This window comes from Hordeum vulgare, chromosome 4H (genome assembly GCF_904849725.1).
Source record: "Hordeum vulgare subsp. vulgare chromosome 4H, MorexV3_pseudomolecules_assembly, whole genome shotgun sequence".
NCBI lineage: Eukaryota > Viridiplantae > Streptophyta > Magnoliopsida > Poales > Poaceae > Hordeum > Hordeum vulgare.
The window spans coordinates 597,739,265-597,811,353 of record NC_058521.1 but is presented as its reverse complement, the minus strand read 5'-3'; the positions used below and the strand labels follow the sequence as shown (position 1 = coordinate 597,811,353).

General features: G+C 46.1%; 2 protein-coding genes and 1 pseudogene across 2 annotated transcripts; all 3 read right to left on the bottom strand.

Annotated features, from left to right (window-relative positions):
• Nucleotides 1-23,609: 23,609 nt before the first annotated feature.
• LOC123450885 lies at nt 23,610-32,588 on the bottom strand (annotated as a pseudogene).
• A 1,900-nt stretch (nt 32,589-34,488) lies between these two features.
• Nucleotides 34,489-36,238, bottom strand: LOC123447442 (12-oxophytodienoate reductase 1-like). The gene is made up of 4 exons (XM_045124044.1): nt 36,064-36,238; nt 35,696-35,967; nt 35,402-35,575; nt 34,489-35,291 (listed from the first exon to the last, which is right to left on the bottom strand). The coding sequence occupies exons 1-4, from the start codon at nt 36,135-36,137 to the stop codon at nt 34,705-34,707; spliced, it is 1,107 nt and encodes a 368-aa protein (XP_044979979.1). The 5' UTR covers nt 36,138-36,238; the 3' UTR covers nt 34,489-34,704.
• Nucleotides 36,239-44,589: 8,351 nt separating this feature from the next.
• LOC123447441 (cell number regulator 6) lies at nt 44,590-55,358 on the bottom strand. Its single transcript, XM_045124043.1, has 4 exons — nt 55,248-55,358; nt 55,043-55,157; nt 45,195-45,460; nt 44,590-44,976 (listed from the first exon to the last, which is right to left on the bottom strand). Exons 1-4 carry the CDS (start codon nt 55,356-55,358, stop codon nt 44,797-44,799), a joined length of 672 nt encoding a protein of 223 aa, XP_044979978.1. The 3' UTR covers nt 44,590-44,796.
• Nucleotides 55,359-72,089: the final 16,731 nt, after the last annotated feature.

Here is a 72,089-nt window from a genome sequence, read left to right as displayed (position 1 = left end):
CCGCTTGCTGCGGCGCGTGACGGCGGTGCAGGTCGACACCGGAGCCGACTGTTGGAGAAGAAGAATGCCGCGGGCGCCGGCACGGAAGTGCGTAGCCCCACGACGGGGAAGCGCCTCGACGTCGAGAGGAGCATCCCGAAGCCACGCCGAATCATCGATGATGAAGGAGAGAGCGCCGAAGAAGATCTGGTGACCCATGCTCGAACCTCCACCGGACGACATGACGAAAGGAAGTAGTCGCAAACTCGCCGGAAGTCGCTTAGACGCCTGCCCCAAGGTGGGCGCCAACTGTCGTGGGTATAAGCCTGACAGTAGATGTGTAGGGTACGAAAAGGATGGGCAGAGCCTTAGCTACGACGAGGTTGTATGAGTTCAGGCCCCTCTGTGGTGGAGGTAATAGCCCTACGTCTCAGTGCTCAGGGAGCTTGTTGTCGAGTGGAAATATGGGATACAGTGAGTTGCTAACCCTTCTACCAGCGGGGGAGGGTGGCTTATATAGAGTGCGCTGCCCTCCACAACGGTTCCGGTACAGGGGTGGAGTAGTGACGATTGAATGCGTACGTTACAGGTAACGTACGCCCTAAATGCTAATAAATGCACCTGGAAACGTACGACCGTTTCCCTCCAGGGGGGTTACGATGCACCGAGTGGTATCCAGTCGGTTAGCTTGATATCCTCCGAATGCTAGTCTCCGACTGGATGATCGAGGACCTGTTACCGATTGGATGATGGGGACTCCTTAATTCAGTTGGAGCTGACTAAGGGCCTTCTCCTTTGTGAGGGGTAGTCCTTGGGTAGGACCTTCCCGGCAGGCCTATGACCCTACCCTAGGACTATAACCCCATCATCCGGTGTGCGGCGTCAGTCGATACAAGAAGAGGAAGAAAGCTCCTCGAAAAGTGGTGTGGTACTTTCCGATCACTCCTCGTCTGCAACGGTATTTCGCGGACCCTAAGGTAGCAAAGCTCCTGCGTTGGCACGCAGATAGGGAGGAGAAAAAGTGAGAAGATGACGGAAATGATCCGGAGATAAATAAAAAAGATAAGATGCCGAGTCACCCTAAGGATGCAAGCCAGTGGCAAGCGTTGAACTACGAATACCCAGAATTTGGGGACGATCCAAGGAACATCGTGCTGGGCGCGAGCACCGATGGAGTCAATCCGTTTGGCAGCCAGAGAAGCACACATAGCACCTGGCCTGTGTTTGTGTGGATGTACAACCTTCCCCCTGGTTGTGCATGAAGAGGAAGTACATTCACATGAGTATGCTAATTGAAGGGCCGAAACAACTAGGGAACGACATCAATCTATATCTGGGGCTGCTGAAGGAGGAGCTAGACACGCTGTGGAAAACGCCAGCCAATACGTGGGACGCCGTACAGAAAGAATATTTCCCTATGAGAGCCGCACTGCTCACGACGGTGCACGACTATCTCGGTTACGGATATGTCGCGGGGCAGGTGGTCCACGGATTTTCTGGATGCGTTAGGTGCATGGATGACACAATGTATCGCCAGCTAGATAGAGATCCCGGGTCTTCAAAAACCGTGTTCATGGGACATCGAAGGTGGCTTCGCGACGATGACTCATGGAGAAAACGCAAGGATCTGTTCGATGGTGAAACCGAACCCCGAAGATGCCCCCTTATGAGGAGCGGCGAGGAAATATACGAGCTGTTGAAAAATTGGAAAGAGTGCCCACCGCCGGGAAAGGCGCCAGAGCCGGGAAAGAAGCGAAAGGCGCCAGAGCCGCTACTGAAGGTATGGAAAACGAGGTCTGTTTTCTGGGACTTGCCGTACTAGAAGATCCTCCGTGTGCCTCACACCCTTGATGCCATGCATATCACGAAGAACGTGTGCGAGAGTCTACTTGGTACCCCGCTCAACATGCTAGAGAGGACCAAAGATGGACCGAAAGCAAGGGCAGACTTGAAATCAATGGGCATCAGGGAGGAGCTTCACGCTAATAATGATGATGATGATGATGAGGCGAAGCAGGACACGGAAAGTCGTCGCAAAGGCAAAAAGTCCAAGAAGACCGGAAATGACTTCCCTCCCGCGTGCTTCACTCTAAGTTAGGAGGAGATCGATCAGTTTTTCACTTGCCTCGTAGGAGTAAAACTTCCTTACGGTTACGCGGGGAAGATAAGCAGATACCTAGACTCAGCGAAGCAGAAGTTTAGCGGGATGAAGTCTCACGACTGTCACATGCTGATGACGCAGATACTTCCAGTTGCATTCCATGGGATCATGGACGCGCACGTCCGTGAAACGCTATTTGGCCTATGCAACTTTTTCGACGTCATCTCTCGGAAGTCGGTTGGCGTGAGGCAACTCAGAAGGCTACAGGAAGAGATCATGGTGATACTATGCGAGCTTGAGATGTACTTCCCGCCCGCATTCTTCGAGGTTATGGTGCATCTGCTGGTCCATATCGTGGAGGATATCATCCAACTCGGGCCGACGTTCCTGCACAACATGATTCCGTTCGAAAGGATGAATGGTGTCACCAAAGGACACGTTCGCAACATGTCACGTCCAGAGGGAAGCATAGCTAGGGTCTTTGTGACTGAAGAGTGCATCTCCTACTGCACAAATTATCTAGGCATCGAGAACCCCGTTGGTCTGCCCGTCAACAGGCACCTCGGCAGGCTCGCAGGATGGGGTCACCGTGAGGATTGCCACGAAATGCATGTCGACTTCGAGGGTCGACTCGCCGACTTTGAAAGAGCAAACCTAGTCGCGCTACAACACATAGACGTGGTCGATCCTTGGGTCGTAGAGCACAAAACCTTTATTGAAAAGACGTACAATGACCGAGGCCAACATAGGACGGACGGATATATAATCAAAGAGCACAACTCATGTTTCACGCGTTGGTTCAAGCAGAAGCTTCTGTCGTACCCTTTACATGAGGATTCTTCTGCAGAAGAACAACTCATATTCGCCTTGTCACAGGGTGCCGAGCACAACCTGCTGACGTATGAGGCGTACGATACCAACGGCTACACATTCTACACCGAGGGAAAGGACATGAAGAGCGATGGTTATCAGAACTCCGGGGTAACGATGGAATCCTACACCGGTAACGACAAGGACAGATACTACGGAAGGATCGAGGAGATCTGGGAGCTGAGCTACGCTGGATAGAAGGTCCCGATGTTCCGTGTCAGATGGGCCAAGAGCGTCATAAAAGAAGACCGGTATTTCACCACCATGGTTATACCCGAAGCCAAATCCAAGACCGTGGGCGCAAATGTCACCGCAAAAAATGAGCCATGGGTACTGGCTTCCCAAGTGGACCAATGCTTCTTCATTACCAACCCGCCAAAGCCCAGTCGTGTTGTCGTGAGGAGAGGCAAAAGGAAGATCATTGGAATGGATGGAGTCGCCAATGAGCAAGACTTCGACAAGTACGACGACCCGAAGATGGAACATGACGACGATGATGAAGTACCAACATACACCACAAGAAGAAGCAGGACCACCCTACCTAAAGGATGTCCGTTCAAGAGAAGAACTCCATTTACGAAAAATAAGGCCAAGAAGATTGTGAACAAATAGCTAGCTAAGATCGATTGTATTTAAATTGTAGCCTTCATTTCTCGATTGTATTTCGACATTTTCAAATTTGATGATATTTTTTATTATTCAATATGAAAAAATATTGAATATTCATGAGGACACTCGATCTCGATTCCCTCCATCTCGATCGCTATCACCCCTCGCAAGATCCCCCTCGCCGCCGAGCACCCCCCGCACCCTCCCCCGCTCCGCCGCCGCCGCCGTCGGCATACTTACCACTAGAACACCTATTCACAAGATTCAACTCCTATTCATAGGCATCTACTTGCAAACATCAAAAAAAAATACTAGGCACTAGATGTTGTTGTGAGGCACTAGATATTCATAGGCATCTAATTGCAAACATAAAAAAAAATACTGGGCATCTACTTGCAAACATAAAAAAAATACTAGGCACTTCTCAAACCAAGGTGCAACCGGCACAAGAAAACAATGCATAGAAAAAAAGGAAAAAAAGGAGGGGGGAAGAGGATTTGAACCCACCACCTCCTGCTAGGAGGCAAAACCCACGCACCACTGCGCTGCTACTTCGGAGGTTAACAACATAGAGAAGGCGCACCTCATATACATGCGCCATTACTATATAAAAAAAATTCTAATGGCGCACCGCTCGGGGTGCGCCATTCCTAAGCCGGCTGCCCTCGCGCCCTCCTCTCTTCTCCCGCGGCCTCCCCCTACCCCCTTTCCACCGCCCAGCAGCGCCTGCCATCTCCCCGAACCCTAGCTCCGCCGCCGCGGAGGGCCACCACCTCCCCGACCTCACCGTCCTCGGCCGCCACCTCAAGTCCCCCTGCAAGACCCACGCCGTCCTCTCCACCGGCGGCGCCCCTTCCTCCGCCCCTGCAGCGTAGCACCAGTAAATAGACGATCCTCCGCCGTCGCCGCCGCCCCGGACCTGCGACTGCTTTTCATGTCTCCCGTCTCCCCTGCGACTGCTTTCCGCTCTAATTTCTCACGATTTATCCGTTTCCTGTGCTGCCCGCAGTACATCGTGAGGGGCGGGCGGAACCTCTTCCCGCTGCTCCCGGAGGCCTTCAAGGGCGTCAAGCAGATCGGGGTCATCGGATGGGGCTCACAGGTCCACTCTTCACCTTCCCCTTTGCCTCCCCTCCTCTCTCTCTTGAGATTTACCATGACTGTCTACTCCACTGCTACTTGAGACTGTGCTTGGATGAAGACATCAGTCGATGCGGTCAAACGGAGCGACCGATTTCACACAGATTTGTTCTGTTCTGCTGCTGTTTGGGTTCAGAGGAGTCTGCAGGCCTGTGCGCTGGCTCTAACAGAGATTTCTCATGGTGCTTTTGCAGGGTCCGGCGCAGGCCCAGAACCTGAGGGATTCCTTGGTGGAAGCCAAGTCTAACATCGTCGTCAAGGTCAGCTATCCTCATGTAGTAGTATCCAGCTTCAGACATGGGATTGAGTTTTCACTCTCTGTTAAGTGAAAAAGTTCTGAAGCTTTGGCTTGCAGCCCTGAGTGAACACCCACAGCTAATGTTTATTGTTTTCTTCAGCTTTATAATAACTTGCACTGGGCACTGTTTTATCACTTGTTCTTGCTTAAAGTGAAAATTTGGTGCTATACAAATTGGAATATGCAAATTATGTGACAACTTATATTCTGCGCCATTTGGTAGTATGTACTTTGGCAGTATAAATCCTAGTCCACGGCCAGATGGACCACCAACACCAGTAATTTCTAGTCTTTCAATATTCTCTCTGTCCTACATACACCCAAGAAAATTAGATTAGAACAGTTGAGCTGAATTCACACAACAATAGACAAGGAACATCAATAATGTACTATACTTTCATTCATTAAAAGGAGCATACAAACTTGCACTTAAAACATGCATACCTGAACCATCTAACTAGAGCTGCCACTGATACACGCAAGAAATACAATACTCATCTATAGCACCCAGATCAAAAAAAAAACTCTCGAACACCCGTCTGTCAGGATAGAGTTTGTCATGGTGTTTCTGTGGTGTATACCGCTCGAGCTCACAGGGATCCCTCCATCCCACTCTCCCATTTCCTCATTTCCCTTTCTATATTCCCTCACCATCTCTTTTCACCTCTACCCTGTACCTACTAGGTATGACAATACCCGCTCAACATAACAGCTTTAGTGGGCAAATCTGAATAACATGCGTGTATAATGTGTATAATGCTGCTAAATCATTGTTATACACATTAAGCACCGTCATACTGCATCTGTTCTGCACCCGTATCAATTGAATCCACTAGATCCGTGTAAATCTCTGTTTTACTCTTTTGCTAAGTTGTAGTGCATCCAGATGTTAGCCTGACAGTCGACTTGTTGCACAAATATGCTTAATTTGAACTGGAATTGATCCTAACAGTTAGATTATTGCCTTCCAGGTTCAATGTTTCATTGTTGCTATATGTCGTTGTTGTTAGTTAATTCTGAGCTGCCGATTTTCTGTTTGTCATTAGATTTAGATTTTCTGCATCTAATCTGTCCTCGGAATAAACCTGTACCCCCTTCTACTACTAGGCTGGTGCCCTGGTGGCAGGGAAGATAATATTTGGTGAATAAATTTGTGATATCGCAATCAGCGATTTCACTAGAGATAAAGGCTGTTCTCATTTGCTTTGTGGCTTCAACATAATAGAAGTACTGGTGTTTTATATGAAAGCCGATAATGCGAACGAATAGCATCTTGCAGAGCTTCAGATCAATCAAGGGGAAAACTGTGATTCCGATTTCGGATAGGTGAACAAGGACCTGTGTTTGCTTTCATGCTCATCTCTCTAATCCATGAAAACCTTGGCGGATAAGAATGAGTTGATGGCATCCGAATTGTGTGTATAGTTATATCAACTGTCTACTGTAAATACCTCTGCTCCTTGCAAATAAATTTAATAACTTATGTAGCAGTATGGTTTATACTTGTCATGTGCACATGCCGATGTTTACAGCTTGATGAATAAATTTACCCGTGGAAGAGAAGGCAATATTAACACTGATCTATGTATGTGTATATGCAGCCAAGACAAGTAGCGATCCACTACGACGACCCCATTCGCTGCAGGTGTTCTTTCTTTCCTTCTACAGTACAGCAGTAGTAGTACTATCTTGTTTGTACAGTATGATTTTTTTTGCTGTCTTCATTCACTGCTCTCTCAAACGTTCAGCATATTAATCTTCCCAATGGGGTTGAACCAACAGCCAGTGGGTTTCCATTTTAAGTTTCTACCAGCAACCTCTGTTTCTATCTTGGGATACTTCCATGTTTCATGCTGGACATACGCCTGCCATATCTGTTTGTCAGTGGTGTCTCCGATTACAGTCCAATAGATTCGATTCGGAGTGTATCCTAGGAGAACATAATCTTCATAGTTCATCCATTCCTGCACTTTCTGTTGAAATGTAGACATTCATAGTTCCATATAAATATTGGAATGTGCGGTGAGTGTGGTCTCAGCTGAATTGTGTGTTTTCTTCGAGGAGGCAGCCAAGAAGCACCACCACCTCGACCTCAACACCCTCAGGGGACACACCGACTGTGTCAATACGCTTGACTTCTCCAGCGACGCCTGCAACCTAACCACCGGTGAGCCTACCCTTAGCCTCCCATTCGATCAGGATCTATCATGCTTACGCACAGAAACGTTTTAATTTCCCCTCCTATGGGCTATTTATTTGCTAGTTTTACAACGTGGGCAGTGTATAAAATTCTGGAAATAATCATGTGTACATATTGCTGCATGCATGACCTCATAATCAGGTACTAGCTCCGTACATAATATAATAGCGTATTCGATTTTATACTAGAGTACATTACATGTGAATTGAGGTGTAGATTAAACGTGACCTGGTTTTTGTTGAACAGATATGGTCCCCTTAGTGTTGGGCCTGCTATTGTAGGTTCTTGTTTTTTGCTGCATCAGTGATCAGTCCATGGTCTCATGCTGAATCCTTTGATTGTTCTTGATCCATGATCTGCCTTATGGTTGTGTCAGTCTCTATTTTACTCTTTTGCTAAGTTGTAGTGCATCCAGATGTTAGCATTGTGGTGCTAGTTTGCTGGGTTTTGTTTCCGACCATCGTGTCGTGATGATTTTGCAGGTACCCCGAGAGGCCCTTGAGTTTGCCGGAGTGTCGATTAACTTCCGTTCTGGCAAATTCGGGTACTCCATATGTCCTATTTTCAGCAAAGGTCATGCTGAAATTTTCCGTGAATTTTAGCATGACTTTGCTAAAAATAGGACATATGGGGTACTTGCGACTAATGCATGGGTCGGGGTATCTTAGTACTTAATTAAGTAGGATCAACTGCCCCTTTATTCTTGCTATATTAAACCATAGGTGGCAATAGAGCCAAGTGATTAGGCCCAACTTCCCTTTTCTTGATAGGGTATATTATTAGAAGATACCCATATATATCAGTCAACCTAGGGTGCCTCGGCATTGATAAACCATAAATGATGAAAACTTAACTTAGCATTTAGGGTGCCTCAGCATCGACAAACCCTAAATTATAAAACCTTGGCTTTTAGGGTGCCTCGGTGTCGATAAAAACCTAAATGATGAAAGCTTAGGCTTTTAGGGTGCCTCGGCGTCGACAAACCCTAAATGATAAAAGCTTAGCTTTTAGGATGCCTCGGTGTCGACAAACCCTAAATGATGAGACCATGATCTTGTTCCTTGACAATAACCAACTTTTTGACCAAACTTTTTTCCTATTTAGAGCGAAACATGGCCCACAACGATGAGGCCGGCGGTTCGGGCAAGCCATTCTAGGAGCTGTCCCAGGAGATGGAGGAAGAACCTCACCGCTATGAGGACGTCGCGGAAGACACCGATCCCGAGTACACAACCCCTAGTGGCGTCGGGGATGACACCACTGATGGTGCCGCCGAGGATGCCACCACTGATGATGGCAGCGCACGCACAGATGGCAGCCAATTGAAGAGGCAACGGAAGGACCGGCGCCCGAACGTGCTCAGCACCGTAAAGGAGGAATTTACTGAAGTGAACTCCGACGGGTATCCAACGGCGCCCAAAGAAATAGTCAAGGGGTACGCGGTTCAGCTCGGGTGCATTCTCCGGAGCACTGTCTCGATCAACACCGAGAACCTAAGGCATACGGACCGAGGGAATTTGCGCAACCTCCTCTTCACGAAGCTGCACAAACGATACAAGTTCCCCGGTGACATCGCAAACACACGCCTCTCAAGGAATAAAGTGAACAGTGCCGCCCTCACGAAGATGAGCAAGGCCCTGTCTACTTGGAGAAGCGTGGTGAAGAGAATGATTGACAAAGGTGATAGTTATGAGAAGATCAAGGCGAAAAATCCTTCGATCAGCGAAGATGACTACAAGGAGTTCAAGATCAAGTGCGAGAGCAAGGCAACCGCGGAATCAAGTCAATGGGGGAAAGAAATGCGGGAGTTGAACTTAGGGGTCCACCAACTCGGTCCCGGCGGTTACAGAGTGGCGGAACCTATATGGGACAAGGAGGACACGGAGCGTGCTGAGCAAGGCCTACCACCCCACTTCGAGAAATACGGTGACAAGCAGACCAGGAACTATGTCAGGGCCCGGTACAAGGTGGACCCAGTAACAAAGGAGCTTACCACGGATGCGAAGACCAGGGCGCTTGAGCGTGTTCTGGTAAGGAATACACCCCACGTAATTAGCTCCATATGGTTGCATTCTAATTAATGAAGCCAAATTTCTAAATGGTTCATTCCTTCCGCAGGACACTGAAAGCAGTAGCGCGGGGTCGTCTCAGAGCTCCCATTGGGACACCAATTTAAATTGGGCGTTTAACATAATGAAAAACAAGGATAAGTCCAGTAAGCCGTCGTCAGCTGGTCGTGTGGCCGGCAAAGGCTTGTCCACGAAATGGTCGTCATACTATAACGCTGGTGGGTGAAAGGAGAGAAATACCAACTTGGAAAGCCAGTCGCGCGAGGTTGAAGAACTCAAGGCAAAAGTGGCGCGGATTCCGAAGATGGTCCAAGAGCTAGTGCAACACCAAGTGGAAGGGGTGATCACCGCCATTGTGCCTACCTTGATTGAGGGGCTGCAGGCGTGGATTGCGGGCGGCCAACAGGGGCCGCCCCCGGTTCCCAGCTTCACGGCCAGCAACTCGCACAACGCGCAGGCGACGCCATTGGTGTCTCCGGCGCCGGCCGGCATCTCGGCAGCAAGCGGCCCCTCCGTCACTTGCACGCCCGCCGTTGGCGGTGCCTCGACATTAGCCAAGCTCGACTCCATCATGGTAACTAAGCCTCTCTCGACCGATGACTTCATCTCCTTGCCTTTGACTGGGCATCCCCTGACGCCCTACATGTTTTCGTAGGGCGCCGGCGCCGACGTTCCATGCACTCTCCTGCACTTCATGGGCGGCGAGTTGATCGATGTCGCCAAGGGCAGAATCGTTCAACCGGGCAACCCCATGTTCCACGGTAAACCGATGCCACCCACCATGTATAGGGTTCAACTGGTTCGGGTGCTGCCAGGCTGCGACGACTTGTTACCTCCGTTCCACCCCGCTGGGGCCGACAAAGATGATATGATGACCCTCAGCGCCTGCTTAAGCTGGCCCTTGCTTTGGCCGAAGAGCCAGATTCGTTTGGGGGCGGGGGACACCACCCCACAGACAACACCGCCAGTCGTGCCGCCGCCAAGCCATGGCAAGACCGCCGCAACGCTACCGGACATGCATATGGCACAGGATCCAGACATGCATATGGCACAGGATCCGGACGACGACGATGACGACGATGGTACATTTATCAAGGTCGATAAGTACTTTGCCGAACATGGGTACGGTGAGGAATTCTTGGGGCCTCCTTCTCAAGAACCCAACCCTGCAAAAGACGACCGCGATCTAGCTGGTACCACGGAGAAACCCAATTGCAACATGCGTTGTCTGGCGTTTAGTTTTGAGGAGACGCCTCCAGCTGCCGCCTTCACCAAGCCTCAGATAGCCGAGGTGCGAAATATTATCAGCCCCAACACACTCAAGAAGGTGGTCTCTGAGGAGATGAACTCGATCCCATTACATCAGCAGAAGAAGGGACGGAAAAAAAGACTAACAAGGGTGCGAGCCAGCCGACACTGAGTACGATCCGTGCTCTGGACGGGCCACCTTCACCTAAGGATACCTCGAGGAGGGTGCATGTGGCGGGTAGGCCGATGCTACCGACTAATTAGCTCAATGCTGCAACCGGTGCTATGCGGAGTCTGCATGACAGTGTTCTTTGTTTGGAGAAGCGGCGTCTCTCCGAGAATAATGTGGCATACCCGGTTTTCGTGGCCAAGGTGCCAGAGGGCAAGGGCTTTGTCGATAGTGCCATCGGGGGTATGATCGTCCTGCGGTTTGCTGACATCTTCGCTATGTTTAACCTTCATCCGCTGCACTACACCTTCGTTCGGCTATTTTCGCTGAGTATGGAGATGCGGATCATTAGAGACAAGACCCCGGACCTAGTGATATTCGACTCCTTCTATATGTGTGCCAAGATCTTGGACAGCGCTGGGGACCGGCAAGTCGCGAGTTCATACCTCGAAGGCGTCATTCTGGCAAACTCAGAAAAGGATAACTTCCTCATGCCTTACTTTACCTGGTAAGTTATCCCCTCATCGCCCCGTAACATATGATTTCTTAGATTTTGATCGTCCTTTTTTTCTAACATTCTGTGTTTTGTGCAGTGACACACGTTGCACACTCATCCTCTTAAGCCTGAAATATTCCACGGCCACGTATTTCGACTCAGACCGTCAGTCAAAAAAAGACTACACAAATATCAAGAAAGTTCTTGATGAAGCTCTTCCCGGCTACGCCATATCTGGAGGCACCTTCAGCAGGACAAGTCTCAGGCACAGCAAGCACGTGTTCACCCACAATACGACGTTCGCCTGCGTCAAGCAGCCGCCTGGCAGTCAGAAGGATGCCTACTACGCCCTCCATCACATGCGGGCGATCATACGGGACAGTAATCACCTTCGGCTACCAAATAATCTCAAAGATTGGGCTGCACGCTTGTCGGCAATCCAGGATGCGGACATCAGACAAGAATTCTTTCGCATCCTGTCGGAGTTTGCGGAAATCATCCATCAAGATATCCTTCGTACCTCGGGGCAGTTCTACCTCAGATCTCCGCTGTCCAATAGTGAGATAGATACAATGCTACAAATGCAGGCTGACAACGACCGCAATTTCATGACCATCACAAAAGACGGCGGCTTCATCCACGTTCCCGTGAATCGGTACTAATTCATGTTGCAATATTAAACTTTAATGAACTTGTATGTCTCTTTGGTTTGGACAGTCGTTCAACTTATATATAATCGATGCTATTTATTAGTAGGACCATGAATCGTGCTGTTATAGTTGTAATATTAAACTTTAATGAAGTTGTATGTCTCTGTGAATTGGTACTAACGTTTTGTTTGGCTAGTGCATAGAGATGCCGTCGTATGTCGTGTACAAGGGTAAGGTTCCCGGAGTCTACGACGACTGGGAGGAGTGTCGGAGACAGGTTCACCGATTTAGTGGTAACAGTTACAAAGGGTACACCACAAGGGCGGAGGCAGAAGTTAGATACGCGCGCTATCTAGCGGGAGAGAGGAGGGAGCGTTGGAGGAACCGGATGAAGACTAGTTTCATTGCGATTATGCTCATCGTGATGACCGCAACTCTCTTCTATGTGATGGTAGTTTAGATGGTTGATATCGACTTGTAATGTGAAGACAAACTCGCTACTCGCGGTGTCGGGACTTGTAATGTTCTAACTTTGTTCGGTATTTTAAATTCGGAGACTAATATGATGAATTGTATTCGGAGACTAATCTTCTATTGTATTCGATAAATCTGTTGTTTATATGTTGTGCTATCTATATTCTGTGCAATAATATATTTTGTAATCTGTGCAAATATCAGAAAAAATAAAATAAATACCTAATATTCATACTAGTGGCGCATCACTCAGGACACTAGTGCGCCATTAGTAAGCCAGAGCATATGGGTAAATATGGCCCTGGGAGGCATACTAATGGCGCACCATAAGCTATACTAATGGCGCACCAGGATCTATACTAATGGCGCACCAGGATCTATACTAATGGCGCACCGGGATCTATACTAATGGCGCACTACTTGGTGCGCCATTAGTATACCAGATACTAATGGCGCACCGTGAGCAATACTAATGGCGCACCGCCTGGTGCGCCATTAGTATACCAGATACTAATGGCGCACTTGTGGTGCGCCATTAGTAAAAAAATCTAATGGCGTGATGCTAGTGGCGCACCTATAGTGCGCCATTAGTAGCCAAAATAGGTGTGCCATTAGCAAGCCTTTTCCTAATAGTGGATTCACTAGATCTATTAAAGGATGCAACTAGATCCATTGTTCAGATGACACGACCACCCATATCTGTATCCGGGCACCTTGAAATGCGGTGCAAGACATGTTATAGCTAAAATATTGAATGAAGTGAGTCAAGTGTCACATTGGTTGACTTAGAGATGGTTTATTTCTCAACGAATTGCTAATAGTTGCTAATGGTAATTACTCAAGATTTTCTCATCCTCTTTAGGCCTAGATGATTCCTGAAGTTGATTGGACGACTCAGAGTCACTAGTGGAAAACGGGCCTTTGGCCGGGACCCTTTAGTCCCGGCCTGCCTGTGGACCGGGACTAAAGGCCCGGCCACGTCGCGCCAATTCTAAATGCCTCCCTCAAGGATTTAGTCCCGGCCCGTAAGGAGCCTTTAGTCCCGGTTCGTGTCCCAAACCGGGACTAAAGGGCTACGCGGTGGGCAGTGGTGGTGGCAACCGTTCGTATCCCCCTTTAGTCCCGGTTGGTGGCTCAACCCGGGACTAAAGGCCTAACACGTGGCCTGCCGTAGTGGTGGCAACCGTTGGTATACCTCTTTAGTCCCGGTTGGTGGCTCAACCCGGGACTAAAGGCCCTAAACGGTTTGTATCCCGCGTCGTTTCGGGCGATGAAAAGCACGAACCGAAGCAGAGTCGCCATTTCTCTGTTTCTTCTTCTCTCTCTCTCTCGCTCTCTGTTCTTCTCCTCTCTTCTTCCCTTCTCTTCTTCCACCATGCCAACTCGCTTTGGAGAGGTGCTCGCACATGGCACGACCATGCTCGATGTCGTGTACACGAACGAGAGCAGTGAGATGCCGTATTTTCTTGAACAGTTGAAGGAACGATGGCTTGACGCCGCAATGGATCATGAGAAGTTCTTGGGGCTTGATCTGGAGTACACGGCCGATCAACACGGTGTTGCCGTCATCCAACTATGCTTCGCACACCATGTCTTGATCTTCCAATGGGCGAGGTAAGTTTTGAGGCTTTCTTTGATCCAATGTAATGACATTGTAAGTTTATTTGTTTCAATCATAGTTGGTTCCCTTCAAATAGTTGTAGTGAAACAATTTTGATTAGTTGAAGGGGAACACAATCTGATTGGAATAGTGTTCCATAATCTGAAAAATCGTATTAGAATCAACTAGTGTTTAATATGTTCCATTGGAATCATAGTTGGTTCGCTTCAAATAGTTGTAGTGAAACAATTTTGATTAGTTGAAGGGAACACAATCTGATTGGAATAGTGTTCCACAATCTGAAAAATCTGATTGGTTCAATATGTTCCATTGAAATCATAGTTGTAGTGATACAATTTTATGCGGTGTTCTTTGATCCAAGGTTATGAAAATTGCATATAGCTAGTGATCTCTCTAGGTTCCATTGGATAGCAATATGATATGTCATAGTCATGAAAATTGCATATAGCTAGTGATCTCTCTAGGTTCCATTGAATAGCTATAGTGATCTCTCTAGGTTCCATTGCATATGTTCTATTTGAATCCTAAAGATAATTTTCTCTTTAGTTGTAGTGAAACATGTTTCCTTATTGCAGCAGTATGTAACATTTGTTCCATTTTAATTTGTTTCTGTTGCAGTAGTGACAAGCATTGTCCAGAACTCATGGACTTCCTTCGCAGCGGCATCACTTTTGCTACCGTTGACATAACGAACGACAAGCTGAAGATGAGGTACATCTTCGGTATTGAGATACCAACTGGTTGCCTCATTGATCTCCAAACGGTATTAAGGCTTCGACATGTCAGGACTTCGATGGCTCATATAGCAGTTGCCTTGATCGACGAGGAATATGGTGATATGAAGACCAATTTCCCAAAGTCTCAGCACAAACTTTGGGAGAAGACCCCACTTGATCATATCAACATTGAGTATGCAGCAAAAGATGCATACGTTTCATACGAGTTGTACCGCAAGATTCGAGTCGTCAACTATGGCCAGCGTCACCTCGAATAAGGTGGACATTCTGATTGGACTAGTATCAACTATGGCCAGCTATATATCTATGATTGCTATTATTATGTACTGTTTGGACTAGTATCATGTACTGCTTGGACCAATTTATATATGTCTAGTTTCTGTTTGTGCCATTATAGTTTCCAAATTTGAATGGTTTAGCCCTTTCTAACTTCATTTGCTACTTTTGAATGGTTTAGCCCTTTCTAACTTCATGGTATCATGCATTTCGACCACATATATATACAAAAAGTCTTCAGTTCAAATAAGTTCAAAAAATGAAATCCCTTTTGTAACATATCTGTTTTTGATTAAAACAATCATTTAAAAATGAAAGACCATTAGTCCCACGTGGCGTGCAGCGGAACCACGTGGCGTGCCGCGGAACCACTTTTGTTGTGGGGGTCGCTTTTCCTTCTTCTCCTTGTGCTAGATATTTGTTATGCATTAGGGAAAGAAGGAATAGCGACCATCATCGACGGTCAAAAAATCAGGTGAGGGAGTGTCCACCATACATGAGAGAAGAAGAATGCCGACTGTTGTTGTGGGGGTTTCTTCTCCTTCTTCTCTTTGTGCTAGATATTTGTTATGCACTAGGGGAAGAAGGAGTAGCGACCATCATCGACGGTCGAAAAATCAGGTGAGGGAGTGTCCACCATACATGAGAGAAGAAGAATGTCGACTGTTGCTGTGGGGGGTCGTTTCTCCTTCTTCTCCTTGTGCTAGATATTGGTTATGCACTAGGGGAAGTAGGAGTAGCGACCATCATCGACGGTTGAAAAATCAGGTGAGCTAGTGTCCACCATATATGAGAGAAGAAGAATGCCGTCTCTTATTGTGGGGGTCGCTTCTACTTCCAAAGAGATTGTCCATTTTGTACACGAAGTGCATCCAGTTTTTAACGTAACCCTCTCAACTTTCTCACACATGCTATGTGGGTGAAATGATGATAGCATGCCAACTTTCAACATTTTCAGAGTTCATTTGTAGTGCTTTTCAATTTCAGGGTCAACTAGCTCACAAAAAAAATAAGTAAATGCACGAAGAATACCAAATGAAGTCAGAAATTGTTGAAATTTTGTGATGTGCCTTTGAATGGTGCATTTTGAACACGCAAAAAGTATAGAGTTCAAATAAGTTCAAAAAAATGAAATCCCTTTGTAAGAGACGAGTTCTCGTTCGAAACGCTCATACTTCGAGAGAGATTGTCCGTTTTGTACACGAAGTGCATCCAGTTTTTGTCGTAACCCTCTCAACTTTTTAACACATGCTATGCGGGTGAAATGATGATAGCATGCCAACTTTCAACATTTTCAGAGTTCATTTGTAGTGCTTTTCAATTTCAGGGTCAACTAGGTCAAAAAAATAAGTAAATGCACGAAGAATACCAAATGAAGTCAGAAATTGTTGAAATTTTGTGATGTGCCTTTGAATGGTGCATTTTGAACACACAAAAAGTATGGAGTTCAAATAAGTTCAAAAAAATGAAATCCCTTTGTAAGAGATGAGTTCTCGTTCGGAACGCTCATACTTCGAGAGAGATTGTCCGTTTTGTACACGAAGTGCATCCAGTTTTGTCGTAGCCCTCTCAAATTTTTAACACATGCTATGTGGGTGAAATGATGATAGCATGCCAACTTTCAACATTTTCAGAGTTCATTTGTAGTGCTTTTCAATTTCAGGGTCAACTAGCACAAAAAAAAAAGTAAATGCACGAAGAATACCAAATGAAGTCAGAAATTGTTGAAATTTTGTGATGTGCCTTTGAATGGTGCATTTTGAACACACAAAAAGTATGGAGTTCAAATAAGTTCAAAAAAATGAAATCCCTTTGTAAGAGATGAGGTCTCGTTCGAAACGCTGATACTTCGAGAGAGATTGTCCGTTTTGTACACGAAGTGCATCCAGTTTTTGTCGTAGCCCTCTCAACTTTTTAACACATGCTATGGGGGTGAAATGATGATAGCACGCCAACTTTCAACATTTTCAGAGTTCATTTGTAGTGCTTTTCAATTCCAGGGTCAACTAGCTCAAAAAAAAGTAAATGCACGAAGAATACCAAATGAAGTCAGAAATTGTTGAAATTTTGTGATGTGCCTTTGAATGGTGCATTTTGAACACACAAAAAGTATGGAGTTCAAATAAGTTCAAAAAAATGAAATCCCTTTGTAAGAGATGAGTTCTCGTTCGAAACGCTCATACTTCGAGAGAGATTGTCCGTTTTGTTCACGAAGTGCATCCAGTTTTTGTCGTAGCCCTCTCAACTTTTTAACACATGCTATGTGGGTGAAATGATGATAGCATGCCAACTTTCAACATTTTCAGAGTTTATTTGTAGTGCTTTTCAATTTCAGGGTCAACTAGCTCAAAAAAAATAAGTTAATAGTTTGGATAGTCAAAATAATTACTTTTGAAAATTGAAAATAGTTTTGCATTATTTATTCAATTTCAAACACTTTTCATTATCATAGTTTTTTCAAATTCTCAAATATGCAAAAAGAATTTTAATAAACATAGTTTTTAATTGAAAATAGCAAAATAGTTAATAGTTTGGATAGTCAAAATAATTACTTTTGAAAATAGAAAATAGTTGTGCATTATTTATTCAATTTCAAACACTTTTCATTATCATAGTTTTGTCAAATTCTCAAATATGCAAAAAGAATTTTAATAAACATAGTTTTTAATTGAAAATAACAAAATAGTTAATAGTTTGGATAGTCAAAATAATTACTTTTGAAAATAGAAAATAGTTTTGAATTATTTATTCAATTTCAAACATTTTTCATTATCATAGTTTTGTCAAATTCTCAAATATGCAAAAAGAATTTTAATAAACATAGTTTTTAATTAAAAATAACAAAATAGTTAATAGTTTGGATAGTCAAAATAATTACTTTTGAAAATAGAAAATAGTTTTGAATTGTTTATTCAATTTCAAACACTTTTCATTATCATAGTTTTGTCAAATTCTCAAATATGCAAAAAGAATTTTTAATAAACATAGTTTTTAATTGAAAATAACAAAATAGATAATAGTTTGGATAGTCAAAATAATTAATTTTGAAAATAGAAAAAAATTGAAACTATATGAGAATTTATAGAGAAAATTCAACCTAAATTCAAAGTGAACTCACTTTGAATTCAGGTTGAATTTTCTCCATAATTTCGAATATAGTTTCAATTTTTGGTGAGTTTAGGCCCATAAGCCTGCTTTAGAGAGGAGCTCGATGGAGAAGCTGCGACGGGGCTTATAAACAAGTGTTCGTCCTCCTCGCTGGGCGAGGTGGGACTAAACTTATCGTGCAACCGAGGAGGGGCTTTAGTCCCGGGTGGAGCCACGCCCCGGGACTAAAGACCCCCTTTAGTCCCGGCTCGAGCCACGCACCGGGACTAAAGGCCCCTGCTTCCCGCCTTCTGGTCTGCCCGAAAAAGGGCCTTTAGTCCCGGGTCGTGGCTCCACCCGGGACTAAAGGGGGTCTTTAGTCCCGGTTCGAGCCATGCACCGGGACTAAAGATCCACCTATATAAGCGGGACTTCGAAAAATTCCAACCCAAATCGTCCATTTCTCTTCTTCTTCCTCTCGTTCTCCTGCCTGGCGCGGCACAGCGACAAACTCGACGACGCCGTCAGGCTGCCCGCCGCCGCGTGCTGTCCTCCTCGCCGTCGCCGTCGTCCTCCTCGCCGCCGCCGTCCTCCTTGCCGCGCGCCGCGCCGTCCTCCTCGCCGCGCGCCATTGACACCTCCGGCCGGTAAGCCCCCCGCCCCCTCCTCCCCAACACTCCGCCCAGTAGAAGAAAAGAAGAAAAAGGAGAAGAAAAGAAGAAAAAGGAGAAGAAAAGAAGAAAAAGATTTTTTTTGTCATTTAATTCCTATTGTTATTAGGTTTGTGCTAGATTATTAGGGTTAGTAATATTTAGAATTAGGAAAAAGGAAAATAAGAAGAGGAGGAGAAGAAAAGAAGAAAAAGGAGAATAAGAAGAGGAGGAGAGGAGAAGAAGAGGAAAAATAGAAGAAGAGGAGAAGTAGAAGAAGAGAAAAAATTAGAAGAGGAGGAGAGGAGAAGTAGAAGAAGAGAATAGGAGAAGTAGTAGAAGAAGAGGAGAAGTAGAAGTAGAAGAAGAAGTAGAAGAAGAGGAGAAATAGAAGAAGAGGAAAAATTAGTTTAGGGTTACAAGAAGAAGAAATATTGTATAGTGTATATGCTTAAGTGTTAATAGTGTTTCTTAGATTATTGCTTAATTTTGCTATTGTATATGCTTAAGTGTTAATAGTTTAATTTTGCTATTGTATATGCTTAAGTGTTAATAGTTTATTTTTAGCAATAAAATTAATAGAACTAATTTATTTTATAGTTCATTTTACGATGCCTATCCCACATCCTCGTCGTCGACTCGGCGGAGGACACGTGCTTGATCAGAGGGGCCCTGTCCGGGACTGGGCTCCGCCCGGCTGGTATTGGGAGGTGCTACCTTCCGGGGGGCGTAGGTTGGTGAGGAGCCAGCCCGTCGTTGACCCGATCCTTGTTTGGTGGCGGTCGCGTGGGCCAGTGAGGGTGCCGAGGCTTCCGGACACCGCGGAGGTGGTACGTCACCGTGTCAGCGAGGAGGATGAGCACGTCCGTCGCTACATGGTTGCGTTGGAGGGCAGGTTCGAGCATACCTGGCAGGTTCTTCGGGGATCTCACTGGAGCTATGATCCTGTGATGGTTCCTTCTTTTTGGGTGTCCACCGCCCGCGCCGATACCCGTCGGGCGCTACGGTTCTAGATGTATCAGTTATGCTATATGTATGATAGTATTCGAGGAGTATTAGTGATAATAGAAGTACTGGGTGGAGTCATCCTATGGGACAAGAACTACATCAAGCTTCCAGGCTCGGCCCCAAGGACAACACCGCCTCCGAGTCGTCGCAGGTCACCTACACCTCAATTACCTCCAAGCCCTCCACATGACGTCGGCCAGCACAACACGAGTCCATCTCGATCACCGCCACCGGACTTGGGTCGTCCGTCTCCGCCGCCGTCCGCACAGGATACTAAGCGGAAGCGTGCCACCAAGAACGCTCCGCTGACGATTTCTAAGCGACGGAGCCCCCAAAGCGCAAACGGTCACCCCTCCCAAAGGTACCTCATGCTAATCTTCCTATCAGACCTTATGATCGTACCCCCGAGGAAAACTCCAGGATAGTAAAGGAACATCATGATGCGCAGATGAAAAAGAAGGAACCCGAGCCCCGCCCGGAATACACCGAGAAGCAAATAGCATGGGAAAAATACTTCACGACCCTTCCATCACAGTATGACTTACACCATAAGCCTGATGACTATACACGCACATTGCAGAAGGAATTGAAAAAGAGCAGATCACGTGCAAGTGCAAGTGGGAGCAAATCAAGTTCAACTACAAGCAAGAAAAAATCAGACGTTCCTCAGCTTGGACAACAGGCCAAACAGTCGATCCCACCCCTCAAGGTGTTAACCGAGAATGTTCCCCCTCCGGTGCAGGGGCAAGCTTTTGAAATAGCAAAGGACTGGGCGGCTCAATGGGGTGTCTCGGTTGAAGATGTTCTGGCTTCCCAAGACGACAGGTTACCCAAGGCTGTGGTAGCCCCTAAGCAACAATTTGTCATGGGAGAGCCTTTGATCAGCAAAGATGATCTCCCAACAAATATGCGTTACTTGCATACATGGTACTTAAGTGAATCAAAGAATAGGAGAACGATGATCGTGCTTAGTGTCCCACGGGAGTACTACAGCCGCCCCGAAGAAATCCATATCGACTTTGATGAACTCTTCCAGATGTACAATGGCGACGCCCTCGACAAATCGCTTATGAGTTGCTATTGTCTGTAAGTTTTTCAATTCGTTGTCTACATATAACTTGTTTAGTTATTTTAATTCATTGTCTATATATAACTTGTACTCTATTATGCAGAATGAAGATTCTGGATTGTAAAAGTAAGAGCATCCTAAATATTGGGTTTATTGACCCAGATAAAATACATATAGTGACGCTAACTCATAAACCCAAGGAGACGGAGGAAAACCTTCTAAGGTTTCTAACAGATCAAAATTTCTGTGACCACATACTGTTTCCATACAACTTCAGGTGAGGGTCTTTACTCTGTTGTGTCCGTTCACTTATAAGTGTAATTGATAAGTTATTGACATATATATATATATATATATATATATATATATATATATATATATATATATATATATACATGTGCAGCTTTCATTGGATTCTGTTGGACATTCAAATTGATTAGGGAAGAGTTGATGCCTTCGACCCATTATCGAGACCCTTGGAACAGTTCTAAAGCCTGCAGGACATGCTCCAAGGGTAATTTCAATCATTCTTGCGCTCTATCGGTCTCTTTCGATGATTTTCTGATATATCAATTAATGAAAAACTTAGCAAATCATTATCCTTGTCGGGCAGGGTTTGGAAGCGGTTCAAGTGCGTGACTCCCGGTAACTTTCCTGAGAAGCTGACCTTTAGAGCGGCTCAGGTAAGTAGTAGTATGATATACTTTTATTTTCAATACATTTATGATGCTAGATTATTATTTTGATTATATATATTCTATTCTCGTAAAGTGCGACCAGCAGCCACGGGGAACGCATCTATGCGGATACTATGTTTGCGAGACCATTCGCACGTTTACCTTTGAGCACAAGGATCACAGATTCGACGTAAGCAATGAACATTCACACCTCTATTTTTACCCGTCATTCTTTGTTATCATGATTGATATTCATATTCATCTCCTCTTCTTATATAGTACACGGCCATGAGGACGAATGTCCTACCAGAGCAACGCGCGATTGCTGTTGCAGAGGAGCTTGCGACCTTTCTGAGGACGGAAGCTATAGATGACAAAGGACGATTTAGTGTAGCTAGGGACCATTACTGATGTTTGTCCATGTAATCGAATAGACGGGCTCTAGTCCCGATAATTCAGATCTCCATATAATTGTATATATATGCTCGCTTGTAAGATAAGTTAATCTTATATATATATATGCATAATTATTTCTATTTAAATTATACGAAAACTAATTCCCGAACACCAAACGAGGCATCGCGTTAATCTCCCGGACACCTAAACCCTAAAACCCTAAAACCCAAAAATAATTTCATTAAAAAAAAACCCAAAAATAAGCAAAATCTGAAACTCTTTAGTCTCGGCCCGTGTAACGAACCGGGACTAAAGGTCCTGCCCCTGGGGCGCTACGAGGCGCCCACGTGGAGCACCTTTAGTCCCGACTTGTAACAGGGCCGGGACTAAAGGTTAGGCCTTTAGCCCCGCCCCTTTAGTCCCGGTTGATGAACCGGGACTAAAGCCCCTTACGGTCCGGGGCTAAAGGCCCCGTCCCCACTAGTGGTGGTCATATAGAGGATTATTATCTCTCCAATCGTCTGAGAAATTGCAAAAGATTGAAAATATTAAATACCGTTGCTAATAGCTTCCCTCCTTTTTGAGGAATCCCTCTTGATCAAATTGGCACGGAGTCCCATGGGCGTGCTTTTACTTTTGGCTTCTGTTTTTCAATTTTTATATCTTTTAAACAAAAAATCTTAATTAAATTTTATTTTCATATTCGTGTTTCTCATGATGTGGGCTTTCAAATGAATTCATTTCAGACGTGTTTTGATGAATATTAAAAATAAAGAGGAAGCCCGGCATCTTAGTCCAGTAGTTCCCAAATCGGAAGGATTTAGGCTTCTTTGTCCGACGTCATTATCAAGTAAAAGAGGGCAGTGATCCGAAATTAATGAGGATATGTGGGTGACAAACTCTAAGTCCCAATCCTCATTGAAAAAGTCTAACTCCCAATCCTCATTGAAAAAGAAGTTGTCAAGCTTGCTCATCGTCGGGTTACTTTGCTCGTTGCTCCAAGTTAACTTCCTATTTTGCATGTGTATCTCTTTGAGCTCACAAGTGTTCAAGGCATTGCGGAACAAACAAGTCGTCTGCGATCCACATTAGTCCTGTTTTTGTCCCTAGCGCAGTAGATTTGATTGAAATCTCCATTGACGAGCCTTTTGGTGCCGGACGTAGGCTTCTCGGAAATAAGCTCAAGGAAGAAAGCTTCCTTGTGGATGCTACGTGTCGGGCTATACATAGTGGTGATCTTGGAGGATTTTTTGTCGTCGTAATTTTTAATTACAACTGACTTGGAGAGGAAGTAGACACCGATTTGCACGTTGGACATCGTGACCGCGGAGTCATCCCAAAGCAGCAAAATGCCCCCCTTTGTTCCATCACCTGGCCTTTGCTTGAAACTCTTTAGACGCTTCCCACCCAGGTATGCAGCCAGGAAAGGGTCAACAGATTGAAGCTTGGTCTCTTGAATGCACACGAGCTGACAGGAAGAAGAAGCAATGGTCTCGTGGATGGCCGCTTGTCGATCCGGGCAGTTTAATCCGCGGACATTCCAACACAGAATTGAGAGGTTTGTGTCTAACATAGCAACACTTGGGGCACATCTGGACTCACATAGCATCCATCATCTGGACACACACACAACAGCCTTGACAAGCAGGCCATGTATAGGACACTGAAGGTCTTTCCACGACCAACATCCGCATCGCACAAGTGCCACTGCAAACAGGCGTACAAGAAGGGAAATGATGAACTAACATGGAAAACTAGGCTACATCTTGGACGGAGAAGCGTTGTTCAGGCCTCCTCCACAGAGGCCACACTCATGTCAGGTCCACCTTCTCCATCATGCTGCACCAGAGCATCTTCAACAGCTGTGGCCAGATCACAGTCCAACTTAAAAAAGGGCACGAAGAGCAGCAAGGGTGATGTCCGACAGGTGTCCCTTGAACATGTCCGTGAACTTGGTGATAGCCACTTTAGTGACTTGCTCGCCTTTACGGATGATTCCCATACTCCTACACAACAGTTGTTCCGCAAGCTTGGTTATGGGCATGGATCTATTCTGAGCCTGTATGCAAGGGTTGCGATGCACGAGCTGTAAGCCGATGGCCCCAGCCAAAGTTTTGCGTCTTGTTTTTGTCCTCTTGTCCATGCTAGAGTTCGTCGCTGCAGTTCGCCTCCCCTGCTTGCCAGTGCCAACGCTAGAGTTCATCGCTGCAGCTCGTCAAGCGCTCAAGGAGTGGTGTGAGCCGCGATGAACAACAACACCAGTGGCGCGACGGCGGCAGCAACTAGACCCTTTTGAATGTTATTGTAGGAGGGGGAAGAAGGTGCGTGCTGGTCCTTAAGATGGATTGCAATTATACTAAGTTGTGCTTGCTATAATCCTACATGTTCACCGAGTTGTGCTTGGCAACTACATCAAGAATAGCAGATATATTTAATTTCACATCGAGTATATGCTTTGTTGAGCTTGCTGTAGCTTATTCGAAGACTGGATATTCTCTTTGCAGGAGTCGCAACACAGGATTCAACTGACTACATGATGCAAACACGTAAACATCCAGGGGTAGTCTGGTCTTTAAGGGTGTATACAAATGGAAAAAACTAAAATAAAATCAGTAAAATGGGGTGAATGGCATGGTATTGAAGATATCTATGAGCTAAGTGGCGTTTTTGCGAAGCCTATCTTAAGAGTGGCATTTTTATGAAGCCTCATGTTCAAAGTGGCAAATATGCGATTTTCTCATTCATAAGTAGTACTAGAGACTTGTGTCGAGACTCCTCGACACAAGTCTTTAAAACGTCTTATATTTATTAATAGAGGGAGTACAAGATAACTGGACAATACCGACTAAAAGAAGATACAGAAAGATATGTGCCCCTGAGAAGTCCGGTTGCTTTGTAGGTGGTATTCATGGCTGCCCAGAGAAGTGTCAATGGAACCTAATGAGGAGGGTATTCGAAGCGCGCGACATCCAAGATGAGCGCCATGTCCGTCCCCGCATGGTAGCCGCCGATCGGCGAGAAATGGCCACCCCCAGTCTGTAGAACGCCGGCGCATCACATTAGTCCCGAGTTGCAAGGGGATCTGTAAGGGCCAGACAGAGAGAAGAAGCAGAGTAGACCTGCTTGAAATGGCCCCTGTGGTAGGAGGCGATGAGATGGCAGTCGTGCGAGGAGGCTCAGCGGGCAAGTGATACGTCTCCAACGTATCTATAATTTTTGATAGTTTCATGCTATTATCTTGTCAAACTTTGGATATTTTGTATGCCTTTTATATATTTTTTGGGACTAACTTATTAACTCAGTGCCAAGTGTCAGTTCCTATTTTTTCCATGTTTTTGACCCATTTCAGAGGAGATTTTGAAACGGAGTCCAAACGGAAGAAAATCCCCGAAAAGATTTTTTTTGGAACGGAAGAAGATCGGAGAACTTGTGAGCCAAGCCAGAAGAGCCCCAGGGGCCCCACAAGCCCCCACCCCGCGGCCAGGGGGCGCGCCATCCAGGCTTGTGGGCCCCCTGGAGGTCCCCTGACCTAGATCTTTCGCCTATATAATCCCAAAAATTCCAGAAAAAATCAGGAGATCATCGCAATCACTTTTCCACCGCTGCAAGCTTCTGTCTCCGCAAGATCCCATCTGGGGCATGTCCTGGTGCCCTGTCGGAGGGGGGATTCGGACACGGAGGGCTTCTCCATCAACACCATGACCTCTCCGATGATGCGTGAGTAGTTCACCATAGACCTACGGGTCCATAGCTAGTAACTAGATGGCTTCTTCTCTCTCTTGGATCTTCAATACAAAGTTCTCCATGATCTTCATGGAGACCTATCCAATGTAATATTCTTTTGCGGTGTGTTTATCGAGATCCGATGAATTGTGGATTTATGATCGGATTATCTATGAATCTTATTTGAGTTTCTTCTGATCTCTCTTATGCATGATTTCATATCCTTGTAATTCTCTTCGAGTTGTGGGTTTTCTCTGGCCAAATAGTTCTATGATTCTTGCAATGGGAGAAGTGCTTGGTTTTGGGTTCATACCGTGCGGTGACCTTACCTAGTGACAGAAGGGGTAGCGAGGCACGCATCATGTTGTTGCCATCAAGGCTAAAAAGATGGGGTTTTCATCATTGGTTTGAGATTATCCCTCTACATCATGTCATCTTGCTTAAAGCGTTACTCTGTTCGTCATGAACTCAATACACTAGATGCATGCTGGATAGCGGTCGATGTGTGGAGTAATAGTAGAAGATGCAGAAAGTATCGGTCTACTTGTCTCGGACGTGATGCCTATATGCATGATCATTGCCTTAGATATCGTCATGAATTTGCGCGGTTCTATCAATTGCTCGACAGTAATTTGTTCACCCACCGTAATACTTGCTATTTTGAGAGAAGCCTCTAGTGAACACTATGGCCCCCAGGGTCTACTCCACACCATATTTTCAGCCTTACACTTTTTACTTCGTTGCATAATCCGCCTTCAGATCTCACTTTGCAAACAATCTTGAAGGGATTGACAACCCCTTTGAAGCGTTGGGTGCAAGCTTGTTTGTGTTTGTGCAGGTACTCTGGACTTGACGAGACCCTCCTTCTGGATCGATACCTTGATTCTCAAACTGAGGGAAATACTTACTGCTCCTGTGCTGCATCACCCTTTCCTCTTCAAGGGAAGAACCAACGCAAGCCCAGCCTCTGTCAATGTGTCAACTTCTGGCGCTGTTGTCTGTGGGATAGCAGAAGAATTTCTGGTGCCGTTGCCGGGGAGGAAGATCAAGTCAAGAAATCATCCAAGTAAGTGTCGCAAACTCATCTCTTGCATTTACTTTGTTTGCCAGTTGCCTCTCGTTTTCCTCTCCCCCACTTCACCAATTTGCCCTTTTTCGTTCGCCTTTTCGTTTGCCTTTTTCATTTGCCCTTTTTTTCGCTTGCTTTCTGATCGCTTGTGTGCCATGTGCCTTCAATATGCTTGCATCTTCGCTTGCTGAAAATCTAGTGATATGGATCCTCATCCACTTGCTAATCTCTTTAAGAGATCCAATTATGTTGATCCAATTGCTAGTGATTTGAGTGCACTTGACTATCTTTATGGAGTTTGGCTTGAGATGCGTGAATCTGAAAATTGTGAGGAAGAAATTTATAAAGTGATTCACGAGGGCTCCTTGGATGAAAAGCATGATTGCAATGGTTTCACTATAAATTCTATTAGTGACAATCATGCTAAAAATATGCAAAACCCTAAGCTTGGGGATGCTAGTTTTGCTATGTCCACTACTTGTTGCAATGATCATGAGTGGGGCGATGATTTTTCTTATGATCTTGAAAATTTGTTTAAGCCTCATGATGAATATGATATTTGCAATATTACTGAAAGTGGGTTTGGAGAAGTCATGACTTTATTTGATGATAATCCCACTATTTTTGAAGAGCGTCAACTTTGCATGCATGTGGATCATGAAAAGAATATCCTATGTGATAGTTACATTGTTGAATTCGAATATGATCCCACATGTAATTGCTATGAGAGAGGAAAATATTGTGGTAGAAACTTTCATGTTACCAAATTACCTCTCGTTATGTTGAGATTGCTATTGTCTCTTTCTTCTTCCTTGCATTTGGTAACTATTGGTTGTCTTGCCAATTTGTTTTCCTATAAAATGTCTATGCATAGGAAGTGTGTTAGACTTAGATGTGATTTTCACATGCTCTATGATTCTCTCGTTGTGCTTCAATTCTTGTCTTTTGTGTGAGCATCATTGAATTTTCAATGCCTAGCTAGGGGCGTTAAACAATAGCGCTTGTTGGGAGGCAACCCAATGAATTTATCTTTTTCTTTCTGTTTTGTTGCGTCCACACTTTTATAATTCTGTTGTGATTGTGTTTTTTGTGTTTCTTTTTGTGTTTGAGCCAAGCAAAGCCTTTATGACTAGTCTCGGTAATGGTTGTTTGATCCTGCTGGAAAAAGACAGAAACTCTTCGCTCACGAGATGATTTTTCATTTTTATTCAGAAAGAGCTTTTGAGTTGATTATTTTTGCTGCTGATTGATATGCCTTTTTCCTAGGCCGTCGTAATTGTTCAGATATTTTGAGGTACCAGAAGTATACGAAGTATACAGATTGCTACAGACTGGTCTGTTTTTGACAGATTCTGTTTTTGTTGAGTTGGTTGCTTGTTTTGATGAAACTATGGTTAGTATGGGGGGTACTAGCCATGGGAAAGTGAGAATACAGTAGCCCATCATCAATATAGATAGAATTCAAGTTTGCTATAGTATCAAAAGAAGTGGTAGTTTGTTTTCTTGTACTAATGTTATCACAATTTTCTGTTTAAGTTTTGTGTTGTGAAGTTTTCAAGTTTTGGGTGATGTTCTCATGGACAAAGAGATAAGGAGTGGAAAGAGCTCAATCTTGGGGATGCCCAAGGCACCCCAAGCCAAATTCAAGGACACCAAAAAGCCTAAGCTTGGGGATGCCCCGAGAAGGCATCCCCTTTTTCATCTTCAATCCATCGGTAACATTATTTGGAGTTATATTTTTATTCACCACATGATATGTGTTTTGCTTGGAGCGTCTTGTATCATAGGAGTCTTTTCTTTTTGTTGTGTCACAATCATCCTTGCTGCACACCTTTTTGAGAGAGAGAGACATGCACTCATCGTGATTTTGCTAGAATGCTCATAGTGCTTCACTTATATCTTTTGAGCTAGATACTTTTCATCATAGTGCTTCACTTATATCTTTTGAGCTAGATACTTTTCATCATAGTGCTTCACTTATATCTTTAGAGCACGGCGGTGCGTGATTTGGTAGTTGGCTTATGCTATGAAAGAAGTCCCATGTGCTAGGTACCCAAACAGGATGCAAAAACCTCCATCTTCATGTGCATTTAGTAGAAAGAGAAGTTTCGATTCCTCTCAATTAGTTTTGAGACATGGATCCAGTAATATTAAGAGTTATGTTAGTAGGGTGTTGTGAATCTAGAAATACTTGTGTTGGAGTTAGTGATTCCCGTAGCATGCACGTATGGTGAACCGCTATGTTAGCAAGTCGGAGCATAATTGATCTATTGATTGTCATCCTTTGTGTTGAGGTCGGGATCGCACGATGGTTTACATCTACCAACCCTTCCCCTCGGAATATGCGTTTAGCACTTTGTTTTAATTACTAATAAAAACTTTCGCAATAAGTATGTGAGTTCTTCATGACTAATGTGAGCCCATGGTATAGATGCACTTTCACCTTCCACCATTGCTAGCCTCTCTAGTACCACGCAATTCTCGCCGGTGCACAAACCCACCAAATTCCTTCCTCAAAACAGCCACCATACCTACCTACTATGGCATTTTCATAGCCATTCCGAGATATATTATCATGCAACTCCCACCGTTTCGTCTCATGACTTGCGCCGTCACTCTCATATTGCCATTGCATGATCATAAGATAGCTAGCGAGATGTTTTCAACGTCATACGCCATGCTAGATCATTGCACATCCCGGTACACTACTGGAGGCATTTCCTATGGAGTCATCATCATTGTGATCTTCGAGCTGTGAGTAAATAAAAGTGTGATGATCATCATTATTAGAGCATTGTCCCATGTGAGTAAATAAAAAAAAGAGGCCAAAGATCCCAAAAACAAAAAAAAGAGAAAAGAGAAAAAAAGAGAGTCCTAAGAGCCCAAATGAAAAAAAGAGAGAGAAAAAGAGAGAAGGGACAATGCTACTATCTTTTTCCACACTTGTGCTTTATGTTAGCACCATGTTCTTCATGGTTGAGAGCTTCTTGCTTTGTCACTAGCATATGCTGGTGGGAATCTTCATTATATAACTTGGCTTGTATATTCCCATGATGGGCTTCCACAAAATTGCCCTAGGTCTTCGTGAGCAAGCAAGTTGGATGCACACCCACTAGTTTTCCTTTTGAGCTTTCACATACTTATAGCTCTAGTACATCTCTTGTATGGCAATCCCTACTCATTCACATTGATATCTATTAATGGGCATCTCCATAGCCTATTGATACGCCGAGTCAATGTGACCATCTCCTCCTTTTTGTCTCACAACCACCACCACACTCTATTCCACCTATAGTGCTATATCCATGGCTCGCGCTCATGTATTGCTTGATAGTTATAAAAGGTTTGAGAAAGTAAGAGTGCGAAACAATTACTTGGCCAATTCCGGGGTTGTGCATGATTTACATTAGTTGTGTGAGGATGATGGAGCATAGCCAGACTATATGATTTTGTAGGGATAACTTTCTTTGGCCTTGTTATTTTGAAAGTTCATGATTACTTTGCTAGTTTGCTTGAAGTATTACTGTTTTCATGTCAATAGCAAACTGTTGTTTTGAATCTTACGGATCTGAACATTCATGTCACGTGAAAGAAGTTGCAAAGGACAATTATGCTAGGTAGCATTCCACATCAAAAATTCATTCTTTATCACTTCCCTACTCGAGGACGAGCAGGAGTTAAGCTTGGGGATGCTTGATACGTCTCCAACGTATCTATAATTTTTTATAGTTTCATGCTATTATCTTGTCAAACTTTGGATGTTTTGTATGCCTTTTATATATTTTTGGGGACTAACTTATTAACTCAGTGCCAAGTGTCACTTCCTGTTTTTCCATGTTTTTTACCCCTTTCAGAGGAGATTTTGAAACGGAGTCCAAACGGAAGAAAATCCCCGAAAAGATTTTTTTGGAACGGAAGAAGATCGGAGAACTTGGGAGCCAAGCCAGAAGAGCCCCAGGGGCCCCACAAGCCCCCACCCCGCGGCCAGGGGGGCCGCACCATCCAGGCTTGTGGGCCCCCTGGAGGTCCCTTGACCTAGATCTTTTGCCTATATAATCCCAAAAATTCCAGAAAAAAATCAGGAAATCATCGCAATCACTTTTCTGCCGCCGCAAGCTTCTGTCTCCGCAAGATCCCATCTGGGACACGTCCTGGTGCCCTACCGGAGGGGGGATTCATACACGGAGGGCTTATCCATCAACACCATGACCTCTCCGATGATGCGCGAGTAGTTCACCATAGACCTACGGGTCCATAGCTAGTAACTAGATGGCTTCTTCTCTCTCTTGGATCTTCAATACAAAGTTCTCCATGATCTTCATGGAGATCTATCCGATGTAATCTTCTTTTGAGGTGTGTTTGTCGAGATCCGATGAATTGTGGATTTATGATCAGATTATCTATGAATCTTATTTGAGTTTCTTCTGATCTCTTTTATGCATGATTTCATATCCTTGTAATTCTCTTCGAGTTGTGGGTTTTGTCTGGCCAACTAGATCTATGATTCTTGCAATGGGAGAAGTGCTTGGTTTTGGGTTCATACCGTGCGGTGACCTCACCCAGTGATAGAAGGGGTAGCGAGGCACGCATCGTGTTGTTGCCATCAAGGGTAAAAAGATGGGGTTTTCATCATTGGTTTGAGATTATCCCTCTACATCATGTCATCTTGCTTATAGCGTTACTCTGTTCGTCATGAGCTCAATACACTAGATGCATGCTGGATAGCGGTCGATGTGTGGAGTAATAGTAGTAGATGCAGAAAGTATCGGTCTACTTGTCTCAGACGTGATGCCTATATGCATGATCATTGCCTTAGATATCATCATGACTTTGCGCGGTTCTATCAATTGCTCGACAGTAATTTGTTCACCCACCGTAATACTTGCTATTTTGAGAGAAGCCTCTAGTGAACACTATGGCCCTAGGGTCTACTCGACACCATATTTCCAGCCTTACACTTTTTACTTCGTTGCACTTTCTGCCTTCAGATCTCACTTTGCAAACAATCTTGAAGGGATTGACAACCCCTTTGAAGCGTTGGGTGCAAGCTTGTTTGTGTTTGCGCAGGTACTCTGGATCGATACCCTGATTCTCAAACTGAGGGAAATACTTACTGCTCCTGTGCTGCATCACCCTTTCCTCTTCAAGGGAAGAACCAACGCAAGCCCAGCCTATGTCAACGTGTCAACTTCTGGCGTTGTTGTCTGTGAGATAGCAGCGAGGTTTGCGCGGAGGTCGTGGATAGTGGTGTGGTTGGCGCGGAAGCAGCGAACGCTGGCGCCGGCGCAGCGCACGAGGCAGACGACCTTGCCAAAGGTGATGCCGTGGGACCTGACCACATGGAGCGGCTCGCAGCAATCGAGCATGGACTCGTCAAACCATCTCCAGGGGGCCTTTCAGCGGTGGCCCGGGTCGCTGGTGAGCGCGTTGAGGACGACGGCGATGGAGGCGAGGACGCAGAAGGCAGGTGTGTGAACTTGGCAAAAAAAATCAGCATGGTGCTAAAACTTGCGGCATACATTAAACCGGTGAGAAAACTTGGCATGGTCATGCATCTACGGTGCTAATCATGTTTTGTATACATATCACGTGCTGATGAGGCACGTCAACATGACGTGGGACCCAATGTCAGTGACCAGAAGGCGATGACGGACATATGACCTGATTTTTTACAAAAACACCCTGATAATTTATCTTTTCTCACAAGAACCTTCACATTTTTTTTCTTAAAATAACCATAAAAAGCAACTAGGACAATTGAGCCCCACCTGCTAGGACAAAATGCAACAAATGAAAATGAGGAGGCAAAATTAAGAACTATCCAGGTTCGAACACATGACCTTCAACGTCAAATCAGACAAGCTAGCCATCACACCACATGTCACTTTTGTATAAATGTGATTTCTATCTTTAATGACATATAAACAAGCATGCACATATGCCTTAAATGACCTGCACTCACCGCGGGCCATTTTTACATGTTAGTTTTTTTTTTCATAACACTTCGTAAGAATACACAAAAAAATATTATACATAAAAATAAGTTAACATATTTAAGATAATATTTGTATAATTATAATAAAAATATTTAAGATCATGTTCATGTTATTCTAAAAATAGATTCTTATTTACCAAAATGTTCATGTAATTCTAATAATTATTATTATCTAAAATAATATTCATGTCATTCTAAAAATATTTCTATTTAAAATAATGTTCACATAATTCTAAAAAAGGTTTTATAAAGAACGTCAATCTCATCCTATCAAATATTAAATTGTTTTTTAGAAATATTTCTATAGATAAAATAATATTAACTAATTATAATAATTTTGGCAAATTATAATAAAAATCATGTTTTATTAATTTATTCAAAAAAATATTCATGTATTTTTAGGATGTATTCATGTATTTACTTTACGAGCAATATAATTAATTAAAATATTGCTAATGTAATTCTAATATGTATATAATCATTATTTTAAAAAACATTATGTAATTTCAATAGTAATATTATTTATAATAGTATATATGAATTACAAACACGATCATGGTAAATATGAGCTGCGATCATTGCAGTCCATTTAAGGCCCATCTTGGTTAGTAGGGTGTTTTTCGCAAAAACCCAGGTCGCACGTCCATCCCCACCTTTCCAGTCACTGAATTGGGTCTCACGCCATGTTGGCGCACCTTGTCAGCATATTATATGTATACAAAACATGATTAGCGCCGTAGATGCACGTCTAAGCCAAGTTATGTCACCGATTCAATGTATGCTGCAAGTTCTAGCATCAAACTGACGTTTCTTGCCAAATTCAAGCACTTATGGTGTAATTGACTCTCTTTTAAATTAATATTAGGGAACGAAATGCCACCAAAGTGTGTGTCTTTTTTTTGACAAACATCTATGTCTAAATGTTTGCGTTTGGGCCAAATCCAAACACTGAAAGAAAAAAAGGAAATGGGAATGCCAAGCAAATAAACATTCTCTTCAAGAAAATTCAACATAGTAAAACCCCGCTTGCATTCAAATATTTCGGAAAATTGTAAAAAAATCAACTTTAACACATCACTACTCTTCCATCTGATGATAGTGTGAAACTGAATGAGCCGTCATCGAAGGACATGAATACAACTTCATCAACCTTTTTCAATTGCGGACATCAAAATCCTACCAACATCGACGATGGTGACGAAGATGAGAAGTGCCGACAAGAATATGGTCTAGTTTCTTTGCTCGCTTTTAGAATAAGCTACCCGCTACCCAACTTATTTTAGAAGCTCAATCAATTTTTTTAAAGTCTATTAACTAAAACTTGCCTGGTAGACTTTTAAAAATATATTTTTGATTGGGCTTCTAGAATAAGCTGGATAGGGGGCAACTTATTCTAAAAGCTTAAAAAAGCCACCAAAAGAACTGACCCTTCATGTTGGCATTTTTTCCCCGGTGCAAACAGACACATTAAATTAATGCATTCAAAGATTGAAGGAAAAAGTATAGATGCAGACACTCACATACACGCACCTTTAATAAGACTTGAAATTGATGAAGTCACCACACGCGTCTTGCATTCAAATATTTAAAAAATTATAAAAAATCCAACTTCAACACACCTCTACTCTTTCATCCAATGATAGTGCGAAGTTGAATGAAACATCATCAAAGGACATGAATACGGCTTCATCAATCTTTTCCAATTGCCGATGCCAAAATCATAACGTCATCGACAAGATGATGAACACGAAAAGTGGCAACAAGAATGTGCCACTTGAAACGTGCACCAGCTTTTTTTCTTCTGGCACAAACATACACTAAATTGCTGCATTTAAACGTTAAAGAAAAAAAAATGTAGACGCTTACATACACCCACCTCAATGAATGCGATTTTAAATTGATGAAGTCATATACAAATATCTCGCTATGAATGAGAATGATGCCTACCACTAAGAGAATCTTTCACGGTTATGGGCATTAAAGCATGATGATATGAATTTCTTCTATATCTGGACACGCGCATCCCTACCCCGTCATTATACAAGGCCTTAGAATCTCCCAGGTCCTAAGCACAACAGCAGTGAAGCAGTCAGCTAATCATCCTGATCAAGAAAAGGGTAATCGGTGTAGCCAACAACAGGATCGAATGTGTAGAAGGTGCTCCTGTCGTACTTATTCAGAGCGGCGTTCCTCCTGAACCTCTCCGGCAGGTCGGGGTTGGCCAAGAAGATCCGCCCGTACGCCACAAGATTGGCGTAGCCTTCGTCGACGGCCCTGTCCCCTTCCTCCCGGTCGTACCCGCCGTTCACCATGAAGGTGCCCTTGAATGCCTTCCTGAACGGCAGCAGGCGGCGCGGGATCATCCGCTCGTTGACGCACATCCGCGGCTCGATCATGTGGCAGTAGAGGACGCCGAGCCCGTTCATGGCGCCGATCACGTGCAGCGCGAGCGCCTCCGGGTCGGAGTCGACGCAGTCGACGTAGTCGGCGAACGGGGAGAGGCGCACGCCGACGCGGCCCGCGCCGGCCTCGTGGCAGACGGCCGCGATGACCTCCGCGGCGAAGCGGCAGCGGTTCTCCAGGCCGCCGCCGTACGCGTCGGCCCGGTCGTTGACGCCGTCCTTCATGAACTGGTCGATGAGGTACCCGTTGGCCGCGTGGATCTCCACGCCGTCGAACCCTTAATTTGATCACAAATGATCGACGATCAGCGTCGCAAGATGAGGGCTGTGCTGTAGTTGCCTAGTTGGTGTCTTGGTGATCGGATATGCATGGTTGATCGTCAGTTACCGGCTCTGATGGCGTTCCTGGCGGCGACCCGGAAGTCGTCGACGATGTGGGGTATCTCCGCCGTCTCCAACCTTCGAGGGGCCGCGAACTCGAAGACACTGCCGTCATGGGCGACCTGAGGCGTCACCTGCTTATCCGTGCTCGACACCGGAGCTTGCCCATTAGGCTGGAACTCTGTGACATGATCCGTCCATTGGAAAAATGAGAAAAACGAACACCACTGGTACGTACGAGGATAATTAATCTTTTCGAAGAAAAAAAGGTACGAGGATAATGTCGTACGCGCCCACGAACCTACGGGCGAGACGCGGCCGGTGTGCCATATCTGGCAGAAGAAGACGGCGCCCTTGGCGTGAACGGCGTCGACCACCGGCTTCCACGCCGCCACCTGCTCCTGGCTCCACAGGCCGGGGACGTGCGGGTAGCCCCGCGCGGCCTCGGACACGGCGCATGCCTCGGCGACGAGGAGCGCGCCCGGCGCCGCCCTCTGCGCGTAGTAGAGCGCGTTGTGCGGCTGGGCGAGGTTCCCGTACGACCTGCACCGCGTCAGCGGCGCGTGAACAACCCTGCGTTGCGTTGTCGGCCATGGCCGCGTCAGTGATCCAGGATCTCTTAGTTCAAAGGAAACGAGTTACGTACTGGCTATATACTAATCAACTGACCTGTGCGCCAGGTTGAAGTCGCCCATCTTGTATGGCGTCAGGAGCGGAGTCGTCGTCGGAGTCGTCGTCTCCATGCTTCCTTCCACTGTCTTCTTCTTCTTCCTGCTCGATGGACTCTATATGTGACTATTTGTACCTCCGGTCAGGGGAAGCGGAGTAGTAGTCCACCTTCAAGACGTGTTGTCGAGCTTCTATTGCGCCAAATTAATATAAGTGGACTAGAGATTATGCAGGTAATCGACCTTTGTGGCTGTGTAATTGTCTATGGCTGCTATCGTGCGCGCCCGTTGCAAGCTAGGAAATTTCGACCAATCAAAGCAAGACAACGAGATTCATTTACAGCGATTGCACCAAAAGAAAAGCATCTATCAATAGTTGGCGTGTTGATGCGAACGTCGACGGTCCACCTCCGAGGTAAGGATCGGCTACTTACGTACGATGATATCTGGAACTCATGTCTCATCTAGTATTCCTTATTAGTAGTTGATCCGAGTGCGGCATTTTGGCGCTGGGGCTACATGAAGCCTTTTTTTTTTTTTGAAACATTTCAAAATAACATTTTAAAGTTTCAAAAAATTATGAAAAACAATCCCACATTGACATGTGAATGTATGCTACATGTGTGTAAAATTTCAGAAGAAAATACATTGATTCTTGAGCTACACAAAAAAGTGAAATTGTTGATTTTTTTAGAGTGAACAGTGCGCACACGGTCACCGTTCTCCAATATCAGCAATTTATCTTTTTTTGTAACTGTATTTCGTCATGGAAATTTATGAGTATGAAGTATACATCCATATGATACCGTAATTTTTTTCTGAGAATTTTTGAAGCATTGAAACTTTGTTTGGATTTTTTATATTAAAAGGAGCATTTTAGAGAACTCCAACTGGGCGACCTATTTCGTCCGCCGCCGTCCGTTTAGAACCGCACTGATAAACGGATGACCCATTACCAAAACGCGTCTGTTTCGCGTCCGCGCCGACTTTCGGCCCACATTTGGGATTGAAATGCGTCTACGCGGACGCAAAGCGGACGCGCGCCTTCTTGGTGTCTGCCCCAACCACCCACGGTCAACATAATTTATGACAGCCGTCCTCCTTGGCCCCACACGTCAGCGGTCGCGGTCGACCTTTTTTAATCCACCCTTGTGGTGGGTTTCGCCTCATCTGCTTCCAGAACCCACCACTCCCCATCTCGCCACCTTGTCGGCGACCAAACCCTAGCCGCGTGCCATGGTGGCTCCTTTCAAAACAAGGGCAAAGCCCCCTCCACCCCCGCGCCATCTCCTCGCCGGCGTCTTCCCGCTGGCCTCGCCAGCGTGTCAGCGTGCCGGTGCACCAAGCGCGGTGGCACTGGAAGCACCGCGTGTCGCTGCCTTACCCCGATGTTACCCTCCCGCACCACTGGCATCTGGATTCGGAGAGGATCCCGGTGCCGGCTGTGCTGCGGTCGGCGCGGTTGCGCGCGGAGGAGGTGAGTCGTCGTCAGTGTCTGCTAATGCTGGAGCAGCAACTCAACCCTACCTACGCGGCCGACTCCCCCACTGGGAGATTTCGTTCGCGGTCGAGCACGAGGAGAAGCGTCGGCGTGGCGTGCGCGACGTGCAGCCCGGAGGCCCTCCGTCGCCCCCGCCCGTAGTCAGCGAGGAGGAGCAGGAGGCTGAGGCTGCCAACCAGGCAGCGTTGGAAGCTGTTCTCCGCGAGAGCAAGGGGGAAAAGCGGCGCAAGGCCGACGAGGACGAGGCGGCTTACCAGCAGCGGCTCGTGTAGGCCATCGTGCTGTCGGTCGCCGGCGACTGCATGGTGCCACCTTCGCCGAAGAACGAGCCCACGGAGCCGCGGGAGGTCTAGCAGTGGACCGGCTGGGTCCGCGAGTGGGTCAGTGCGCTGCCCATCTGGCTGGGCGCGACACTGGAGTAGGAGGAAGCCTACCTCCTGCAGTGGAAGTCGGAGCACCTGCAGGCGGAGCATGCCGAAGGCTGTCGGTAGATGGAATTGGAGAAGGAGACGGAGGAGGAACGATGGAAGATGGAGGAGGAGCGCGCCCGTGCTGCGTTTCCAACCTCACTGACCCCATCGTCGACACCGCCAACCTCCTCGTCATGGGCCTCATCCGGTGGTTCTTCCTCACCGTCTCGGAGGACATCTTCCACACCGTGGTTCGCGATGGGGACGATGCCTACACGGTGTGGACCAAGATCAACGGCCTCTTCACCGACAACAATCTACAATGCGTCAAGTTATTGCAGCAGGACTTCTTTGGATGTCATCAAAAAACACCCTCTCCAGCGACGTCTATTGCCTTCGGCTCAAGTCCCTCTCCTATAAACTCAACGACATGGACTTCAAGATCGACGATGCGGTTCTCTTCTCCACTCTTACCACCGGTATTAACAAGGACTTCGGCAACGCCGCCTCCAACCTCACCCTCGTGGTGGATCCCACCTTTGAGCACGCGGTGGTCTAGCTCCGCCTTGAGGCATGGGCGGATGAAGCCCGCGCGCACCCGCGTCGTCCACATCGCTCTCGCCGTCGACCTCTCCTGCGACGGACCCGTGCCTCCCGTGTCGGCTCCGCAGTCGGCTCCTCCGGCCCAGTTCCCGTCGTTTCCACCACCACTGCCGCAGCCACAACAGCAACAACAGCGCAATAGCGGCAACGGCAATCATCGCCGTGGCCGTGGTGGCAATCGCAACGGTCGCGGCAATGGCGGTGGCGGTGGCCACCCACGCTTCTCCAACACAATGGCTCCGCCGCCCTAGGGTGGTGGCTATAACCCCTGGACTGGGGTTGTGCAAGCCTACAACATGCCCATGTCGCGCCCCCCGGCCCCGGGCCTCTTTGGTCCCCACCCGACGGCGCATCAGGCCATGCTGGCCATGCAGTAGCCCGGCTACATCACCCTTGTGCCGCCCAGCCATGCATGCCTCCTAGGTCCACCGCCATCCACCCCCTACGGTGCTTACGGTGGCCCTCACGGGTATCCTGCGGTGAATCCCTTGCTCCTCGGTGCCCTCCAGTAGCCTCCCGCTGCGCCCTACACCGGCGGCAGGGGTGATTGCTTCATGGACACCGGGGCTTCCGTTCACATGGCAGCACATCCGGGTAACCTCTCCATTGCTTTTCCCATCTCTACTTCTACCCGCATCATTGTCGGTAATGGTGCCGGCCTTCCCATCTATCATATTGGTTCCACTAGTTTTCCCTCATCATCTAGGCCTTTGTCTCTTCAAGATGTCATTGTTTCTCCTGAGATTATTCAGAACCTCTTTTGCGTTCGTAAACTTTCTCGTGATAATTCTGTAACTGTGGAATTTGACGAAGTTGGTTTTTGTATTAAGGACGCCCGCACCAAGATGGTTCTGCACCGATGTGACAGTCCTGCTAATCTCTATCCAGTTCAGCCGCCATCCTTCACATCCGCAGCTCCCCGATCCCTCTCCGCTGGCGTTGATTTGTGGCACGCGCGTCTTGGACTCCCCAGCTTGACTTCGCTTCGTCAAATAATGAGGAGTTTTTCATTTCCATGTAATAAAATGGATGCTCACTCTTGTGAAGCATGTCGTCTCGGCAAACATGCTTGTCTTTCCTTTAGTTCATCCTCCACAGTTGCCTCTTTTCCGTTTGAGCTACTACATTGCGATGTATGGACATCTCGTGTTTCTAGTCATACTGGTTTTCTTTATTACCTGGTTATTCTAGATGACCACTCTCATTTGTGTGGACGTTTCCTCTTCGTAGGAAATCCGGAGTTCCTCCTACGCTCCATGCCTTTTACTCTTACAACTGCGCACAATTTGGCCGCTCCATACTCTCTCTTCAAACTGACAACGGGAAGGTGTTCGACAATCTCACTCATTCACACCCTTCTCGCAACACACGACACCATCTTCCACCTCACCTGCCCTTACACATCCCAACAAAATGGCCGCGCTGAACGCATCCTTCGCACTCTTCTTTTTCACGCCTACATATCTCCACAATTCTGGCCTGATGCTCTCCCCACTGCCACACTACTCGTTAACCTTCGCCCTTGTCGCTCGTGCTGCCTTTGTATTTTTGGTTGTCGTTGCTATCCTAGCATCGCGTCTACGACTCCTCACAAACTTGGTCCCTCCTTCGTTCCTTGTGTCTTCCTCGGTTACCCAGCTAACACCAAAGGCTACTGTTGCTATGACCCAGTGTCCCATCATGTCATCACCTCCCGGCATGTGTACTTTGATGAGCATTGTTTTCGGTTTGCTCAGACACAGGTGGACTCCTCTCCGGACGTGGGTGTCCTGCGTCGCCACCTTGCGCCCGCGCCTTCAGCCGCTGTGCTTCTGGATGGCTCGACGCCGGCTATTGCGTCGCCAGCCGCCCCGTCTTCGCCGGCTGCTCCATCTTCGTCGGCTACTCCACTCGTTGTTGGGTCGTCAGCTGCTGCGCCGGCTTCTGCATCGCCGACTGCTGGGTCGCCGGCTGTCGGGTCACCGACTGTTGGGTCGCTAGCTGTCGTGTCGCCGGCTGTTGGGTCGTCGGTTGCGGTACGGACGGCTGCTGCGTCACCGGCTACTATGCCCGCTGCTGCAGGTTCTTCATCACCAACACCCGCAACGTCTCCTGCGCTGACTCCCGCTGGGCCCATTACCCGTGCTCGCACGGGGGTCCTTCGTCCCAACAGTCATGATGCTTCAGATGAATATGTATGCACGACCTCCACCGCCGCGCTGTCACCTCTGCCCACGTCCGCTCGTGCGTCGCTCCGTGATCCACTCTGGTTTGTCGCGATGTAGGAGGAGTTTGATGCTTTGCAGCGGAACCGTAACTGGCAGCTTGTTCCCCGTCCTCGGCACGCTAACGTGATCACAGGAAAGTGGGTCTTCAAACACAAGCTACGCCCAGATGGCACTCTGGATCGCTACAAGGTGCGTTGGGTCATGCGTGGTTTTCGACAACGTTGTGGCATTGAATTCACCGACACTTTTGCCCCTGTTGTCAAACCCAGGATGGTCTGGACTATCCTCCAGCTTGCGGTCTCTCGTGTATGGAAAGTGCATCAAATGGATGTCTTCAATGCCTTTCTTCATGGTCATTTGGACGAGCATGTCTTCTGTGAGCAGCCCACGAGATTCTCGGATCCGAACCTCTCAGATCATGTGTGTCTGCTTTCACGCTCACTATATGGGCTAAAGGAGGCTCCCCGTGCTTGGTACCAACGTATCGCGAAGTTTCTTTATCGACTTGGCTTCCGCTCCACACACTCCGATGCTTCGTTGTTTGTGTACTACCAGGGCGCTAACGCGGCATACCTGCTCCTCTACGTCAACGATATCATCCTGACAGCCTGCACGCCTGGCCTCCTCCATCATCTCACTGATCATCTTTGTGTTGAGTTTGTCATCAAGGACCTCAGTCCTTTGCACTACTTCCTCGGTGTTGAGGTGGTGCGCCGCAACGATGGCTTCTTTCTTCATCAGTGGAAGTATGACCATGAGCTCCTCGACTGCGCCAGCATGCTTAATTGCAAACCCGCGCCTACGCTGGTCGACACGATGACCAAGCTCTCTGCAGCTGATGGCTCACCAGCTCCTGATGCGCCTCTTTACCAGTCTATTGTTGGTGCTCTTCAGTACCTTACTCTCACTAGACCAAAGCTTCAGTAAGCAGTTCAGCAGGTGTGCCTTCATATGCATGCTCCCCGGGATGCTCACTGGACACTTGTGAAGCGGATTCTTCGGTATATTCGTGGGTCTATGGATCTTGTCATCACTTTGCACGCCTCCACCGCCACCGACATCACCGCTTACTTGGATGCTGACTGGGCCGGCTGCCCGGACACCCGCCGCTCCACCTCTGGTTACTGTGTCTTCCTTGGACCATGACTCATCTCTTGGTTGTCCAAGCGCCAGCCCACAGTTTCCCGTTCCAGTGGAAGGCTGAGTATCGTGCAGCCGCCAACGCCGTCATCGAGTGTTCGTCGCTTCGCCAGTTACTCCTTGAGCTATCGTGTCCTGTTCATAAGACCACGATAATCTACTGCGACAACATGTTTGCCATCTACCTCTCCACCACCCCCGTTCACCATCGTGGGACCAAGCATATCGAGTTGGATATTAATTTTGTTCGGGAACAGGTGGCCCTTGGCCATGCATGTTCGTGTTTTACACGTCCCTACTTCCCAATAATTTACGGATATCATGACCAAGGGCATGCCTACAACGTCGTTTGAAGACTTCCAGTCCAGTCTTTACGTCAGCACCAATGACGCTTTGACTGCAGGGGCGTTGAGTTTCGCATGTATCTTGTATACCTGATGCACCTCCTATTTTCTTGTATATTTGAGGTTTTGTTCCACCTTATACATTATATGTACGTGCGCTTGCACTCGACCATTAATACATCGAGAGTTACATCCTATTCTTCTACGGTCTGCTCACATCGTGCGCTGTAATAAGCCACCATCTTCTACTTCCTCCGTTTCAAAATATAAGTCTTTTAAGATATTTCATTAGGAGTCTACATACGGAGCAAAATGAATGAATCTACACTCTATAGTATGTCTATATACATCCGTATGTAGTTCATTAATGAAACCTCCTTAAAGACTTATATTTAGGAACGGAGGGAGTATTTCTTTATTTTCCAAGCCGATTTGCCCACCCATGAACATCTTTAGTTTTTCGTCGCTGGTACTTGCTGCGAGTTGTAGTTTGAGGTATCATCGGCAACCACAGACCACGTGGAAGGAGGCTTGACTGGGGCATAATGTTTCTTTCTTTATTTCTTTCCTTTTTCCGTTTGATTCAATACTAGGGAAAAGGAATCATTGGGGATATATCATAAAGATTACTTGCATCATTACTTAATATATTTCTTCATGCTTTGGCAGGTAATCAATCACGAACAACTCATTATTTTTCTTATCCTACGCCTTAGAATTCTTTGCTTAATCTGTGCAGCAATGTTCAGACTGTTCTGTTATTTTATTTTCTACTAACCAACTTTTTGTGTGTGGGATGCGACTAACTATCAATCTGTGCAGCAACGTTCTAGAGTTTTGACTTTTGAGAGATCATTTTTGTTTCATTCAGCCGTTTCTGCTATTGTATATTCTCTCCTTTTTTTGTGGGGTGATACTAACAAAACCTCTATATGTGATCATTCCATGCGTCAAAATATCAGAGTTTTGAGGGAACATTATTTCTTTCTCAGTTGCATCAATATTACATGTGAAAACTATTTATGTAACCGGATTATTTGCGTGTATATTCATTGGTTTCACCTAAACATATCATGTATTAGTTCCGCAGCAACGCGCAAGGTTTTATCTAGTTCTTCAAAGAGGCTTTGCCCAACTTTATATAAAATTTCAAGTTAAATGTCTAGACTGATACGAAGTACTTCTAGTGAGAATTTTTTTAAACACTTCGGATCAGAGAAAGTCAACATCCCCCACAAAAATTAAATAAAAAATCAGCTTCCAAACGGGTAGCACAACCGCTATCAACTCAAAGCCGATCATGAGGAGAGCCACGCCTAACACAGCCAACCTACACCACCAGGATGGAACCGTGCCGCCTTGGGAGATCACTAGACACCCTTGTAAGCATATAACCAAAAGGGGCCGGGGCTCCACAATTATGCCGCCAAAAGGGTTACGACTCCATGCGCCGCCATGTCCGAAAAGACGGACTATGGTTTCCACTAGGAGCCCTGACACAGTGAGGGGACCCACAACGGCGCCCCCAAGAGGGAAGCAACCTGTAGGCAATGACATTGCCAGCATCGGAGCACGGACCTTTTGACTGGAAAGTTACAAGTCACATCATGGCACCTAGGTTGCCGACCCAACCTCGGGGGTGGGGGGGGGGGGGGGGGGGGGCGTCACCCGCTCGAAGCCTCCAGATCCAAACTAGAGTTCCGTCACCGCTGAAGGTATGGTGACACCAGGATCACCTCCACCCCTCTAATGGAAAATGTAGTAGAAGGCAATACCAAAAAACGCCATACGAATCAAGTTCCCAATATTACTATGAAGATGATGATGCGATTGGATCTGTAATTACCAACACGGGTGTAATGCAAGTAGTTGCTCGTGTAGATCTTTGATGTAGATTCTTACAACTAGGATTAAAACCCCCAACCGCGATTTAGAGGTCCCGCTTTTCAGTTTTCTCTTCATATGTGTCTTCAATTTCATTTATTGATTGGAACTGCTTTTTCTTTCTCTTGACATAAACATATTCACTTTCAGAAAATGTTTCAGAATTTCTGCGAGAAGGCTTGCTTCTTTTCTTGTGCTTGGAACGAACATCCTCGCTTTTACAACTGTGGTCAGCATATTTACCCTGTTTCCTTCATCCTTTATGTTCGAATACACACAGTAAGAAAATCAATTGTGCATTGTTCGAACTTTGACTAACTACGGTGCACAACTGAGCCTCTACGCACGAATGCAACGCGGTCACACGCATCTCCGGTACCCGGTAGAAACTGGTTCCGCTAGAATTTCATTTCGCAGGTCATCAGCAGTTCTACATGACATAAGAACATTTGACCGACTGATCAGCAGCTGAGGTCAGCACCAACGCACAGTATGCCTACCTACCTGGTTGGTCATGGAGTTCAATCTCAGCCTCAATCCCTCACTCATGCTATATAACTTAATGAATCAAAATTCTCTTATTTTCCTGATTTATCTCTCTTGGTTGTTGGGCGGCTCATATGTATACGTGCCAGGCACCCTTGATCAGAGGCAGCACGATGATTCTCTTGGCATGCCCATCTCTTCCACCGGAGGTGCGTCGACGATGGTCATCTGTACTCCATCCTCCCGCTCCGCGAGGCGGCCCCTCCTCTCGCGATGCTCCTGGCAGTTCGCGCACCAGTGCAGGCAGCAATGCACCATACAAGGATCACATGGCGAGTTCTGGTGGAAACAAGCTGCAGGAGTAAAATCACTGGAATCGAAGTAATCCCTCCTATCCATATTATTTGTGGCAGCTTTAGTACAAATTTGGTATGAAGTTGTAGTGTTGTACTAAAGCTGCGACAAGTAATTTGGATAGGAGGGAGTAGCAAATTTTGACCCAACAAATGAGGACCAGACATAATCACAGAATGTAGTGAATGGATTCATATTTTCACCTTGAGATGGTACTTTCTCTGGAGCTCCTGACGGAAAAAGCCGGTATAGGTGCTGCACAGCCACCAGCTGAACATTAGACCTTCGCCTATGAGAAATGATGATCTTGGATCAACACCATGAAATATTCCAGTCAGAATCGCAAGCGTAATCCCTCCTTCCACGAAGATGGCATGGCAGACACAAGGTGCTGTCCATGGGGTATCCTCTTTAAGAGCCGCAACATTGCGCCCGAACAACACGCATGGACAGAACAATCCAGTTCGACCTAGAATATAAAGAAAGACACCACATAATATTTTATCTGCTAGCTAGCATTCCGTGGAGACTACATTCTAGACATGTATAGCCTTCATCAAGAAGGACTTGATAGTTAAGAATGAAATACAAAAGTAAGAAGCAGTATGTTTATCTTTGACGGCTCGATAAGTTAGATTTTGATGTATCTTTAAGCAGGATGGCTATGAGACCATTATAAACTAAGGCTGGTCGTAATGTGAGTACCATAGCTAGTATCATGCATGCCAACTAAGCAATTTTGATGAGGTGGCATAGAATTAAATGAAGAAAGAAAGAGTTGACTATCATATCATGATACCGTATCATATTAAATATTGTGCTACTATGTGGCATGCATGGCAATAAATGACCTATCCTATGATACTAACATATGATGCTATGCATTACGGATGTAGTATCATACACTAGTATCATATGCATGATACTAGTATATGTTACTCCCCATTACAACCAGCCTAAAAATGTATACAGATAAAGCACACATTTAGCTAACTAAGAATAGAGCAAGTATTCAAGAAAAAGGAACTACTACAGAGTTCAAAAGAAACAAGGCAACTTAACAGTGCATCTGTTGCTTAGCAGCCAAAGATATATTTCTATTATAGGCGCCACACTTATGTTACAAAAGGGTGTGAATAAGCATACTTTCTTACAATAGTGAAAGTATGAAGATTTACAGGTGACAAGCAAGCACCAAAATCAGAACTATACATCCAAGAAATCCAGGGATGAATAAACATACAATTAACATGAATTTAGCCAGGTCTTCATCACATTAGGAAACTCATTTGACAAAGTAAACTACTCTATGAGCAAATGATGAAGAAATAGGTGGGGCGCTTAAGATAACATTAGCCATAACCATTTACTATGAACAATTTCACACATTGTTGGTGACATTTATTCCATGGTTTATGATAAATAACTGTTGCTCTTATTTATATCCTCTGTTGGCTTTTGAACGTGCGTATGCAGCTGTACAGGCGTGGCTACGTGATTCTTGCTTCGGCCGGCTACTTGACGGAACTTGCGTAACTAGCGACACGAATAAAACTGATCGATGGATTTGATGGCTAAAGGCCCGTGTCGAGCCTTTGCTTTGTATTGCTTTTCGTTTTTTCTGGTGTTACAATCAACACCCCTAGGGTGTCTTTTATACACGTCCACAAGGGACTATGGAAATAGACTAGGACTAGGAATCCTAATACTACTAGGACTCGGTTTGGCTTTCTTTCCTAATCCTACATGAGCAACATGATTAACATTTACATTCACCTCCTTAATCTTGTTGCTTGACTCCACTTCTTGCACTCCGACTTTCCTCCTCATCTCGATGAACTTCTGTCGACCGAGGGACTTGGTGAAAATATCGGCAAGTTGGTCTTTCGTGTTCACATGTTGAACCTCGATCAACCCTTCTTCAATGCACTCCCGGATATGGTGGAACCGGGTATCTATGTGCTTGCTCCTTTCGTGATGAACCGGATTTTTGCACAACGAGATTGCAGCTTGGTTATCGATCTTCAGTGACACCTTCTGCACCTCCCGCTTTGCAAGAATAGCTAGGAGTCTTCTCAGCCACACTGCTTGACAAGCCGCCGTGCTTGCCGCTATGTATTCTGCCTCGCATGAAGACAGTGCCACCACCTTTTGCTTCTGAGAATTCCAGCTAATCGGATTCGGGCCAAGGTAGAAAACCATGCCCGTTGTGCTCTTTCGGTCATCAACATCACCTGCCATGTCGCTATCTGAATATCCACGAAGGATCAATCCTTCCTTTCCCTTTCCGTGCAACCAAGATTAATGGTGCCTTTCACATAGCGCAAGATTTGATTGACCGCGCTCATGTGCTCGGTTGTCGGATTCTCCATGAAACGACTCACGATCCCGACTGAATAAGCCAAGTCAGGTCGGGTATGCACCAAATATCTTAGGCTGCCCACAACGCTTCGATACATTGTGGTGTCCACCGGTTGATTTGAGCTAAGCTTGCTCAACTTGTGACGTTGGTCCATTGGAACTTGTGTCGCGTAGCAATCTGACATGCCACACTTTTCCAATAACTTGATCGCATAAGCCGATTGACATAGGGAAATCTCTCCGGAGCTTTGCTTCACTTCGATGCCCAAGTAATAGCTGAGTAATCCCAGATCACTCATGCTAAACTTGTTCTTCATTTGCGCCTTGAAACGTTCAATTTCTTGTACGCTATCTCCGGTGATAATCAGATCGTCGACATAAACTCCAACTAGCAGGTTTGAGCCTTTGGAGTTCTTTGTATAGACTGCGTGCTCGAGGGGACATCTCTTGAACCCGAGCGAGACCAGACTTCGGTCTAACTTTGAGTTCCAAGCTCTTGGCGCTTGCTTCAACCCGTAAAGTGCCTTCTTGAGCTTGTAAACTTTCCCTTCTTCGCCTTTCTTCTCGTAGCCGAGGGGTTGTTCCACGTACACTTCTTCTGTGAGATCGCCGTTGAGGAAAGCGGATTTAACATCCATATGATGAACCTTCCAATCCTCTTGTGCTGCCAAAGCTAGGAGCACTCTCACCGTCTCGATTCGAGCAACCGGTGCAAACACCTCATCATAGTCAACTCCTTGACGTTGAACGTAGCCCTTTGCAACGAGTCTTGCCTTGTACTTCACAATGGCACCCTCCGTGTCCTTCTTTAACTTGTAAACCCACTTCAAACCTATCGTCTTTTGGTTTGGAGGTCGGGTTACCAAAGTCCACGTGCCATTGTTCTCAATTGCCTTCATCTCCTCATCCATGGCGTGCGTCCAGCTAGGACTTTTTCTCGCCTCTACGAAGTTCGCCGGCTCCTCAACTCCGAACAGACATAGTCCGGAGTACTCGAGCGTAACTGGCTTTGTGTACTTGTAGACTTTCTTGAGGGTCTTGTAGCGACGAGGCCCTGAGGAGTCCGTTGTGGCTTGCGAAGGAGGCGACACAAATTGTGTCGGTGTTGATGCACTTGAGGAAGAAGGCTGAGACCTTGGTGTGTCATCGACATCCGTGTCGTCGGCGTAGTCGTCGTGACCGTGACCATCATCTTGATTGTCGTCGTCACTATGCGCCTCGTTGTCGATGTTGTCGTCGAGATCTCCGCCTGTGTCCTGCGCGGCGTTGTCGCTATCTCCTTGCGACCTATGCGCGTCATCGTCGGTGTCGGCACCATGATGATCACTACCATTGTGGTCACCTTGGTTGGGTGTCTTGCCAATCACCTGGACATCCTCCCCTGCATCATCATCAGTTGGAAATTCAACTGCAAATATGTTACTGTTTGGAGCATCGTCGGCTGCGGCGCTCCAATTCCACGCTTGGTTTTCTTCAAACACGACGTCGCGTGAAATCCGTAGACGCTTGGTTTGTGGATCGTAGAAACGGTATGCCTTGGTGCCAGAACTGCTCTCGTATCCGATGAACACCATCTTGGTGCTACGATCGGCAAGCTTTGAGAGGTGCGGCTCCGCCGTCTTCACATGTGCCACGCACCCGAATGTCCGTAGATGAGACACATTCGGCATACGTCCGTAAATTGCTTCATACGGAGTCTTGCCGATCACCGCCTTCGTTGGAGCCCGGTTGAGAAGATAGACCGCCGTCGAGACAGCTTCTCCCCAAAAAGTCCCTGGCAGGTTGTTGCTCTTGAGTAAACTCCTTGCCATGTCAACAACGGTTCGATTGCGCCTTTCAACGACCCCATTCTGTTGCGGCGTGTAAGGTGCCGTGAGGAACCTCTTTATGCCAATCTTCTCGCAGTAGTCGTTGAACTCATTCGACGTAAACTCTCCGCCGCGATCTGTCCGTAGAGCGCGAACCTTCAGCTTGTGTTCCATCTCTGTTGCAGCCTTCAATTTCTTGAACGCTTCAAACGCCTCATCTTTAGATCGTAGGAGAATGACCCACATATATCTCGAGTAGTCGTCTACCACAAGGAAGAAATACTTCTTTCCAGCGTGAGTTGCCGGGGTGATAGGGCCACATAGATCACCATGGAGCAGCTCGAGTGCATCACTTGCACGATAGGTAGACTGAGCAGGGAATGGCCTGCGGTGCTGTTTTCCAACCAAGCACCCGTCACATACTCGATCAACATGGTCGATAACTGGCATCCCGGATACCATCTCCATCTTTGACATCTTCTTCAAGGCGTAGAAGTTAACGTTTCCAAATCTAGCATGCCATAACCACGAATCATCATCACTCTTGGCGAGCCAACACTCCGGTTGAGATTGATCAAGGTTGAGGATATAGAGCCTATTCCGTGTGCGATTAACACGAGCTAGCACGTTTCGGAGGTTGTCGAAGATCGTCATCACTCCGCTCTCTATATTCACCTTGCATCCATTCTCGTCAAGCTTCCCAATAGAGATGATGTTGTTGCGCAGCCGTGGGATGTAGTACACTCCGGTGAGTATGCGATGTTCGCCTGTGAGACCCTCAAAGAGGACAGATCCTTGTCCGCAAATCTCCACAGCTGAACCATCACCGAACTTGACCGAGCCTTCAACATCGTATTCCAGCTCGAGGAATTTCTCCTTGCACCCCGTCATGTGGTTACTGGCACCTGTGTCGAGATACCACGACACGTTCTGATCACCGGGTAACTTTGGTGTTACTTTTTCCTCATGAAGTAGCACCTTCCGGCTTGGTTTCACAACCACCATTTCAGCGAGATCACAAACTTCGGCCATCAGAAGACCTGGACCTTCGTCTTCCCGCCTTGCCAAATTTGCCTTGATCTCCCGCTTGTTAGGCTTTGGACAATCCTTCGCAAAGTGACCCATCTTATTGCAGTTATAGCACTTGACCTCGGACAAGTCCAAGTTCCGTGGTTTTTGCTCTTTAGATTGGCCCGCCTTACCACGACCTTGTGGTTTGCCTTTTCCTTTGCCTTTTCCATTTTGTCCATCGCCCTTCGTGTTGCTTGAGCCTTCGCCACCGTCACGCCTTCCTTTGCTACTTGGGGCCTCCCAATCTGTGCGCGAGTACATGAGTTGGTCACTACCTCCTCCTTTGCCTTTCCGACAGCCACGAGCATTCTCTTCCCATGTCCGCAATCGTCCGATCGCCTCCGTTATGGTCATGTCGTCGATGTCATAAAGCTGCTCGAGCGTGCCGATGATGTACGTGAATTTATCAGTGACAGAACTGAAAAATTTCTCCACGATCTCGGTCTCATCGAGCTTTGCACCAAGCGCGCGGATCTCTCCCACCAAAGTAGTAAGACGCATGGCGTAGTCATTCACAGATTTAGTTTCCTCCATCTGCAACTTGTGAAATTGGCGCTTCAGCACTTGTGCCCGAGCCTTGGTGACGCGATCTTCTCCGATCCTCATCTCCTTGAGTGCGTTCCACGCCTCTCTTGCCGTCTCGAACTCCGTCAATGTCATCAGCACGGAATCCGGCACAGACTGGGCTATGGCGGCCATGGCACCTTCGTCGCGCTCCTCGTCGACGTCGTCGTCCGTGATGGCCTCCCACACTCGAAGGGATCGAAGAATAATCTTCATCTTCACCGCCCACACGCCGTAGTTGGCGTCGGTGAGCATCGGGTACTGGATGGGGATGTTGCGATGCGCCTGGACGTTAGCGCCGCTCGTTCCTCCACCACTGGTTGCTGACTTGACGCCCTTCTTCACCTTGTCGCCGTTCTTGTTCGCCTTGGCACCGCCGCTGCCGGACTTGACCGACTCAGCGTCGCTGTCCGTCATCATAGATCGTAGATCGTCGAGGCTCTAGATACCAATTGTTGGCTTTTGAACGTGCGTATGCAGCTGTACAGGCGTGGCTACGTGATTCTTGCTTCGGCCGGCTACTTGACGGAACTTGCGTAACTAGCGACACGAATAAAACTGATCGATGGATTTGATGGCTAAAGGCCCGTGTCGAGCCTTTGCTTTGTATTGCTTTTCGTTTTTCTGGTGTTACAATCAACACCCCTAGGGTGTCTTTTATACACGTCCACAAGGGACTATGGAAATAGACTAGGACTAGGAATCCTAATACTACTAGGACTCGGTTTGGCTTTCTTTTCTAATCCTACATGAGCAACATGATTAACATCTACATGTATAGATGGAAAGTGTGAAACAAGACTGCAAGTGTTTCCTTACACTCAGAGCATACAAAATTAAACCCAGTATTAAACATAGTTAGTTCAGTTATACTCTAAAAATGTATAGATCCCAGCGTGGACTAGGTGTTGGCTTTTGAACTTGCTAGATCAAATCTCCCAGGAATACGTATGAGCAAGCTAGCTATACGTATGAGCAAGCTAGCTAGACAAGCAGTCAAGCACACAGCTTGATTGATGAACAGTAGTCTAGCATGCACGCACACACGGTGATCTGAGCTTTGACTAGCGCTAGAATCAGATCGATCTCTTGACGGAACGTCTCTCCAACTTGCGAACGTGGACGTTAAACTGATCGGAAGATTTTTGTGATAGCAACAGGGGCGTGTCGCTCCTGTCTTCTTTTTCTCTTTTCGTTTTTCTGGTGTTACAATCAGCATCCCTAGGGTGTCTTTTATACACGTCCACAAGGGACTATGGAAATAGACTAGGACTAGGAATCCTAATACTACTAGGACTCGGTTTGGCTTTCTTTCCTAATCCTAAAGAAACAACATGATTAACTTCTAAACTAGTCATTCAGGACCTTGATTTAATTGTTGTTCAAATTAGTTAAGGAGGAAAGTGTTTGGAAATCCTTACTTTGAAACAAATATATGGAGGCAAAGCCCGTTCTCTTCACATAATGCCAAACCATGGCTTTCTCACTATCGCCTTTTCTTTTGGGTTCAATGCCTTAAAATGTTGATTTCGACATACACTTATTGGTCAACGTTTGATCTATTGACATGAGATGGTATTCGAGGAAGGGACAATGAACTCTTGACAAGCCACAATGTATTTAAATGGGATTTACGTACTATGGGGTTTTTTTGTATACATAGAATGTATTCAGCCATGTTTGATTCACATGTGCAGTTTTGATCAAAGAGATTATGGGGGCTTAAATTCTGGTACTCTTTGCACTGAGCTGTGTTGTATCTGTGTTCGGTCGCTGCTTTATCTATAAAATGGAGGAAAAGCCTTTTTCGGTAAATTCCGGTATTCTTTGCACTTTCATGAATATTGATGAAAGGAACGGAAGTTTTTTCTGCAAAAAAAGTACCGCTAAAGATAGAAGTGTTCGTGTTGGTTCTATGCCGTGGGGGTTATTCCATGGCATGGAGATATATACAAGAGTTTCCGCTTGCAAGAAGAGATGATTTTGACTATCCAATGGCTTGGGTGGCATGAGGGGAAGCTTGGGGCAGCGATAAAGTTGTTGCCTAGTAAGGGCATCTCCAAGGGCGACCTGTAAACTGCCCGCATCCGTTCAGACCATGTTGTCCGGATCGAGGAAGCCATCCAACGCGGACCTGTATATGTCCGAACGGCGGTCCGGACGTACTTTCTTCCGTAAACCAAAGACAAACGTATAGCCCCGTTTTCCTCTACGTAGCCCCGTTTTCCCCTATGTAGGGGGCTTCGCAGGCATCCAGACAACAGCCAAGCCTGCTTCTTACCGCCCTGGCCCATCCTAAGACCTCCTCCCTCGCCCACGCGCGTCTGGCGACAACTGCCCGCATTCATGCCACTGCAGAGCATGATGCTACACATTGAAGATGGCTCAGGACCGACGCGACCTCTCGCTGCCTCTGCTGTTGAAGCAGCGGCCGAGGGTGCCGCTCGCTGCACGCCCGGCGGAACACATCTCCTCGCCATAGTCAAACATCTCCATTAAATCTACATGGAAGCCGAGAAACCTACTCCGACCACACGTCCGTTCACGAGCGGGTGACATTAATCACAATGCCGAACAAGCTCCTCCCTTCTGCCCGCTATTTAAAGGAGCCTAGACGCCGGGCAAAAACCGCACCTCTCCGCCACTTCCCATCTCCTCCTTCCACCATTTTCTCTAACCTTTCGATGGCATCCTACGAGCAGGAAGAGCGGTTCTCCGGCATAAAATCGGCTGGGTGGCCCATCGAGGCCACCGAAGCGAAGGAAACGGCTGCTCCACCTCCCTCGCCTAGCCCGATAGAGCAAATCACCGCTTCAAGACAGCGCGTGGTTCAATAAGTCGCTACTCCAAGATAACTCGGAGGAGTGGCGAGTTGCTCCACGAAAGCACACGGGGGCATACAACGAAGCGACCATCGTAGCTGCCATGGACGAGGCTAGACACCTGCCATCCACTGTTAATGTTGGCAAAACCGCACCCGATCAATGGAGAATGAAGCTGGCTACATGGAGTTGGACGAGTTGGCCAGCGCGTCCGCGACCATCGACAACACCGAGGAAAAGTGGAACAGGGGAGGACGCCACCGGTTTGGTCCCAAGATGGCCACCCCAAGCGAGTCAGCCGGCGTCCACAACCGGTGTCTTGTCCTCTCTCGTCGGCCACTGTTGTCCCCCGCCCCAAAAACAAGCATCCATCCGCATTTCACGGTATTGGATGCAACCCTTCCCCTCCGGCTAAAGCACCCCCTTTGGCACTACAGCGAGCGGCGTAGACGGAGATAGGGAAAGGGGGAGGAATGTACCTCCAAAGCTCCCAACAGTCTGACGATTGGGCTGCCAAACGTGAGGAACACAAAGGGATCCGCCATGGCCGACCGTAGACTAGTATAGTGTATCCGTGTCGTGGGAATGGAGCTTCGTGCAGCTGGACGTGCACATTGTTTTGCCTATTTTATTTAAAATATGCCCAATATGTAATGAATGTCGTTATGTTTATATGAAATTCATCCGGTTTGTAGGAAAAGTTGTTGAATGTATGTGGACACCGTTGGATGGCGGCCTCCTGCTTCTGTATCCTTGGATTGACCTCCCTGCTCACGAACGGATGTGGAAAAACATTTACAGGGTGTCGCTGGAGATGCCCTAACCATGAGGTCATGGATTTGAGTCCTCAAAATAACCTTTTGCAAAAATGCAGGAAATTTTTGCATACAATAGATCTAAAAAGGGCAGACCAGGCTGCCCGGTTGGCATTCAATGCTGTTTATTACACGTTCATACTACTTTTTCTCGTAGCATGCCGCACATCTTTGGTTGTTGACTAGAGGTGTTGAGAAGTCTCTTCACTTTCTTATTTTTGTGGGAGCAGCAATGGTGTTTTGGTATATCTAATTATGACAGAATGATCTTGTCTTTTTTTCTAGAAGCAGGAAACGATGTCTTCTATTCATGCAAGTGTAGCTTTTGGTCACAATATTGATAAGGTAACTTTTGGCCACAATCCAAACACACCCCGAAACCATTTTAATAAGTGTAGGTTACAAGAACGTGGAGGCGATTACAGGTTTGATCCAATTAATCCAAAAACATATGCGCAACGTCATGGGAATGGAGGAAAAACACGATGCAGCATCGTCCGGTTAAATCCATCTAGCATCTGATCAAATCGAGTAGCAAAGACGGAATCGGAATGCTACTCGATTTGATCGGGCAACCGAAATGCATGGGAAGGGATGTGTAGTTACGTACAGCTCCCGGGATCGGCGGTGCATCCAAAGATTCCGGTGCTCCAGGGCTCGTCGGCCGGCAGGTGGTAGGACTCCGGCAGGACCTGGCCGCACTCGGCGCACCTCCTGCACCCGGGCTGCAGATCGATTGGATCAGAGTATTGGCAAAGAGATCAATGGATCGAGAATCAATGAAGACGAGAGGAGGTCGAGGAAGGAGAACGTGCCCGCGGGACGTGGACGGGCTGGTTGAGCTCGCCGGGGCAGATGTCCTCGGCGGGCGCCTCCTGGTCGCGGGTGAGCTTCACGTAGCGCGGCGGCTGGCTCTCCTCCGCCATTGGTTGCTTTCCGCGCCGGCCCGAGTCCAAGGGAAGGGATGGGATTGGACGATCACATTCATGCAAAGTACTCTCTCCGTTCCAAAATATAAGACCTTTTAGAGATTTCATTAAAAGATTACATACGAAATAAAATGAATGAATTTACACTCTAAAATATGTCTATATACATCTGGTGGGACTATCCGGACCATTCGCGTCGCGTGGCTCCATCCCAGTGCGCCGCCACGTACGTCGTCCCGATCACACGGCCAGCGGGGAGTTCATTCTGCCGATTAGCCCCCCAGAATTCTGCGAGCAGTTTTTTTTATACCGCGGAGATATGGTTTTGCTTCACCTTTTTTTCTATCCCTCGAAGGGGCTTATGACCAAGGTTCTTATAAATACACATTTACATACACATAACATCACATTACAATCTTTGGGATGTCGAAGTGTTTTTCTTCCTACATCTGTTGAATATATGACCAAATTACTATGAGATTTAATCCAAATAAATAGTACATAAATAATGATGGCAATAATGGAGATTATACTAATCATGCAGACTAGAACAGTTGATGAATAGATTAAATCTAGGTATAAACTAGACATAAGAATTCTAGCATGATTTTAAACAAAAAGGACAAGATTGCATACAATGTAGCAGGAGTAGAACCGCCAGCGTTGGTGCTGTCGGCCATATCGCTAATGAAGAGGTTGTCGAGATCAGGGAAGAAGTCGTCGTCTAGGAAGTAGTCGCTGCCAGCAGTCACGCGAGTGCTCTCCCCCAAAAACTGATCGCCCTTCTCCCGTACAGGATTACGAGAGGTGGGGTTCCGAAGGCTTGATGTCCCTTCTCGCCGTACACGCCGGAAGGAGAGATGGAGAAGACTTGGATGGCGGCGCATGTGACGACGGGTTGGCACGGACTTCATGTATAAATATGTGCATCTGGAGAGTCGTGGACTGGACCCATGTCCGAGTCGGTTACAGCCACAATTCGACGTCTCACATACGTACTCTTCGTTCCTAACCGAGAGAAATAAGCGTGTAGGTATGAGCTTGCTCGGCTCAATCCCACAACCCGCGACACGTCGTGAAAGAGTGCGGGAGGGCCTCTTCTCATCTCATACTCGTACGAGTGCTAGAAGAGCTCACCTTATAAGGAGGTGTAGCTCTCTCCCAACTAGCGGTATAAGATTAAATTTCAGTCCCACTCACACCACGCACACAACCAAGGAAATGGGTCAAGAGAATTACAGATTTTAGTTGGCTTTAGGCCAAAGGCCTACTAGCAAAAATCCAACAATCCCCCACAAAGTCTCAATGTCACATCTCATCTCTTAGTTCCATAACATTATTTATATACCGGTTCTTGATGGAGGTTGTTAAGTTGAACTTCCATTTAGAATTCTATGCTACACTAGATCATAACTTAAGTAGTGGGCTATGCCTTGAACTAAAAGCTTTCTGTGAGACTAGTTTCACAAAAATACTTGACCGATACTGGGTTGTCGCAAGGCTTCCCCGTGGGTGAACTATATATGTCATATTCCAGGACCTTTTATGAATTTATTAGAGAACACCCAATTCTCATAGGTTGCGATGTTTAACAGCCAAATTCACGTAGGTGTGTTCCTCAGGAAATGCTCTGCATGACAACTGATACGTCTCAAACGTATCTATAATTTTTGATGGTTTCATGATGTTATCTTGTCATCTTTGGATGTTTTATGTACCTTTTATATCTTTTTTGGGACTAACTTATTAATTCAGTGCCAAGTGCCAATTGCTGTTTTTTCTGTGTTTTTGGCTCTTTTCAGATCTGATTTTGGAACGGAGTCCAAATGGAATAAAATCCCGAAATGATTTTTTCCCGAACGGAAGAAGATCAGGGGGCCTGTGGGCCAAGCCAGGAGGGCTCCAGGGAGCCCACAAGCCCCCACTCCGTCACCAGGGAGAGGCGGCGGTGGCAGGGCTTGTGGCCTCCCTGGCCGCCCCCTGACCTAGATCTTTGGCCTATATATTTCCTAAAATACAGCAAAAAAACCAGGGGAGCCTCGAAAATACTTTTTCGCTGCCGCAAGCTTCCGTTTCCGCGAGATCTCATCTGGAGACCCTTCCCGGCGCCCTGCCGGAGGGGACTTTGGAGTTGGAGGGCTTCTTCATCATCATCATCGCCCCTCCAATGACTCGTGAGTAGTTCACTTCAGACCTACGTGTCCGTAGTTAGTAGCTAGATGGCTTCTTCCTCTCTTGGATCTTCAATACAAAGTTCTCCATGATCTTCATGGAGATCTATCCGATGTAATCTTCTTTGGCAGTGTGTTTTTCGAGATCCGATGAATTGTGGATTTGTGATCAGATTATCTATGATATATATTTGAGTCTTTGCTGATTTCTTATATGCATGATTTGATATCCTTGTAAGTCTCTCCGAGTCTTGGGTTTTGTTTGGCCAACTAGATCTATGATTCTTGCAATGGGAGAAGTGCTTGGTTTTGGGTTCTACCATGTGGTGACCTTTCCCAGTGACAGTAGGGGCAGCAAGGCACACATTAAGTAGTTGCCATCAAGGGTAACAAGATGGGCTCTGTTGTTGATATGAGATTGTCCATCTACATCATGTCATCTTGCTTAAGGCGTTACTCTATTCTTTTGGACTTAATACACTAGATGCATGCTGGATAGCGGTCGATGTGTGGAGTAATAGTAGTAGATGCAGACAATATCGGTATACTTGTTTTGGACGTGATGCCTATATATATAATCATTGCCATAGATATCGTCATGACTTTGCGCGGTTCTATCAATTTCTCGACAGTAATTTGTTCACCCACCGTCTACTTGCTTTCATGAGAGAAGCCACTAGTAAATGTTGGGGAACGTCGCATGGGAAACAAAATTTTTCCTACGCGCACGAAGACCTATCATGGTGATGTCCATCTACGAGAGGGGATTTCCCATCTACGTACCCTTGTAGATCGCACAGCACAAGCGTTAAGAAACGCGGTTGATGTAGTGGAACGTCCTCACGTCCCTCGATCCGCCCCGTGAACCGTCCCGCGATCAGTCCCACGATCTAGTGCCGAACGGACGACACCTCCGCGTTCAGCACACGTACAGCTCGACGATGATCTCGGCCTTCTTGATCCAGCAAGAGAGACGGAGAGGTAGATGAGTTCTCCGGCAGCGTGATGGCGCTCCGGAGGTTGGTGGTGATCTTATCTCAGCAGGGCTCCGCCAGAGCTCCGCAGAAACGCGATCTAGAGGTAAAACCGTGGAGATATGTGGTCGGGCTGCCGTGGAAAAGTTGTCTCAAATCAGCCCTAAAACCTCCGTATATATAGGGGGAAGAGGGGGAGCCTTGCCTTGGGGTCCAAGCACCCCCAAGGGGTTCGGCCGAGCCAAGGGGGGGGGGGAGTTATCCCCTTCTAAACCGAATCCAACTAGGTTTGGAAGGAGGAGTCCTCCCCCCTTTTCCCACCTCTTTTTTTTCACTTTGATTTTCTTCCTATGGTGCATAGGGACTTCTTGGGCTGTCTCACCATCCCACTAAGGGCTGGTGCGCCACCCCCAAGGCCTATGGGCTTCCCCGGGGTGGGTTGCCCCCCCCCCCCCCCCCGTGAACACCCGGAACCAATTCGTCATTCCCGGTAACTCCGAAAACCTTCCGGTAATCAAATGAGGTCATCCTATATATCAATCTTCGTTTCGGACCATTCCGGAAACCCTCGTGACGTCCGTGATTTCATACGGGACTCCGAACAACATTCGGTAACCAACCATATAACTCAAATACGCATAAAACAACGTCGAACCTTAAGTGTGCAGACCCTGCGGGTTCGAGAACTATGTAGACATGACCCGAGAGACTCCTCGGTCAATATCCAATAGCGGGACCTGGATGCCCATATTGGATCCTACATATTCTACGAAGATCTTATCGTTTGAACCTCAGTGCCAAGGATTCATATAATCCCGTATGTCATTCCCTTTATCCTTCGGTATGTTACTTGCCCGAGATTCGATCGTCAGTATCCGCATACCTATTTCAATCTCGTTTACCGTCAAGTCTCTTTACTCATTCCGTAATACAAGATCCCGCAACTTACACTAAGTCACATTGCTTGCAAGGCTTGTGTGTGATGTTGTATTACCGAGTGGGCCCCGAGATACCTCTCCGTCACATGGAGTGACAAATCCCAGTCTCGATCCATACTAACTCAACGAACACCTTCGGAGATACCTGTAGAGCATCTATATAGTCACCCAGTTACGTTGCGACATTTGATACACATAAAGCATTCCTCCGGTGTCAGTGAGTTATATGATCTCATGGTCATAGGAACAAATACTTCACACGCAGAAAACAGTAGCAACAAAATGACACGATCAACATGCTATGTCTATTAGTTTGGGTCTAGCCATCACATGATTCTCCTAATGATGTGATCCTGTTATCAAGTGACAACACTTGCCTATGGTCAGGAAAGCTTGACCATCTTTGATCAACGAGCTAGTCAACTAGAGGCTTACTAGGGACAGTGTTTTGTCTATGTATCCACACATGCACTGTGTTTCCAATCAATACAATTATAGCATGGATAATAAAAAATTATCATGAACTAAGAAATATAATAATAACTAATTTATTATTGCCTCTAGGGCATATTTCCAACAGTCTCCCACTTGCACTAGAGCCAATAATCTAGTTCACATCACCATGTGATTTCAACGAATCCAACACCCATATAGTTCTGGGGTCTGATCACGTCTTGCTCGTGAGAGAGGTTTTAGTCAACGGTTCTGAAACTTTCAGATCCGTGCGTTCTTTACAAATCTTTATGTCATCTTATAGATGCTGCTACTACGTGCTATTCGGAAATGCTCCAAATATCTACTCTACTATACGAATTCGTTTCACTACTCATAGTTATTCGGATTAGTGTCAAAGCTTGCATCGACGTAACCCTTTACGACGAACTCTTTAACCACCTCCATAATCGAGAAAAATTCCTTAGTCTATTTGGTTACTAAGGATAACTTTGACCACTGATCAGTGATTCAATCCTGGATCACTCTGTGTACCTCTTAACAGACTTGCTGCAAGGCACACATCAGGTGCGGTACTCAGCATGGCATACTTTACAGTCTACGGCTAAGGCATAGAAGACGACCTTCGTCTATTATCTTTATTCTGCCGTGGTCGGGTTTTGAGTCTTACTCAAATTCACACCTTACAACGCAACCAAGAACTCCTTCTTTGCTGATCTATTTTGAACTCTTTCAAAAACTTGTCAAGGCATGCATCTTGTTGAAACTTCCATTAAGCGCTTTTGATCTATCTCCATAGATCTTTGATGCTCAACGTTCAAGTAGCGCAATCCAGGTACTCATTTGAAAACTTCTTTCAAACAACCTTGTATGCTTTACAGAAATTCCACATTACTTCTGATCCACAATATGTCAACCACATATACTTATCAGAAATTCTATAGTGCTCCCACTCACTTCTTTGGAAATACAAGTTTCTCATAAACCTTGTACAAACCCAAAATCTTTGATCATCTCATCAAAGTGTATATTCCAACTCCGAGATGCTTGCACCAGTCCATTGAAGGATTACTGGAGCTTGCATACTTGCTAGTATCTTTAGGATCGACAAAACCTCATGGTTGTATCTCATACAATGTTTGCTCAAGGAAACCGTCGAGGAAACAATGTTTTGACATCCTACGTGCAATATTTCATAAATAATGCAGCAACTACTAACAAAATTCTAACAGACTTTTAGCATCGATACGAGTGAGAAAGTCTCATCATAGTCAACTGTTTGATCTTGCCAGAAACATCTTTGCGACAAGTCGAGCTTTTCATAATAGTGACCTATCACCATCATCGTCTGTCTTCCTTTTAAAGATCCATCTTTACTCAATAGTCCTACGACCATCAAGTAGTTCTTCCAAAGTCTACACTTTGTTTTCATACATGGATCCTCTCTCGGATTTCATGGCCTCCAGCCATTTGTCGGAATCCGGGCCCACCATTGCTTTCTTCATAACTCGTAGGTTCACTGTTGCTCGACAACATGACCTCCAAGACAGGGTTACCGTACCACTCTGCAGTAGTACGCGACCTTGTCAACCTACGAGGTTTGTAGTAACTTGATCCGATGCTCGATGATCACCATCATCAGCTTTCGCTTCAATTGGTGTAGGCGCCACGGGAACAACTTCCTGCGCCCTGCTACACACTGGTTGAAGTGATGGTTCAATAACCTCATCAAGTTCTACCACCCTCCCACTCAATTCTTTCGAGATAAACCTTTCCTCGAGAAAGGATCCGTTTCTAGAAACAAACACTTTGCTTTCGGATCTGAGATAGGAGATGTACCCAACTGTTTTAGATATCCTATGAAGATGCATTTATCCGCTTTGGGTTCGAGCTTATCAGACTGAAACTTTTTCACATAAGTGTCGAAGCCCCAAACTTTCAAGAAACGACAGTTTAGATTTCTCTAAACCTCAGTCTATACTGTGTCATCTCAACGGAAATACGCGGTGCCTTATTTAAAGTGAATGCGGTTGTCTCTAATGCATAACCCATAAACGATAGTGGTAATTCGATAAGAGACATCATAGCATGCACCAAATAGTGCGTGGCTATGACGTTCAGACACATCATCACACTGTGATGTTCCAGGTGGCATGAACTGCGAAACAATTTCCACATTGTCTTACCTGCGTACCAAAACTCGCAACTCAGATATTCATTTCTATGATCATATCGTAGACAGTTTATCCTCTTGTTACGACGAACTTCACTCCGAAACATAATTGAACTTTTCAATATTTCAGACTTGTGATTAATTAAGTAAATACTCCTGTATCTACTCAAATCGTCAGTGAAGTAAGGACATAATGATATCCACTGCGTGCCTCAGCACCCATTGGACTGCATACATCAAAATGTATCACTCCCAACAAGTTACTATCTTGTTTCATCTCAATGAAAACAAGGCCTTGCTCATGTGGTATGATTTGCATGTCACTAGTGATTCAAAATCAAGTGAGTATAAAGATCCATCAGCATGGAGCCTCTTCATGCAATTTATACCAACATGACTCAAGCGGCAGTGCCACAAGTAAGTGGTACTATCATCATTACCTCGTATCTTTTGGCACCAATATCATGAACATGTGTAACACTACGATCGAGATTCAATAAACCATTGAAGGTGATTATTCAAGCAAATGGAGTAACCATTATTCTCTTTAAATGAATAATCGTATTGCAATAAACACGATCCAATCATGTTCATGCTTAACGCAAGCACCAAATAACAATTATTTCGGTTTAACACCAATCCCAATGGTAGAGGGAGTGTGCGACGTTTTGATCATATCAATCTTGGAAACACTTCCAACACGTATCGTCACCTCGCCTTTAGCTAGTCTCCGTTTACGCCGTAGCTATCATTTCGTGTTACTAATCACTTAGCAACCGAACCGGTATCCAATACCCTCATGCTACTAGGAGTACTAGTAAAGTACACATCAACATCATGTATATCAAATATACTTCTTTCGACTTTTGCCAGCCTTCTTATCTACCAAATATCTAGAGTTGCTCCACCTCTGTGACTGTTCCCCTCATTACAGAAGCACTTAGTCTCGGGTTTGGGTTTAATCTTGGGTTTCTTCATTAGTGCAGCAACTGTTTTGCCGTTTCACGAAGTATCCCTTCTAGCCCTTGCCTTTCTTGAAACTTAGTGGTTTTACTAACCATCAACTATTGATGCTCCTTCTTGATTTCTACTTTCGCAGTGTCAAACATCGCGAATCGCTCAAGGATCATTGTATCTATCCTTGATATGTCATAGTTCATCACGAAGCTCTCACAGCTTGGTGGCAGTGACTTTGGAGAACCATCACTATCTCATCTGGAAGATTAAGTCCCACTTGAATCAAGCGATTGTTGTACTCAGACAATCTGAGCACACGCTCAACGATTGAGTTTTTATCCTTTACTTTGTGGACAAAGAATCTTGTTGGAGGTCTCGTACCTCTTAACAAGGGCACAAGCATGAAATCACAATTTCATCTCTTTAGAACATCTCTTATGTTCCGTGACGTTTCAAAACGTCTTCGGCGCCTTGCTTCTAAGCCATTAAGTATTTTGTACTGAACTATCGTGTAGTCATCAGAAACGTGTATGTCGGATGTTCACAACATCTACAGACGATGCTCGAGGTGCAGCACACTAAGTGGTGCATTAAGGACATAAGCCTTCTACGCAGCAACGAGGACAATCCTCGGTTTTACAGACTTAGTCTGCAAAGTTTGCTACTATCAACTTGCAACTAAATTTTCTCTAGGAACATATAAAAAACAGTAGAGCTATAGCGCAAGCTACATCGTAATTCGCAAAGACCATTAGACTATGTTCATGACAATTAGTTCAATTAATCATATTACTTAATAACTCCCACTCAAAAAGTACATCTCTCTAGTCATTTGAGTGGTACATGATCCAAATCCACTATCTCAAGTCCGATCATCACGTGAGTCGAGAATAGTTTCAGTGGTAAGCATCTCTATGCTAATCATATCAACTATACGATTCATGCTCGACCTTTCGGTCTCATGTGTTCCGAGGCCATGTCTGCACATGCTAGGCTCGTCAAGATTAACCCGAGTGTTCCGTGTGTGCAACTGTTTTACACCCGTTGTATGTGAACGTTGAGTCTATCACACCCGATCATCACGTGGTGTCTCAAAACGAAGAATTGTCGCAATGGTGCACAGTCGGGGAGAACACAATTTCGTCTTGAAATTTTAGTGAGAGATCACCTCATAATGCTACCGTCGTTCTAAGCAAGATAAGGTGCATAAAGGATTAACATCACATGCAATTCATAAGTGACATGATATGGCCATCATCACGTGCTTCTTGATCTCCATCACCAAAGCACCGGCACGATCTTCTTGTCACCGGCGTCACACCATGATCTCCATCAACGTGTCGCCATCGGGGTTGTTGTGCTACTCATGTTATTACTACTAAAGCTACGTCCTAGCAATATAGTAAACGCATCTGCAAGCACAAACGTTAGTTTAAAGACAACCCTATGGCTCCTGCCGGTTGCCGTACCATCGACGTGCAAGTCGATATTAACTATTACAACATGATCATCTCATACATCCAATATATCACATCACATCGTTGGCCATATCACATCACAAGCATGTTGGAATTATGCCCTAGAGGCAATAATAAATATAGTTATTATTATAATTCCTGTATCAAGATAATCGTTTATTATCCATGCTATAATTGTATTGAATGAAGACTCATTTACATGTGTGGATACATAGACAAAACACTGTCCCTAGCAAGCCTCTAGTTGGCTAGCCAGTTGATCAAAGATAGTCAGTGTCTTCTGATTATGAACAAGGTGTTGTTGCTTGATAACTCGATCATGTCATTAGGAGAATCACGTGATGGACTAGACCCAAACTAATAGACGTAGCATGTTGATCGTGTCATTTTGTTGCTACTGTTTTCTGCGTGTCAAGTATTTGTTCCTATGACCATGAGATCATATAACTCACGAACACCGGAGGAATACTTTGTGTGTATCAAACGTCGCAACGTAACTGGGTGACTATAAAGATGCTCTACAGGTATCTCCGAAGGTGTTCGTTGAGTTAGTATGGATCAAGACTGGGATTTGTCACTCCGTGTGACAGAGAGGTATCTCGGGGCCCACTCGGTAATACAACATCACACACAAGCCTTGCAAGCAATGTAACTTAGTGTAAGTTGCGGGATCTTGTATTACGGAACGAGTAAAGAGACTTGCCGGTAAACGAGATTGAAATAGGTATGCGGATACTAACGATCGAATCTCGGGCAAGTAACATACCGAAGGACAAAGGGAATGACATACGGGATTATATGAATCCTTGGCACTGAGGTTCAAACGATAAGATCTTCGTAGAATATGTAGGATCCAATATGGGCATCCAGGTCCCACTATTGGATATTGACCGAGGAGTCTCTCGGGTCATGTCTACATAGTTCTCGAACCCGCAGGGTCTGCACACTTAAGGTTCGACGTTGTTTTATGCGTATTTGAGTTATATGGTTGGTTACCGAATGTTGTTTGGAGTTCCGGATGAGATCACGAACGTCACGAGGGTTTCCGGAATGGTCCGGAAATGAAGATTGATATATAGGATGACCTCATTTGATTACCGGAAGGTTTTCGGAGTTACCGGGAATGTACCGAGAATGACGAATGGGTTCCGGGAGTTCACCGGGGGGGGGGGGGCAACCCACCCTAGGGAAGCCCATAGGCCTTGAGGGTGGCGCACCAGCCCTTAGTGGGCTGGTGGGACAGCCCAAAAGGGCCCTATGCGCATTGGAAGAAAAATCAAAGAGAAAAGAAAAAAAAGGAGGAGGTGGGAAAGGAAAGAAGGACTCCACCCACCAAACCAAGTAGGACTCGGTTTGGGGGGGAGTCCTTCCCCCCTTTGGCTCGGCCGACCCCCTTGGGGCTCCTTGAGCCCCAAGGCAAGGTCCCCCTGTTGGGGAACGTCGCATGGGAAACAAAAAATTTCCTACGCGCACGAAGACCTATCATGGTGATGTCCATCTACGAGAGGGGATGAGTGATCTACGTACCCTTGTAGATCGTACAGCAGAAGCGTTAGTGAACACGGTTGATGTATGGAACGTCCTCATGTCCCTCGGTCCGCCCCGCGAACAATCCCGCGATCAGTCCCACGATCTAGTACCGAACGGACGACACCTCCGCGTTCAGCACACGTACAGCTCGAGGATGATCTCGGCCTTCTTGATCCAGCAAGAGAGACGGAGAGGTAGAAGAGTTCTCCGGCAGCGTGACGGCGCTCCGAAGGTTGGTGATGACCTTGTCTCAGCAGGGCTTCGCCCGAGCTCCGCAGAAACGCGATCTAGAGGAAAAACCGTGGAGGTATGTGGTCGGGCTGCCGTGGAAAAGTCGTCTCAAATCAGCCCCAAAACCTCCGTATATATAGGTGGGAGGGAGGGGACCTTGCCTTGGGGCTCAAGGAGCCCCAAGGGGGTCGGCCGAGTCCAAGGGGGGAGGACTCCCCCCCCAAACCGAGTTGGACTTGGTTTGGTGGGTGGGAGTCCTTCCCTTCCTTCCCACCTCCCCTTTTTTTTCTTTCTCTTTGATTTTTATCTCTATGGCGCATAGGGCCCTTTTGGGCTGTCCCACCAGCCCACTAAGGGCTGGTGCGCCACCCTTATGGCCTATGGGCTTCTCGGTCAATATCCAATAGCGGGACCTGGATGCCCATATTGGATCCTACATATTCTACGAAGATCTCATCGTTTGAACCTCAGTGCCAAGGATTCATGTAATCCCGTATGTCATTCCCTTTGTCCTTCGGTATGTTACTTGCCCGAGATTCGATCGTCAGTATCCGTATACCTATTTCAATCTCGTTTACCGGCAAGTCTCTTTACTCGTTCCGTAATACAAGATCCCGCAACTTACACTAAGTTACATTGATTGCAAGGCTTGTGTGTGATGTTGTATTACCGAGTGGGCCCCGAGATACCTCTCCGTCACACGGAGTGACAAATCCCAGTCTTGATCCATACTAACTCAACTAACACCTTCGGAGATACCTGTAGAGCATCTTTATAGTCACCCAGTTACGTTGCGACGTTTGATACACACAAAGTATTCCTCCGGTGTCAGTGAGTTATATGATCTTATGGTCATAGGAATAAATACTTGACACGCAGAAAACAGTAGCAACAAAATGACACGATCAACATGCTACGTCTATTAGTTTGGGTCTAGTCCATCACGTGATTCTCCTAATGACGTGATCCAGTTATCAAGCAACAACACCTTGTTCATAATCAGAAGACACTGACTATCTTTGATCAACTGGCTAGCCAACTAGAGGCTTGCTAGGGACGGTGTTTTGTCTATGTATCCACACATATAAATGAGTCTTCATTCAATACAATTATAGCATGGATAATAAACGATTATCTTGATATAGGAATTATAATAATAACCATATTTATTATTGCCTATAGGGCATAATTCCAACAGTCTCCCACTTGCACTAGAGTCAATAATCTAGCCCTCACATCATCATGTGAATTACATTGTAATAAATCTAACACCCATACAGTTCTGGTGTTGATCATGCTTTGGCCGTGGAAGAGGTTTAGTCAGCGGGTCTGCTACATTCAGATCCGTGTGCACTTTGCATATATTTACGTCCTCCCCTCGACGTAGTCGCGGATGAGGTTGAAGCGTCGTTTGATGTGTCTGGTCTTCTTGTGAAACCGTGGTCCTTTGCTAAGGCAATGGCACCAGTGTTGTCAGAGAACAAGGTTATTGGATTCAGTGCGCTTGGCACCACTCCAAGATCCGTCATGAACTGCTTCATCCAGACACCCTCCTTAGCCGCCTCCGAGGCAGCCATGTACTCCGCTTCACATGTAGAATCTGCTACGACGCTTTGCTTGGAACTGCACCAGCTTACCGCACCCCCATTAAGAATAAATACGTATCCGGTTTGTGACTTAGAGTCGTCCGGATCTGTGTCAAAGCTTGCATCGACGTAACCTTTTACGGCGAGCTCTTCGTCACCTCCATACACGAGAAACATCTCCTTAGTCCTTTTCAGGTACTTTAGGATATTCTTGACCGCTGTCCAGTGATCCACTCCTGGATTACTGTGGAACCTACCTGCCATACTTATGGCCAGGCTAACATCCGGTCTAGTGCACAGCATCGCATACATGATAGAACCTATGGCTGAAGCATAGGGGACGGAGCGCATATGCTCTATCTTCATCAGTTGCTGGGCCCTGAGTCTTACTCAATCTCGTACCTTGTAGAACTGGCAAGAACCCTTTCTTGGACTGTTCCATTTTGAACCTCTTCAAAACTTTATCAAGGTACGTGCTTTGTGAAAGTCCTATCAGGCGTTTTGATCTATCCCTATAGATCTTAATGCCTAGAATGTAAGCAGCTTCTCCTAGGTCCTTCATAGAGAAACTTTTATTCAAGTAATCCTTTATGCTCTCTAAAAACTCCACGTTGTTTCCATTCAGCAATATGTCATCCACATATAATATTAGAAACTCCACAGAGCTCCCACTCACTTTCTTGTAAATACAAGATTCTCCAACCACTTGTATAAACCCAAATGCTTTGATCACCTCATCAAAGCGTTTGTTCCAACTCCGAGATGCTTGCACCAGTCCGTAAATGGATCGCTGGAGCTTGCACACCTTGTTAGCATTATTAGGATCGACAAAACCTTCGGGTTGTATCATATACAACTCTTCCTTAAGGAAACCGTTAAGGAACGCCGTTTTGACATCCATCTGCCAGATCTCGTAATCGAAAAATGCAGCTATTGTTGGAAATATGCCCTAGAGGCAATAATAAATTAGTTATTATTATATTTCTTAGTTCATGATAATCGTTTATTATCCATGCTATAATTGTATTGATTGGAAACACAATACTTGTGTGGATACATAGACAAAACACTGTCCCTAGTAAGCCTCTAGTTGACTAGCTCGTTGATCAAAGATGGTCAAGGTTTCCTGGCCATAGGCAAGTGTTGTCACTTGATAACGGGATCACATCATTAAGAGAATCATGTGATGGACTAGACCCAAACTAATAGACGTAGCATGTTGATCGTGTCATTTTGTTGCTACTGTTTTCTGCGTGTCAAGTATTTGTTCCTGTGACCATGAGATCATATAACTCACGGACACCGGAGGAATGCTTTGTGTGTATCAAACGTCGCAACGTAACTGGGTGACTATAAAGATGCTCTACAGGTATCTCCGAAGGTGTTCGTTGAGTTAGTATAGATCGAGAGTAGGATTTGTCACTCCGTGTGACGGAGAGGTATCTCGGGGCCCACTCGGTAATACAACATCACACACAAGCCTTGCAAGCAATGTAACTTAATGTAAGTTGCAGGATCTTGTATTACAGAACGAGTAAAGAGACTTGCCGGTAAACGAGATTGAAATAGGTATGCGGATACTAACGATCGTATCTCGGGCAAGTAACATACCGAAGGACAAAGGGAATGACATACGGGATTATATGAATCCTTGGCACTGAGGTTCAAACGATAAGATCTTCGTAGAATATGTAGGATCCAATATGGGCATCCAGGTCCCGCTATTGGATATTGACCGAGGAGTCTCTCGGGTCATGTCTACATAGTTCTCGAACCCGCAGGGTCTGCACACTTAAGGTTCGACGTTGTTTTATGCGTATTTGAGTTATATGGTTGGTTACCGAATGTTGTTCGGAGTCCCGGATGAGATCACGGACGTCACGAGGGTTTCCGGAATGGTCTGGAAATGAAGATTGATATATAGGATGACCTCATTTGGTTACCGGAAGGTTTTCGTGCATTACCGGAAAAGTTTCGGGCTCATCGGTAGTGTACCGGGAGTGCCGGGAGGGGTACCGGGGACCACCGGGAGGGGTGTCACGCCCCAAGGGGTCTCATGGGCTATGGGAAGAGATAAACCAGCCCCTAGTGGGCTGGAATAAGTTCCCACTAAGGCCCATAAGGTTTGAGAAGGAAAAAACACAAGGTGGAAAGAGTTTCCCAGTGGGAAGGTGGAATCCTACTCCAAGTAGGATTGGAGTAGGACTCCTCCACCTCCAATTTCGGCCAAACCTTTAGGTTTTGAGGCTGCCTCCTCCCCTCCCTCCCACCTATATATACGGAGGTTTTAGGGCTGATTTGAGACGACTTTTCCACGGCAGCCCGACCACATACCTCCACGGTTTTTCCTCTAGATCGCGTTTCTGCAGAGCTCGGGCGGAGCCCTGCGGAGACAAGGTCATCACCAACCTCCAGAACGCCGTCATGCTGCCGGAGAACTCTTCTACCTCTCCGTATCTCTTGCTGGATCAAGAAGGCCGAGATCATCGTCGAGCTGTACGTGTGCTGAACGCGGAGGTGCCGTCCGTTCGGTACTAGATCGTGGGACTGATCGCGGGATTGTTCGCGGGGCGGATCGAGGGACGTGAGGACGTTCCACTACATCAACCGCGTTCACTAACGCTTCTGCTGTACGATCTACAAGGGTACGTAGATCACTCATCCCCTCTCGTAGATGGACATCACCATGATAGGTCTTCGTGCGCGTAGGAAATTTTTTGTTTCCCATGCGACGTTCCCCAACAGCTATTGCTAACATGATTCTGACGGACTTAAGCATCGCTACGGGTGAGAATGTCTCATCGTAGTCAACTCCTTGAACATGTGAAAAACCCTTCGCCACAAGTCTAGCTTTATAAACGGTCACATTGCCGTCAGCGTCCGTCTTCCTCTTAAAGATCCATTTGTTCTGAATAGCCTTGCGGCCCTCAGGTAGTACCTCCAAAGTCCACACTTTGTTCTCATACATGGATCCTATCTCGGATTTCATGGCTTCTAGCCATTTGTTGGAATCTGGGCCCACCATTGCTTCTTCATAATTTACAGGTTCATTGTTGTCTAACAACATGATTGATAAGACGGGATTACCGTACCACTCTGGAGCAGCACGTGGTCTCGTCGACCTGCGTGGTTCGACAGAAACTTGAACTGGAGTTTCATGATCATCATCATTAACTTCCTCCTCAACCGGCGTCGCAATGACAGAGGTTTCCCCTTGCCCTGCGCCACCATCCAGAGGGATGAAAGGTTCGACAACCTCGTTAAGTTCTATCTTCCTCCCACTCAATTCTCTCGAGAGAAACTCCTTCTCGAGAAAAGCTCCGTTTTTAGCAACAAACACTTTGCCCTCGGATTTGAGATAGAAGGTGTACCCAACTGTCTCTTTTGGATAACCTATGAAGACGCACTTTTCCGCTTTGGGTTCCAGCTTTTCAGGCTGAAGCTTTTTGACATAAGCATCACATCCCCAAACTTTAAGAAACGACAACTTTGGCATTTTGCCATACCACAGTTCGTATGGTGTCGTCTCAACGGATTTTGATGGTGCCCTATTTAAAGTGAATGCAGCTGTTTCTAATGCATAACCCCAAAATGATAACGACAAATCTGTAAGAGACATCATAGATCGCACCATCTCTAATAGAGTACGATTACGACGTTCGGACACACCATTACGTTGTGGTGTTCCAGGCGGTGTTAACTGTGAAACAATTCCACATTGTCTTAAGTGAGTACCAAACTCGAAACTCAGAGATTCACCCCCACGATCAGACCGTAGGAACTTGATCTTCTTGTTACGATGATTTTCCACTTCACTCTGAAATTGTTTGAACTTTTCAAATGTTTCAGACTTGTGCTTCATCAAGTAGACATAACCATATCTACTTAAATCGTCAGTGAAGGTGAGAAAATAACGATATCTGTCGTGTGCCTCCACGTTCATCGGACCACACACATCGGTATGTATGATCTCCAACAAGTCACTTGCACGCTCCATTGTTCCGGAGAATGGAGTCTTAGTCATCTTGCCCATAAGGCATGGTTCGCACGTGTCACGTGAATCAAAGTCAAGTGACTCCAAAAGTCCATCAGCATGGAGTTTCTTCATGCGCTTTACACCAATATGACCCAAGCGGCAGTGCCACAAAAATATGGCGCTATCATTGTTAACTCTAACTCTTTTGGTGTCAATGTTATGTATATGCGTATCGTTATCAAGATTCAATATGAACAATCC

What these genes read in the sequence shown, in the direction of transcription:
- LOC123447442 (XM_045124044.1), bottom strand. Translation starts at nt 36,137, where the DNA reads ATGGAGACGACGACTCCGACGACGACTCCGCTCCTGACGCCATACAAG. An exon ending in GACTTCAACCTGGCGCACAG is followed by an intron (nt 35,968 to 36,063) that starts GTCAGTTGATTA and finishes AACGCAACGCAG; the next exon opens with GGTTGTTCACGCGCCGCTGA. An exon ending in CAGGAACGCCATCAGAGCCG is followed by an intron (nt 35,292 to 35,401) that starts GTAACTGACGAT and finishes GATCAAATTAAG; the next exon opens with GGTTCGACGGCGTGGAGATC.
- LOC123447441 (XM_045124043.1), bottom strand. Translation starts at nt 55,358, where the DNA reads ATGGCGGAGGAGAGCCAGCCGCCGCGCTACGTGAAGCTCACCCGCGAC. An exon ending in AGCCCGTCCACGTCCCGCGG is followed by an intron (nt 55,158 to 55,247) that starts GCACGTTCTCCT and finishes ATCGATCTGCAG; the next exon opens with CCCGGGTGCAGGAGGTGCGC. An exon ending in AGAGAAAGTACCATCTCAAG is followed by an intron (nt 44,977 to 45,194) that starts GTGAAAATATGA and finishes TGTTTCCACCAG; the next exon opens with AACTCGCCATGTGATCCTTG.